The sequence below is a fragment of the Euprymna scolopes genome, chromosome 46, assembly GCF_053919585.1.
Source record: "Euprymna scolopes isolate OS-2025 chromosome 46, ASM5391958v1, whole genome shotgun sequence".
Classification (NCBI taxonomy): domain Eukaryota; kingdom Metazoa; phylum Mollusca; class Cephalopoda; order Sepiida; family Sepiolidae; genus Euprymna; species Euprymna scolopes.
This window is the reverse complement of record NC_136527.1, coordinates 69,666,201-69,723,317: the sequence shown is the minus strand read 5'-3', so window position 1 is coordinate 69,723,317 and position 57,117 is coordinate 69,666,201. Positions and strand designations below refer to the sequence as shown.

The 57,117-nt window shown below is 34.0% G+C and overlaps 1 long non-coding RNA gene across 1 annotated transcript; it reads right to left on the bottom strand.

Moving 5' to 3' along the window:
- Positions 1-36,803: 36,803 nt before the first annotated feature.
- On the bottom strand, positions 36,804-48,828 carry LOC145271109 (uncharacterized). The gene is made up of 2 exons (XR_013865695.1): positions 48,744-48,828; positions 36,804-37,003 (listed from the first exon to the last, which is right to left on the bottom strand). It is a non-coding gene; the product is annotated as an uncharacterized LOC145271109 (long non-coding RNA).
- Positions 48,829-57,117: the final 8,289 nt, after the last annotated feature.

The window sequence follows — 57,117 nt, the reverse complement described above, 5'->3', positions numbered from 1 at the left end:
TCTCATTTTTTTTCAAAGTTTTTCAGAATTGTTCTTACTGCTCCTATTATTATACGTATTATCTATAGAATTCGACTTCAATCGTCACCAACGCTCACAATAATAACACAATGACTTCGTGACTGTAAACAAAGCTGTTCCTTCCTCTCACTCAAGCTTGCTTTTTAAGCAGTTTTTCATCCTGTCTCATTTGCATGTGTGCCCTCAGTTTTCTCGTGATCTCACGAGACTATAGTTTATAAAACACCAGGCGCCATCTTTTTTTCTTTTCCCACCCAACACTTCTCTGCGGCAAGTCCACCTCTCCTCCATCATGCCACCGCTCACATGCACATGATCTACACAATGTACAAATACGTGGACGCTTGCTACTCTGGTGAGTATTACACTCCCCCCCCCCCCCCGGATCTGATGATCACACAGAGTGCACAGCAGGGTTGGCCTCCTTGTCCGCTAACTTCTGTGAAGGGGCACATTCATACGTTCTGGTTCAGATTCAGATTCAGGTTTAGGTTTAGGTTCAGGTTCTTATTCAGATTCAGATTTTGGTTCCGTTTCTGGTTCTGGTTTCGGGTCTGGTTCTGATTCTGTTTCCGCCGCGTCAGATGAACTATAATCATCACTCTCTGGTCTGTTGATTTCGTTCATAAGTAGCTCATCACTTGAGGATTCATTGTTCTCCTCTGCAGATGTATGCTGCAGTCTGCATCTCAGAAGCTGGGCGAAGATCGCACACATGGCATGGGGTTCCATCAACTAGGACCGACTGTTGGCTGATCACCCCAGAGATTCGTCCTCGCTTGAATTTGGTGGTGCACCGGTTTCCAGGTGGTCTCACCCAAACTGGATCCCCTATCTCATATTTGCATATCTTTTTTGGTTGACTGGCTGTGCAGCGTCAATTCCCTTCAGTCTAACACGATAGGTGTATATGGCATTGGCCGGCGCTGTTCTAGGTGATGTCCTATCTTTTGGTGTGACGTTATACCAATACGTGGCCTCCGTAATATACATTACTTTCTGGCAGCAATTCTCTTAATGCTATGGTGGCTCCTCTCAGCCATGCCATTCCCTGATGGCACATGAGCGCATCGCAGCCATAGTCGGACGCCCCATTTATCTAACAGCTGCCAAACTTGTTAGCTGTAAAAAACAGCATCGTTATCCGTCAAGATCTCTTCCGGTGCACCCCGCTCAAGAGAGATGGATGACAAGATGCGAATAAGACTTGCCGAGTCCTATCTTATCATTTGTCACCAAACCGCAAAACGCGTGGGTCCACCATCGATAAGAGTTAGAAAGGGTTTACCACTATAATGGGTAATGTCCATTGCCACCTGCTGCCACACCTTCTTGACGTCCAATCGTCCTTTTCGCCATTGCTCTGGTGCAGGAACAATACACTGACACGCCTCACAGTGCCTAACAATCTGCCTGACCTCTGCCTTTGTCACTGTTGGTTCCACACGCCTCACAAAATACACTATTTACTTGACACCTGGATGTCCGCTTTGTGCATGAATCTTTTGTATTTGACATAATCTAATCGCGACAATTGCAACTGCGCAAGATCGAGCAGTGTGTTCCACACCAATCTTCACGGCTCCATACCATCTGTGAGGTACACGGGTTAGTTGGTCGACACGATTACAATGTGATATTACCAGCGTTACCCCCACTGATAGTCCATACTCAGAGACCAGACTCTTCAGCATATCTAGCCTTCGTCAGATCAACATCTCGCTGGCTGTAATGCGGATTCTTGTCCGTCCTGAAAGCGTGTCAGACACCCAGTGGTAGATATAGAGAAAATCCGTGTACAGGTGTAGTTTCTTCGATTGCCATTGCAGTGCGAGATTTATTCCCTTTACAACAACGTCCAGCTCTGCTAAGTTGATGTGCTGAGCATCATTCACATCTCGTAGCCAACATCCGTCTTCAAACACATTCCCCCTTGCTCTAATGCGACTCCCAATGCCAATGAACTAGCGTCGACCCACACATTTACGTAGTCTGCATCAACACACTATTTTCCACGGGCAGTGTCCTCCTTTTTGACTCTCTCCAAGGTCTCAGCTACCATCAGAGTTAGAAGAGCATCGTCAGGCACATCGTCTCAACCTGTGGTTACCAAATTTTCTCTGCGTTTGATGACACCCACAGCTACACGGAGCCAGCCACAGATTGATAAGTGTCCAACATGTTTTCCACACCAGGAAAAAACGGTCCGCCTCGTAACAACGTCAGAAATACCTGGAATCCCATTGCCACGCCTCCATTGTAGGGTGCCGTCTTCCTCACAGAAGTCTAATCCCAATACATGTGCTCCATCCCTCAGACGTTTAGGATTCTTGCACTGTAGACAATACTGAGCCAATTTTTCCCTGACACGATGCAGATTTTATGTTCTCATTGATGTACACATCGTCAATGTAGGTTGATGTTGCGTCCTCAATGGTCTTTTCTTGAGACAACACCGCATTCACAATGGTCTTCATGATCTGCGGTGCCACATTCAGACCAAAGCCGAGTTGTGTTAGGCAGTACCTCTGCCCCTGAAACCACACTGTCTCGAACTGACACAGCGTCTCATCTACTCACACCTGCAAATATGACTTCTGCAGGTTTACTATTGACACATTGGAGCCCTTATGGCGCCATTTCCTCAGTTTGCTGGCGCACACGTCAGCATCGGCAGTGTAAGCCTCAATGTACTGGTTGAGCTCACAATAATCCAGCACTGGTCTTACTTTTGACTCGTTATGCTGGATAACCGCCATTAAGGATAAAAGCGGACCAAGCTTCTCAGGATAGGGGATCAGCCTTCCATCTCGGATCCACACCTCAAGCTCTTGCTCGTACTCATTATGAGCCTCGTCAGGTATAGGGTATTCTGCGGCGCGATTCTTTAATTCGGTTGGTGCCCTTTCCTTGGTCCACTTCCATGACGCAGTCCAGGCCTGCTGGCTATAGTTATAGCCCACCTTAAAGTCAGGGCGATCAATGTGGATTGCAGCACACACCGTTTTTTTTTAAAGCGCACGGTCCTGTCGCTTTCGATGATCACTCCCCCCCCCCAGTGCAAATTTCCTCGTGTCACCAACACATTCATTTCCGCGGCCACGCCGCCTACTGTGGTGACTTTAATGTTCCTTTTAGTCCAGGTCCGACCCAATCTGGCACTCATGATAGTATGTGAACAGCCAGAGTTGAGAAGAGTTGAGCAGTGCACTCGGTTCACATACAGTTATCGTAGGTTGTGCGTCACTTAGATCTTGTCTGGGGAGCAGGGCGGCGCTGACATCCTGCCCCCTGACGCATTTCCCGCACAGTTTTGGGCTAGGTGCCCTATGCCGCCACATTGGAAACAGAGCAGTCTCCCCTGCCCTTTGTCAGTGCAGCTTCTTGCAAAATGACCTCGCCGACTACAGTGGTAACATCTTCCATTAGTCGTGGGGCTCAGACTGGGAACCTCCCCGGCCTCGTTCTGGGCTGGCTTTGTCGCCATCACAACTGGTTCCCCCAGGTCCCCCTCATCTCTAATGATAGCACAGGCGCGTTCCATCAAGTGCTCCATAGGCGTTGCGGACACACTGGTAGAGGCTCTAAAAATTGCTTAACACTGGTGGGAAGGCTGGCCACAAATGCATATGCCAATGTGCTCTCCGACACTCAATTGCCAAACAGCACAGCAAGTTTCTTCAATTCCGCAACGAACACATCCAGGGGTTTTCCCGGTATGAGCTTCCTGGAGGCGAACCTTTCATAAGCCATGCAAGGATCCACTGCAAATGCCTTGTACAGCGCCCTTTTTATAGCGCTCACATCAGCCTTCTTGGTGGCACTAAGTTGCTGATACACACTTAGAGCGCCTCCAGCCAATCTAAGGGGAATCACAGTGGGCACTCTCTTTACCTCAGAGATTGCAGGTCAACTCGAGCCTCTCAACCCAGTCAACAACAGATGTGGACCCATCAAACTCTGGAATCAGTTTCAGATAAAACTTTGAGTCAGTCATTTTTCACAGCAATAGCCGGAAATAGCTTGTATAAAATTCAACTTCAATCGTCACCAATGCTCGCAATAGTAACACAATAACCTCGTGACTGTAAACAAAGCTGTTCCTTCCTCTCACTAAAGCTTGCTTTTTATTCAGTTTTTCATCCTGTCTCATTTGCATCTGCGGCAAGTCCATTCCTCCTCCACCACGCCACCGCTCGCACGCACATCTAAACGATACACAAATATGCGGATTCTTGCTACTCTGGTTTCTAGTTCTACTAATATTGTAGGTATTATCTTGATTTGCTTCATCATCCACATCTCTTTTAGCTTTCTGACTATCTCTGTGCATTTCTTCCGTTTCTTGGATATTCACCTTGTGATCAGCTGGTACATCAAGGTCTACGATTTGATAGCGCTTTTCTTTTTTGTTAATTAACATATAGTCTTCTTGCTTGGATGGGTTTATCCGTTTGTATGTCAATGTCCCATAGGATTGTGTGATTCTCGTTTTCAAGTACTGAATTTACCATTTTTCATTTTTCTTTTCTCGTTTTATCCTTTGTCTCTCTGTTCATTGCATTATGATAAATCGGTTTTCAAAGGTAGATTCCCCTATCTTTTTCCGACCATTTTTGCCCGTATCTACAGGAAGCAAATCTGACCCAACAACGATAATGAATCCCTTTATTTAATGATTTCCTTACCCGCGAGAATGTGAAACTTTCGGTGTAACATAATTTTTATATAATATGTAACAATAATTTAAAAGAAAATTAAAAACAAATACAAAGAAAAATAATTTAATTAAAAATTGAAAAATTTATACAAACGTTCAGAATAGGAATGTACGTATGCACGTATGGGGGAGGAGAAAACTATCACACCCCTTCCTCCCTTTTAATTACATGACATTATTTTAACTGAAATTTTGGGCCTTCGTATATTCCGTGTGTACAAAATTTTAGTTTGTTGCGTTTTGGGAACGGCATAATCACTCGGTTTTTCGGCTAATTAATGTATGTTTTGTACAAAAAAGGTGTTTTTTTCATTTAATTCAATATCTTAGGTCTTTACTTTACTAATTATCTTTGAAATAGACCCAGAAACACATATTTATCTTTTAAACGATTTTTACAATGAATTTATTTAACTCCAAAATTTAGCTGAATTGATTACCTCGCTGTGAAAACATTTTTCATACCTTTTTTTTATCATGTGTACACATATTTTTTTTTCATTCTGAGATTAAGTTTAGTCCTTAATCTTTCAAATGCATTCAAAAAGTAATCGGAAAACCTACAAAAAAATCGGTTTTCCAAACTAGGTCCCCCATCTTTGTTCCGCCCATTTTTCCTTGCACCTCCAGGAATCAAATCTGACCAAACATCATAACGAATCCCTGGTACTGTTGTTGAAAAGCAAATAAATTGATTTTTCTAAGTGTCCATTCTTAGAACATGGTTATTGCATTACCAATTATTAATAAAAGAAATTAAATGACGATTTCGAAGTATCTAACCGTTTCATAACATTATGACATTAAGAATGTTTAAAGTTGAAATCTCTTAAGTATTATGTAATAATTGAATCGATTAATAATATAACGATATTGTAAAAAAATAAATTCACTTTCAAACGGATAGCGTTGTTTAAAAAATTCATTTTAAGACTTGGACAACGCCGATATAGAAAAGGTGTTTTGAATGAAATTTATTTTAATCTGGAATTGTATGTTTTGTCATAAAATAAAATGAAATTAAATTCAAATTTACTTCATAAAGTCTTGAAAATGTGATTGGGATTTTAGTGTTTTAATTGCTGGTGACTATGTTGCGTAAAATATAGATTTCAATATAACTTTATTACTTTTTGTAAGTTAAGTGCTTGAGAACACGTTCTTGTTTTTAATTATTATATTGAAAAATATGTTGGGTGGTAAAGCCTTTATTTAAAACATGCAGGACCCGTAAACCGGCGTTGCTCGGTGGAAGCATGCCCCCATTCTCATAAAAAATTAAACTACGATTGTTGTTATTCGTGACGGTTTCGGAAGAAGCCCCATCTTATGAGGGGGGAGACTTTCCAAGTATTTGCTCCAAGTTTAATCTTGATATATGCTGTCAGCAAAGACTATTAAAAAAATTGAGTGGGAGTGATTGTGTTGTGCGCAGGTGGGTAGCAGTGTCGTGCAGAGAGAAGTACACTTTTTTATTGTACGTATGTAGAACAGTGAAATACAGTGCATAATGAATGTCATTATATTTCGAAAAGTACTTGTTTCCGTTAAAGTTACAAAAGATTGCCATATTCAGCATAGTTTAAAAACCTATAGAATTCGTCAGTTTAAACGAAATATTGTAGTTGATGGTAAGGTGAAAAACGTACCTAATGTAATAAAGGGGATATTTGTTCTTTAGCAACGTAAATTATTTGATAGACAAGGAACATAAAAATTGGTGTAAATGTTGTCGGATACAAACTGAATGAAAAGTAATGAAAATGATAATTTATTTGGAGTTAAATCAGGCAAATGTGTCTAATATAAAAATATATACTTTTTATGATTTGGAAAGTGAGATTATATCTATAATATAAAGCTGAATGTCTGTGTGTGTGTGTCTAGTCACAAATAGGCTCCTATATGGTTGACTATTTTAAAAAACGGATTACATATAATAATAGAAGATTTATCGAGACACAGGACTGGGTATGTTTGATCTGGCAGAACGGTGGTTAATTTAGATTGTGGGGTCTGCGTTCGCGCCTGGTCCACAGAGTATGGAAATAAAAAATAAAAAAAAACGTTTACAAGTGTTTTTGATATAGATGTACATTAGAATACTTTGATAAGTATGTTTAAACTTAAATAGGGATGGTATAATAAAATTGTGGGGTCTGCATTGGCGCCTGGCCTCCATAGAATGGAAATAGGCACAAACTTTAATAAAGACTTTTCATATGTGCGTAAGTATACTTTGATAATTATGTTTCAGTTTGAAGAAATATGGTATAATAAAATTATGGGGTGTTAGTTCGCACCTGACCTCCACAGAATGGAAATGTCACAAAGTTTAACAAGGTTTTTAATATAGATCCACAGAATATTGTGATTAGTGTTTCAGTGTTAACAGGTATGGTATAATAAATTATGGGGTTTATTTATTTTATTTTTACTTTCATCATATTTTGCTTTGGTTTTGATACCCCCAAATTACAACCCTTCCTTTTCATAACCTATCATACTTTCATATATCAGAGTCCATTTTCTGTAGGCTGTTTTTGAACCCAGTCAACGAAGGGTACTTTTGCTAGTATATATATATATAATATATATATAATATATATATATATAATATATAATATATATATATAATATATATATATAATATATATAATATATATATATAATATATATATATAATATATATATAATATATATATATTATATAATATATATATATAATATATATATAATATATATATATATATATATATAAAATATATATATAATATATATATATAATATATATATATATATAAAATATATATATAATATATATATATAATATATATATATATAAAATATATATATAATATATATATAATATATATATATATATAAAATATATATATAATATATATATAATATATATATATAATATATATATATATATAATATATATATAATATATATATAATATATATATATATATATATATATATATATATATATATATATATATTGCTTACTGACCCCAATCTATGTTTGGTGCCACGATGATATATGGGGCTACTACAACTTTCTTTTATTAAGAGATTCAATGGACGTTTATGAATCCCCCCTCGTAAATTCCAGTTTAATTTTTTTCTTTTATCCCGTCAATTTCATCGATCATAAACTTAACTTTAAGAAAGTGGAAAGTAAAATTGAAAAAAAGAAAAAGAAAGAAAGCAACCCCCTAAACTCAAATAGAATCTAGAACCGTGTCGAGCAAACAAAAAATGTAAACTTAAAAAATTCCCCAAAATAAAGTTACCGACATTTCTAAGACTCGAACACAGAACGGTAAGTGGTAAACGGGACGAATCAAAAATAAACAATCGTACTGAATGCGCCACAATAAATTATCGCTTTAATCGGTCTGGAAATAAAACTTATAATGCGTGAATGACCAAAGTAGCACTGTAAAATGGCTAATCTCCCCCCACTCTCTTTATCTCTAAATGCTCCTTCCTCACATTTTGTGGTATTAGAAGTAGTTTCACATAGTTGTTTATGCTTTTGGCTGTCCGTTTATGTTGAATAAATGTAAGAGAATCGTAAATGATTCGATTTAATATTGTATAGAAATGAACAGATATGCAGGAAAAATGGCGGCGTCTTTTTAATTGGTGACCTATTTGTTTAATAGTAGAATAGTGAATAACATTATTTGAGAATAGTCACCGACCAACCAATAAGCTGGGCCGGATTTAGATAAGGGAGAAAACAGACAGCGTAAGATATTTAGAGTGGGTGTCTTACAGTATTTTGTGTTTTTTAAAAATTATTTAAAGGCATTTTCAAAACTAAATATTTACATGTCAAATCATATAGGTAGTAGAGGAACTTTCTTGCCTTTGATAACATTTATTTGTTATATACTTGAATTTTTTACTATATTTTTCGAATCTCAGTTGATTGTAAAACAAACCCGTTATTCTTTCTATTTATTATTTTCATAAAATAAGAGTATTTTGTATATATTTTTTATTTTTAAGTTATTTTCAAACTTTAAATAATTAGATGCCAAATCGCGGCCATTTTTTTCTTATTCTCCCATAACTGAACCGAATGTTTTAGAATGATTAAACCACTAAAAGTTTCTAGATAATTAGAAGAGTAAATTATCTTGATTTGATAACATTTATTTGTTATATATTTGGATTTTCCACCACTTTTCCTGTGGATTGTAAAACCAACTCGTTATTTTTTTATATTGTATTTCTTTCATAAAATAAAATTCTAATTTACTATATGAAATTTGAAAATTTTATTGAAAACCAATGTTTCAATTGCTGGTAGCCATGTTGCCTGAAAAATAGGTTTAAATAAAACTTAATTACTTTTTGTAAGTCAAGTGTTCTAACAACACTCTTGTTTTATCTCTCTAATCATTATGTTAATAAAAATGTTGGAAAGTAGCATCTATTTAAAATTATATCTTCCCCAATAACGTTCATAAAAATCTATTTTCAATCGATAATTCTTGGAGTATTTTTTACAATAGAAACGAGAACGAAAAACTGGTAAATAAAACCGGAATATATAACTAATAAATCTGGCGGTAATATTTTTTGATGTTTCTAACAATATATTGTTCAATGTTCTATTTTTGAGCAATTATTGAGACTTCAAAGATATGATCGTTAAGCATTCACGATTTTAGCCTTACGTAACACTCGACATTACTTGTTTTCCGAAGTGAATAAACGCTTTGAAAGATGTTACAACACTTAAAATTCATCAACATATATTGCCTTTAGTAACAGATACGTGTTATATATTTGTTTCTTTTCAACTTTTTCGGTTTATTGTCTATAGTAATAAATACTCCGTCCTTGTACTATTCTATTAATGAAGAATAATTATTTATATATATTCTACCAACAAAAAATCCTTTTTTTCTGTGGCTGTTTTTCTGTGGAGTTTTCTTCTGGGCAGTACCTTTGTTTTACATAATTTAATTCTCTCTAACAGACACGTAGAAATATCTTTTTTTTTGCTTTTTTTATTTTTGGAGTGAGTGTTTTTTATCCGTAAATTAATCGTGAAACTTAAATTTAACTTGAGAAAACACTATTTACGAATAGCGTGGTATCAAAAATGCGTAAACACCAAATTTTATGATATTCTTCTCAGATGCATATGATGGCAGAGCACGAGACCATCTGCCATCGTATGCATCTGAGAATAAAATCTACTGAAAAAAACAAAATTTGGTGCATCGTTAAATATTTTTTTCAAGTTTCTTTTTTAAATTCAATTTTCACCACAAAACAAGGCACAGTGCCACTTTGAAGTAGGGGGCTACCATTAGGGACATAAGTTGTAGGGATATTATGAAGGGAGATGGGCAGCAAGATGTCTGTTCACATTACACTTGAAATTCTGCGTATCAGTACAGTTGGGAAAGTAGAATCTTGCCAGGGAGTTCCAAAGTCTAGCAGTTCTGTGGGGGAAAACTATTGGAGAAGAAGGCTTTCTTACACATAGGGATCTTTACTGTGTAGGTGTGGGATTTGGCTGCTTGACGGGTTTTTCAGGAGTATTTACCTCAAAGTGGTACAAGTGCTTGTAGTTCGTCAGAGCATTCACCATAAAATACTTGTAGAACAGGCAGACGGACATAACATCTCGTTGATGGAACAGCAGCTGAATATTTGATCCCTGTGAACGTTAGGCCGAGGAGTTTTAAATAAGTACTTTCAGGTAATGTGCTTTGGGCCATTACTCTTGATAAGAGAGGTTTTTTTGTAATTATTGAAGGAAACAAGTTTAATCTTGGCAGCATTGAATGTGACCATCAAAAGGGACAATATGTCTATTATTATTATTAAATTGTAAGGCTAGAGCACGGAATAGTTACAAAACACCCTCCCCATGTAAAGAATGGCTTTTAAAATAATTAAAGTTTAATATCCGATTTAATATCCGATTAAATAAAATCTAACTTTAGTGCTTATGAATTCTTGATACCGTACTATTTTTAAATAGGTTTGGAGGTTAAATTCAAGTTTTATGATATTTGTTTTATTAAATTGTAAGGTGGAAGCATAGAATCCTTACAAAACACCATCCTCTCCCCATGTTAAGAATGGCTTTCAGAATAATAACATTATTATTTCAACACGGTATCAAAAATACTAAAGTACCAAATCTTTTACTTTGTATTGTTCAATGTTTTTAATCATAAATTATGAAATAAAACATATTTAACCATTTTAAAACTTCATCTCGCATTATTTCTTATTTATTTGTAAAACAACGTTATTAATTTAAATTACATTTTAATCACACCCTCACATGTGAAATAATAGTGGGATTAAATTTCTAATTTTAACAAACTTCTGTTTACTTCGAAGATATTTGTACAACTAAACGGCAAATCTGCCTATATAATTGTATTTTAATTTCATTTGTTTTTGTGCTTGTTTCATAATGAATGTTTTGAAAATCATGTTTCATGCAAAAAGCAAGAACTCTAACAAATTCCATTTCCGATTACTTCAATACAAGATTATAATTTTAAATTATAAATTTCGAAATTGTTGTTGTTATTATTATTATTATTATTATTATTCTAATACGACGAATTATGTTATTTCATATAGATTAATAATGTAAAAAACGACATTCTAAAGTTTAAACAGAAATCAAATGTAACGTCTAATGCAATCATTTTTTTAGTTTTTACGATTGGAAGAAATTAATTTTAAAAAAGAAAATCTAATGTATATTTTTTTAAAGAATGTTTACATACGGTTTGAACGTAAAAGTCAGGAACAAACAATAGGAATGGAACGGATTAGCTCAGCACCACCCCCTCTAGAAGAGAGAGACTCCTCAGTTCCAAGGCAGGTTGATGAAACAATTCAGTTGCCCAGAGTTCGATGGAATATCTTTATGGTAGACATTCTGAAACTTCCCAGTTTTTTGTTAGGACAGTTCCAGTGAAAACAACACTACCTAAAAGTCCGGGATTCCCCAAGGAAAGACAAAGAACAAAAGACCCTCCTCACAATTTTAATGATTCCTTACAATCGCCTCAAAACTCCACTAAACTTTACATACAATAACACCAGCATAGTTTGCTACACACGATCTGTCAAGTGGTCTCCCACTGTCACTTTTATGCCAGCAAACGCCAACCAATTTGGTTACAGCCACGTTCACCTATCAACAATTCTCGCAACTAAGAGATCACGTTTCCCATAAGACTCACTAATCATATATTTTCTTGTGAAAGAGGCACATACTTCACAAGAATATAGTTTATCTCCAGTATAAGTTCGCATGTTGCAACATATTGTATCTCAAAAGCAAAGAAGAGCCAAATATTTCACAAGAATATGGCTTCTATCCAGTATGTCATCATGTCACAACATATTGTCTTCCCATGTAAAACAAGAGCCGCATACTTCACAAGAATATGGTTTCTCTACAGTATGTATTCTCATATGTTTACCCATGTCTGATTTATTTGCAAAAGAGCCAAATACTTGTCAGTTGGTTGATTGCCGTAACTTTATTCTTGTTAGTTATTTCAGTTTTACAAATTTTCCATATGCGACGTAAATATTCTTGGCTTAGCTTCTCTCTCATCTTAGCATGCTGTACTGACTCATATTCACCAATGCCGAGGTATTTGTCTGCTTCCTGTTCATCTTGTTGGGTTCGCATATGCTGCAACATGTGATTTTTGTGTAAAAAAAAGTCACATACTTTACACCAATATGGTTTCTCTCCAGGATGTGTATGCTTATCCAGTTCTGATTTATTCACAAAAAAGCCATATACTTCACAAGAATTCGGTTTCTCACAACTATGTGTTAGCATATATTGTAACATGTGCCTTCTGTGTAAAAGTGGCACACATTTACCAAGAAAATGGTGTCTCTCAAGTATGTGTTCGAATGTGTAACCATAATTGATTTATTTTCAAAAGATTAGCTAGATACTTCACAAAAATATGGCTTCTTCTAAGTATGTGTTCGCATATGTCGCAACATATGTGCTTTCCGTGTAAAAGAAGAGCCACATACTTCACAAGAATATGGTTTCTCTCCAGTATGTGCTCGCATATGTGTAATCATGTTTGATTTTCTTGCAAAAGAAGAGCCACATATTTCACATGAATATGGTTTCTCTCCAGTATGTCTTCGCATATGTTGCAACAGACTGTGTTTCACAGAAAAAGAAGAGCCACATACTTCACAAGAATATGGTTTCTCCCCAGTATGTGTTCTCATATGTGTAACCATGTTTGATTTATGTGCAAAAGAAGAGCCACATACTTCACAAGAATATGGTTTATCTGTAGTATGCGTTCGCATATGTCGCAACATATGTGCCTTCTGTGTAAAAGAAGAGCCGCATATTTCACAAGAATATGGTTTCTCTCCAGTATGTAGTTGCATATGTTTACCCATGTTTGATTTATTTGCAAAAGAAGAGCCACATACTTCACAAGAATATGGCTTCTCTCCAGTATGTGTTTGCATATGTTGCAACATATGTGTCTTTTGTGTAAAAGAAGAGCCACATACTTCACAAGAATATGGTTTCTCTCCAGTATGTGTTCGCATATGTTTATCCATGTCTGATTTTTTTGCAAAAGAATAGCCACATACTTCACAAGAATATGGCCTCTCTCCAGTATGTGTTAGCATATGTTGCAACATATGTGCCTTTTGTGTAAAACAAAAGCCACATACATAACAAGAATATGGTTTCTCCCCAGTATGTGTGTGCATATGTTTATCCATCTCTGATTTATTTTCAAAAGAGACACATTTTACATGAATATGGTATCTCTCCAGTATGTGTTTGAATGTGTCAACATATCTGATTTAGTTGCATACCTATAGCCACATACTTCACAATAATATGGTTTCTGTCTTGTGTGTGTTTGTACGTGTTACAAAATATGTTGCTTCTCTTTAAATGAAAAGCCACATACTTCATAAGTATATGGTTTTACTTCAATGTGTGTTTGTATATGCTAGAGCATATGTGATTTCCTTGTAAAAGAATAACCGGATATACTACAAGAGTATTTTTTCACTTCGCATTAGTATGAGAGTCATATTTTAGAGATGATTATACACTACTGTTTTTGTAACCCATAATAAAGCTAAAATTTTAAATTTTACAATAAATAGTATGTTTTTTTTTCAAATAAATTGAATGTTTCTTATTTTGTACACATGTCAAACTAATCATATTAACTTTTAATTATGCGCGTCATATGCACCCATAACTAAAATCATATGAAGTTAAAAAAGTATTCAATCTAAGTAGTGATTGAATAAGATTATTAATAGAAGAAATGTTTCTAGTAAACAGGAAATTGTTCTCTCAGCATAATCTCAGAAAATGTTATTTAGTGAAAGAAAACTGTACAATTCACATTTCTCTCATTTCCGGCTTTTAACTTTAATCAATTTTCATTTATTTTCTTGTGTTGATTACTTGATATTCTGCAAAATTAAAAATAATTAAAAGATAAATTTCATTTAAATATATAAATTTTATACTTGTTTTACAAACAGAATTCTTTTTATGACGTTAAGGTATAGACACAGTTAATTATAAAACATAAATTAGAAATCAGTTTCAGTATATTCTGCTAAAAGCAAACATTAGAAGTATCATATTTAATTTATTAGAAAGTCTGAATTCAATATCATTTAATTAAAAAACTGAATGGAGATATTTTTACGATACTTATCTATTAATAAAATAAATGAATTCATGTGCTACAGATAATCTATATAAAACTCAGATCAGGATGTTTGCTTGGGCGTTTAAACTGTCCATTTGCTTTCTGACTTCCGGGTTTCAAAAAACGCATCTGCTTACGCATTTCATTGCCACCCTGTCTTAAGTCTGATACCAAAACCACTGCTCTTATTCAAAACATACACAAGGTCAACAATATTTTTTTTTACTTATTTTAATGTATTTTCCTTAAAAATAAATGTAATTTAATCCTGTTGAGTTGAAAAACTGATTTAAATATAAATACGGTTATAGTTATAACTACATGTACAGCTTTTAATAGCACTCCTGTGGATTCTGACAATTTTTTCAGGCCTTACTTAAAATTACATATTTTCTCTTAAAGAAGGGGTAAAAAATTGGTTTTAGTAGGGTCTCCTTAATTTTAATTAGTGTTTGCAGTAGTGCTATTGAGGTTTACTGAGTTTTATTTTTCACTCATAACATAAAAAATGTTTCCTCAAGAAAATAAAAGAAAATAAATCTCCAAATCAGTTTTTATTTTGAACATTTTTCATCTTACCCTAAATAGACCAACAGGTAGACTAGTACTATTTAAAAAGTAACACCTGTCGTTAAATACAAAAACATCCTTTAAAAAGTCGTAAATAAAAAATCATGAAGTAGGGCAGACCAAACTTTTAGAAAAGTAGAAAGTCACAAAAAACGAAACAAAATTATAATAATGGTGGGGGAGGAGTGAAAGAGCCAACGTCAAATCGGACTGTAAATCGGTTCTAAAAATGTGGGATCGATTTACTTGAAAGTTGTATGTGAAACTAAACTGTCTTCCAAATATCTAAATATTAATTTTTTTATGTTTTTATAATTTGGTAGCATAGTATCCAATAATCTACAAAAAAGGAAAAAAAAATGAAAGGTGCTGCTAATTGTCCAGATTCACCTACATATTTTTTAAAAATGTTTCCTGTACCCAAGTTGTATGTGATTCAAACTAGAACTCCGTTTTTTTAAAGAGATACGTTTTTCACGTCCAAAATTATTTATTTACGATTATTTTATTTGTATTTTTCATTGCAAATTGGAATTGTCTTCAGCAAAAAAAGAAAATGATTTTCTAACGTACAATGTACATATTAAAAAAAATATTTGGACTTTTTACGACATACCTAGCGTAATTTCCCTGCTAAAAAGACATCAAAATTCTACCTTTTCTTGGCTAATATGCTTCAACAGCCTGTAAAGATAATATACAAGGAGAGATTTTTTTCAAATAATTAAATTTTAACATTTTAGCATGAGGGATTACTTTCCTATGTAAATTAAACTTGAGACCCCACTTCTAGGCAACATAGTGAGACATGTAATCATTAGCATTTTTTAAAGTTTGGGAGCGGAAGCAAGCATGTGGTGAGAGTGGGGTCCTAAGTTTCAAACATTTTAAAAATACATAGAACCACACGCTCCCCCTTTGCATTTTTTCATTCGTTTTGTTTTTGTTAATTTTTTATATAAAGGATTTTTGATTTAATCTAAAGGCAATGATGTTAACACCTTTGTTATCTAATATATTCTGTATGGTTTTCACTGGTCGCCATCTTTGTTTATGTGCACATTTAATTTTTGCGTGCACATGCAAAACTGTCTATTGTTTTCACTGGTCGGCATGTTTGTTCTTACATGCATGTGAATTGAGTTTTGCACGTTTACACAATGATTCTGTATACTCACTTGCACTTTTATTAGCATTAAAAGCCTATGCTGTATTTTCGTGGACATCGGCAATATTACATACCTAATGTGCTTCAACAAGTCATATCTTTATTTGTGGGTGAATTTTTAAAAGAATTACATTGCTAGAAAGAGAATAGAATGAGAATTCCAATGATGTTAATTTATTTTTCATTTATCCGTTCGATATTTTTATTAGAAATGAAATAACCGTAAAAAATGATGACAGCAAAAAGAGAAACTGTTTTTTTGATGTTTACATTTCATACGTTAAATTTGCATACATATGCACAGGGTCAAATTTGATTGAATATAGCTGAAATTTTACAGGTTATATTAGCGTAGAAGTACATCTCTACTGGACTTTGATTTGACCACAGGAAGCAAAGTTACGACCGAGCAAAGTTGATGAATAATATTTCAAAATTGATGAAATAAATCGGTATATATACTATCCATTTTCATATAAATAATAGTTTCAGAATTATTTTCATGTATAATATGTAAATATTTAAGAATTATTAATTGTGCGGAAATTTCTTTAAAATGTTATCTTTTATAGAAATTCAAATCCACTTCTGGAAAATTGTTTGCTATGCGCTCAGCTGACTAAAGAATAACAAAAATCTGTTTTTTTCTGCTTTCAAAACGAAAGCAGAAAATCAGTTTCATTTTTTTATTCTGAGTTTCTCAATTTATAAAAAATTATTTTCAATTTTTTAAATTTTGATTTTCAAACAATACTATTTTGTTGTTTTAACACTTTTAGTACAGTTTATGCGTTTCTGTTATCGTACTTATAACTTCTTACTTATACTTAAGGTAGAATTGTTTTAATTGTCACAAAGAAAACAAAACAAAAACAAATATATAACAAAAGGTACTTGTGCACTTATGCTACCATGCTGAAATAATAACATTATTATTAAGAAACCCATTCTAAACATGGGGAAGGGTGTTTTGTTAACTATTCTATAACAACAATTAACTAACAATTAAACAAAACATATTGTGAAACTTGAAATTGTCAAGACCATTATTCGAATCTGTAAGACAAACCTGTTTTTAACTAAGGATATCTAAATAATAATAATAATAATAATAATAATAATAATAATAATAATAATTAAGCGGTTCGATAAAGAATTTCATTGGGATGCATTTTGTAAATTTTTACCTTGTTTCCACCTTAACATTTTTCTTTAAAATGACTGCCTCTTCATGTATGCTGAAAATGAATATCGCATTTAAATTTTCCACAAATAAGTAGCTTTCTGGATATTAAGCAATGTTATTTCTTATGTTATTGCTGGTGGCCATCTTGCAACGTGGGTTTTGTGCATAGTTTCATGGGTTACGTTTGCGTGCACACATACCAAGATGGCCACCAGCAATAACATCAGAAATTACATTGCTTAATATCATAAACACTACTTAGTTGCAGAAAATTTAAATGCGATATTCGTTTTCAGCATACCCTAAAACCTAGAAAAATAATCCTTTTAAATGTTAAGCTGGAAACAAGGTTAAAAAATACCGTTTTATTTCTTTGTTTACATAATTGAATTTTCAGTAAAACAACAGAATAGAAATGACGAAAATTACCATTAACTGGTGAATATATAGTTGTTGCTTGTCAGGATTCCTGGTATCTTGGTACTCTGAAAGCTACATCAAGGATTCATGTAGAGTACGATATATGGTTGCATCTCAGAAAATAGCGGTATATTTTGGGCCAGATAGAGAGGATTTACAAAATTGAAAATTGGACTGGTTCCGAAATACATAAGTTCTGGTAGACTATGAGAATTTCCATTTTTTACAGAAATCCAAAATCTATATGAAAAATTTTCTTTGATTTATTTCTGAGATTAATTCATATCTAGCTATTTTTTTGTTTTTTGAGGGGAGTAGTAAATACCGGCCATGAATGCGCTTTAGGCTTTTAATGGCTACACACCAGACTAAGTTCTCCTTTGATGAGGAGGCAGGAAAATGCCTATTCTCAAGAAAGGTATATTTAAATACCACTATAATACTTAATTTTGTTCATGAGTATACACCCACTGTATGATACCATGCGTCATTTAAAAAAAAAAGAAATTTGTACATCTGAATTTATGATTCATGGCTTATGGTAAAGAAATACATGAGATTTGATTGCATAATCAGAAATAACACACAATTTTAAATAAGCATGCCAGGTTTCACGAGAATAGCTTGAAAAATATATAAATTGTGGCGAAATTACCGAACTTTTTGAAATGTTGAGGTCCATAATTTAGCCCACTTCATCCAAAGAAAAATGTCCACAGAAAAGCATTAATTCTGGCACTTAAAATTCTTATAACTTTTGAACTACTGATGGTATTTGCATAATTCAAACGGTTTTAAGTATTTTTTACATAGCTCTTTTCAGGCAAGATGATAAATTAACAATTATCTAAAAAAAAAACCAACTTGTAATGCTACTTTTATACAGTTATTTTATATACTCATTATTCCATAGCAATTTGTAAAATATACTGACCCAACAGGTCCCAGGCATTGAGCTAAATTTTCCCAAAACCGTCAAATAAATAAAAGTTTATATTAAAAATATAATTTATGTATTTTATTTAGCTCATAACCAAATAAATACTTTATAATATCTTAAAATCTCAAATACTTTACTGATGATGTTCAAAAAACTAATAAATAATCTCGTTACATTTGCAACACATTGACGAATCCTTTCCAATGCATTCAATAAATCTGGCAATTATTTACCATTGCTCTTAGTTCAACAAATAAATGTATATACAAACGTATAAATGTATATACAAACGTATAAATGTATATAAAAACGTATAAATGTTTATGTAAATAAATTCATTCATTCTTGTCACGTTATCAAATATTTTTTTAATTTACTTTATTTCATTGCATCAAATAAAGTTATATTTTTAATATAAATTTTATTTAAATCAAAATAGAATTAAAGTTTTTCTTAAATGATAAAAATATTCAAAATAAAGTTTGTGTAGCAGTAATATCCTTATTCACAAAACTACATTTACTGAAAGTTTAAAAATGTAAGTAAAATAAAATAAGGTCAGAAAAATGGCAATATCTAAAACTGAACAGAAATTTTTAAATATTTTATAAATGCATCGCCATTTTGTAAAAAAATTAATATTTTAGCACAATTGTTTTTTTATAAATTCTTACAAAAAAATGAGATTATATTTGAATTTAATAATTCAAATTTTCTTATTAAAATGAGTTTCCATGAGAACAAATATTCAGTAATAAAATTAGACTCATTATTTAATTTCGAATAATAAAAAATAACTAATTATATTTCATGTGTTGAGAGTTCTTCCCAGTATGGCTGACTCAGATGTTTGACAGACATACAAAGTCTCGACTACAGCTAATTGTAATAGTCAGAGTCTACTTCACCACTGCAGTAACAGACATAGGATCAACTGTACCCTACATACCATTTATGCCAACTGAATTAAAAACAAGCCGTTAATTACAGTAAATTCAAAATAATTATAATTGAATGAAGATTTGAAAACAATTACGGTTGCATGAAGATGTAAAGCAAAAAAACTTTAAAAAGTAGATTCGTAATGCAAACTCCAGTCATTCTCTTCTTGTTTGAGATAGATGAGCTCATGTGTTAGTCATACTTGATGAAATAAGTCGAGTGTATTATCCTCATATGTTTATGGTTTTCAAGCAGTGTAGTGAGAAAAATTGAGGTTTTGCCTCCTTTCTTTTATCTTTTTACGCTTAACAAAACGTGAAATGAAATCCTACTCATTAGGACCATGTATACAGGAGATGATGCAGTGAATTGAGCAACAAGGTGTATGTCTGTGTTACATTTCAACTTCTGCATTCGAGTACAGTCATAGACGCTGGAACCTTTGAGGGAATTACAAAGTCTAGCAGTACGAGGAAAAAAGAACTATTAGAGTAGAAAGCTTTTTTACCTTTTAACATTCAACAACATTGCTTGTCGGGTTATTCAGGAGTAAATATGCTAAATGATCACAAGTGCTATGAGTTCATCAGAGCACATTAATTTAACATACTTATAAAATAGGCTCAAAGATGAAACATTACAACGATGGGACAGAGGTTGGAGCTTGGTCGAGTGCAAACCGTGCTTTTACACCTTGTTAAAGAGGGTAAGATTAGTAGTAGATACACCAACACAGACGTCATGGCAAACTTTAGTGCATGTGGAAATGTATTAGGCTTTGATTAGGTTGAGCCGTTTGAATGCATACCATCGGCATGTATGACCTTCCAAATAATTCCACAGTCAATAGAGTCAAATGCAGCAATGAAAATGTCTCTTTCTATTGCGTGCTGTAAACCAACATTAGTATTTTGGGGCCACGTTAGTGTAAAAATGAACACATTCATTTATTTTTACCTTAAAAAAACAGTCTGCCGATTTTTTTTATTCTCTTAATGAAATACATGAGTTTTGATTAATATATGTTATTCCTTCTTTATCAAGTGATTTTTTTTTAAATATCTAAAAAAAGAAAACATTGAATGAAATAGAAAAAATTGTCGCCAGCATTCGATATTTACTTGACAGTCTAAGCATAACATGAGCTTTCACTTAAAAAAATCCACGTGGTTTAAAAAAAATTTACACTTTTAACTTTACAGACAATTTTCCAAAAAAAAACACTTCTTTTTTGTTTTAAATTAGAATATTTTATTCATTGATCTTTTATCTTCAATTTGTGATATATAAAAATTTGGTGAGTAAATTAATTATAAAAATTGTAATAGACATTTCAAGATTGGTGGGGGTGAATAAAAAAACGTTTGTCTAAAATATTATATTCGGTTTATTAGAAAGAGCATAAAATTTCACATTGACCCTGAAAATATCGTAAAAATTGAACCAATAGAAAAAGTTTGATAGATTTTTTAAGTTTAAAAATCTAAAAAAAATTAACACGTAAAATTCACTTGATTTCATTACGTAAAAAAAATGGTTGCATGAACGCCCGTCGGCACCTTGTAAACACTGTGTGATTTTAAATAAAAAATAATATTTCTATTATTTTTTTAACAACTTTAATAGTTTATTTTGGAAGTATATTCCTTAAAGAAAATAAACAACCCACTTTGAAACAAGAAATTACGATTTTTTATAAATATTTTATTCGCAGTTTTGTGTTAGGGGTGTCAAAAATTCCCCCAAAATTCTGATACACCTAGGGCAGCGTGGGGTGGTCAGCTAGTTTGTAGTTAATAGTGTTTTTACAACTAGAAATAAAATAGATTTAAAATTTGCTTAACCTTACTCGTTTGCCTATTTTCGTTGTTGTGCCGAAATAGCTTGCAGTTAAATACGTTGGTATTATTAGAAAGTAAAGTTCAAAGAAAGAATTCATAACCATTACATACTCCCCCTCACAATGAGAAACTCCAGCGCACACATGTAAGAACTTACTTTTGTCAAAGAGACACCTCACCCTCTCTCTCTCTCTCTCTCTCTCTCTCTCTCTCTCTCTCTCTCTCTCTCTCTAACACACAGGCTTTAAATTTGCAAAACCGGTTGTATCTCATTTGCATATTTTCTCCAAATCTCATTACATCGTTTTGACCACCAATTCATAAATAGTAGGAGCGGTCATTTTTTTTTTCCTTAATCCCTTTTCTGAAAGAGAGGCACGTTGTACAAGATCAGGTTTGTACTATTTTAAATCACACAGTGTATTTTAATAAAAACATTATCGTCTCCAAATCGTTTGCTTTTCTTACTTTCTTTATGTATTCATGGGCCGTTAAAGTTAGGTTAGCGTACATTAATAATAAAACAACGAATTTGCAACGTTTTCAATATCTGTGAAGAAAAGAGGGGAGATTCCTTTTTTCTCTCTTTCTTTCACCACAAGTTGATTCGGTTGCCGGCGATTGAACGTAAATCTTTTTCACTTTCGTTTGGTGAAGATATTACAAGACGGTTTCGTCGCAGAAGGGGCAATTCTTTTGCAACCTAAGGTAAGTGCATCATTGCTCCCTTCTCGATCTGAGCGGTCACTGATTCTTTTCTGGAGAATTATTTTTTCTGATAGCAAAATAAAAACAAAATTTAAAACAACAGCTAATAATAGCAAAAGAACGAATTTGCAACGGTTTCAATATCAAAAACATTTCCTGAGATAAAAATGAAAACAAACTTTAAAAACAACAGCAACAAAAATTATTCGGTCGGAAAGAAATCTATAAAATTATATCATTCTTCGTTTATATGCGAACATGGATTGTTGACTTATTTATATCTCAAAAGCAAATCGAAACATAATGGGTTGGGAGCAACCACGTAGTAAAAAAAAAAGCAATTAAATTCAAGTTATACTTACCTTTTGTTTGGCAATCTTTGACAAAGAAACGATTATAAAATCTATTAATCAAAACGAGGTGCGTTTGACGCGTGGAAGTCGACATTCAAGATGGCGACCGGAAAAACTAGTTCGCAGAAAATAGAAATAATATTTTTGTAAATTTATTGTAATGTAAAGGTGTGTTTTTATTTTTTATTACGTATTGTGTTAAATTAAAAATTATTTTATTGGAAAATATTAATGAATAATATTTTCACAATAAAAAGAAAACATTTTTAATGTAAAAAAAAAATAACGTGAGTGGTGGCGATAAAAACGATTAATCTCAAAGTCAAATTCAACAAAAATCAAATAAAAAAAATAAAACATGAAAGTAAATATTGTATCACTTAATGTTAAATATTGTTTTTAATGTAAGAACAAAAAATCAATGAATTATTGTTGGATTAAAATTACGTTATGTTTGAAAGGCCAATTAGATAATATCAGAATAGTAGGTACGGGCAAACTGAATGCCGATGCTCAAAATCTCTAAATATTTTGACATCTCCCTTTTCTTAAAAAAAATCACCAAAACTCAGGAAATTAACCAATTTTAATGAAATTTTCAGTATTTATCAAATATTGAACGCGGAATATAATGAACGAATTATTTTTATTTAAATCTTAGAGTAAATGTATTTTTTTGTTTAAACAAAAAATACTTTACTAAAGTTATAATTTTCAGTAGTAAATAAAAAACGCAACCATTTATTTTTGCGTTTTTCATGCTTATTTAATATTTTCATACCCCCAAAAAATTATAATTGCAAAAAATATTTCTACTTTTTTTTTAATTACGGGTGTCGCATAATTTTTATAAGCAAGATTTTAATAATTTCCTTGCTCGCAAGAATGTAAAACTGAACAGATGATGCGCGACTGAAAAAAAAAAAAAAAAAAAGAAAAAAATTCTCCCTTTTAATTACATACGTTAAAAAACGACCCTGGTGTCTAACTCTGTCCCGTGGGGAGGCATAGTAAATAGGTACATGACGTAATTTTCACAGTCTTTCGACTGCCTAAAATTTAGGGCCTTCGTAATTTTCGTGTTTACAAAATTTTAGTTTGTTGCGTTTTGCGAACATCAGAATCACTCAGTTTTGGGGCTAATTAATTTATTTTTTGAACAAACAAGGTGTTTTTTTTTTTTTTTAAAAATTTAATTCAATATCTTAGGACTTTACTAATTATCTTTGAAATAGACCCAGAAAACTAATATTTATATTTTAAAGGATTTTTACAATGAAATTATTTAACTTCAAAATTTAACTGAATAGGGTAGCTCACCGTGAAAACATTTTCATAACTTTTTTTTTCACGTTTACAAACATTTTTGTCCACCTATTTTTACCCGTACCTACAGAAGAGGAAGTAAATGACCCCCATATGTTTTAGGGTGCCTGAAGATTTGTACACGGAAAATTCGTCCATTTTATGAGGTAGGGAAATGGGTTCATTATTGAATAAATATCGATTGAAAACACCTTTTATACCCGTTATAGTATGGTTTTAAAAATAGACTACACACACCTCTATAATATGTTTTTCTTTTTTTTTTTTTTTTTTTTTTTTAAATATATTTACTTTTTTTTATTGCGGTTTAAAAACAGATGAAATAAATTTTTGTAAGTCATTATTTTGTACCTAGCTGGATAAGTTTTAAGTCTTTAAAGTAAAATTAAGCCGTTTATTCAGTTAAAAAAAACAAGTAGTGTCGAGTGTTATATGAGAACCAAAAAACAAAAGTCCGACATGAGAGGATCACATTTTAGAAGTCTCCATAAATATGTTTAGTTTCTATATGGGAAATTGTGGAAAACAAGAAAATGGCTTACGATTAAAGTATCCAGGCATGTGTGTATCATATGGAATCAAGCTGTCAGGGGGCAGGGAGGTGTGGACCAGGCCGCCAGGAGGGAGAGGAGTAAAAAGAATTAAGATGGCAGTAAAAAAAGAATTAAGTAAAAAAGAATTAAGAGGAGTAAAAAGAATTAAGATTAGCAGTCTCATAAAGTGTGCGACGTCTTACTGCTTGTGTACAAAATCTCACTGCTCGTGGGCAAAATCTCGCTGCCTGTGTGCAAAATCTTACTGCTCATATGCAAAATCGTGTGCAAAATCTTGTTGCTTGTGTGCAAAATCTCACTGGTTGTGTAGTCTTGTCTGTATTTATACTGCTGCTTATATACGAAATATCACTGCTCGTATGGAAAATCTCAATTGTCTGTATTTTTAAGGTGCTGTGTAGTACATTATAGATATTGTGGTTGGGGTTCCATTGGATTCTGTTTATTATTCTTTCATATATTCTATGTAAAAGATCTTTCTACTCCAGTAGTTTCTTCCCCAGAACTGCTAGACTTTGGAATTCCATTCCATGTCACTGCTTCCCCAACTGTACTGACTTGCATAAGTTCAAGTGCAACGTGAACCAACATCTCGCTGCCCAAATCCCTACATAGTACCCCAGTAGATATTTCCCCTGATAGTAGCCCCCTACACCAAAGTGGCAATGTGCCTTGTTTGGGGTGAAAATGTAATAATAAAAAAAAGGTATCCTGTTTTTGTTTGGATATATTCCATAGCCTATAACAGTGTAAACTTCTCATTTCTTTTCCCACCTTGACTCCATATAGTTTCCCATCCATGGTAATAATTTTCTGCATTTTTTGAATTTTCTTAGTTTTCTTTAGTATACGACTGCGCGGAAAAAATCGATAAGTTGCAAGTCTTAGTATGCTGATCTGACGATTGGCTTCAAAATGCCCTTCCGCCAAGAAACGCAATTCAGACTGTGGTTTCTTTTAGGTTTACTTTGCCCTTAGCCTTCGATAAGTAACTTAACTTGACATGCTAAGCTCAGTGATTAGGACTGCTTTGTCATGCAGCGGGAAGTGTTCACACACCAGTGAGCCATGCCTCCCGTTGTTTTTGGAGTGCAAAATCTCCAAGCATTTTTCAGGTATTTCACGCTTAGCCAACTTACTCGAGTGTTAGAACCCAGGTTGCCGGGTAGGAAGACATGTTAACACGCAAATGGCTCATCCATACCATTGCTATTGTGTTGCACTAATTCCAAAATTTTGTTTCAGATATCTTACTTTTAGCTTTTAGGTCTTAGTGAACCAGCTTATAAAGGCGCTGGTAACTCGCTCTTTGTCATCTGTAAAAACAGATGACACCATATGAAAAGAGTCGGCAAATTGAAGAGAGGCTCTGTATTCTTCAGAATTTCTTATGTGCACTTCAAATGTGTGCTTACTCGCTCGGGCATTTCTACGCTAATTGTAGACACTTTAGTGAGGAAAAAAAGTTGAAAATCAGGAAAATTCATAAACTGCAACATGCGAATTACATTTCAAATAAGCTACATCACATTTTATTCATCAATCCACAAATAAATCTTCCCTACAATGCTTTCCTATTTTAGTAGAATTCCAGAGAAATTTATTTTTCCATAAAATGATTTTAGTTTCCTAGAAATAACTCCCCATATGATAATTATCAAGTTGATTTTTAAACGATTAACTTGCTTATATCGCAAATGTAATGTTCGTTGCCATGTATATAAGACAAAAAACTTTCCTGGTTTTTATAATTTTTGTTTTTTGCCTTTTAAAAGCAAATCTTTATTCTATATTTTACAATACTGATCTTATAAAAAAGAAAGTGAACTACAAATGCTGTGCTTGTTACATATAGCAGTTTTTCATTCATATGATATACGTTAAAACTGAAAAGAATTCATATTTCATAAACCAATTAACAGAATAAGATGTTGATTCAGTAATGCTCTAAGAGGAACAGATTTAACACTCGTTTTGGCCGTTATTTTCCGCTTTCCGTTAAGAATATATTTAAAAAGACAATCAGATTATTAGTTCCATAAGAGTTACATGGAAAGTAATAAAAATACTCACTGTCTATGTAATATCATATTGGTTTTTCTTATCGGCGTTTGTCCTGATTCTATATTAAAATTGTTTATCATGGTATCCTTTCAAATCGATTCATTCTGAATAACATTTTTCTATCATTATATAAAAGTCATTTTGGTGTGTATGAGTTCCTTATAGGTTTCGACACGGCTGAACCTATTTTTTGCAAATTTCATGCAATTGTAACTTATATCCTTGGCAGTATTCTTAGAAGGTTTTGTACAGAAATTCCTCAGTTAGATACCGAAAAAAATCTGATCGTTAAAATAGTCTTTCTTTTTACAGAAACAACTTGCACCGGCAATATATAGTTGAGAAAATCTCCACAAATAACTTATTCTTAGCAAAAAAGACTTGTTAAAATCTTGAACTATTGCTCAGTGGTAGAGCATTTGACTATACAGATCAAATGATCTTGTGTTCAAGCTCAAGTGTGCCTCACCATTTTATATTACTTCATTCTTATTAATGAATTCAACTAACGATAAACAAAAGGCGCCATTTAAAATCGTTGCACATCATTTGTTTTGCATATTTTCAAACTAATCATTAATCAGAACTGTGTTTCCAGGGCATTCATCATCTAGCCCAAATATCAGCTGACATGATATTTTAAACAAACACGGACGGAATTTAATGAACCACATTATCATTATTATTTATTTTATTTTTTTTTGAAAATTTAATGAACCACATTATCATTATTAATCTCATTTTTTTTTAAATTTAATGAACCACATTATCATTATTATTTATTTTATTTTTTTTTGAAAATTTAATGAACCACATTATCATTATTATTTATTTCATTTTTTTTAAAATTTAATGAACCACATTATCATTATTATTATTTTTTTTTTTGAAAATTTAATGAACCACATTATGATTATTATTTATTTTATTTTTTTTGGAAAATTTAATGAACCACATTATCATTAATTTTATTTTTTTTTTTGAAAATTTAATGAACCACATTATCATTATTATTTTATTTTTTGAAAATTAGTCTACGAGGCAAATTATTCCTCATCATTAGGAGTGTACGAAAACGCCATTAAAAATTCGTGATAAAATTGATTAATTTGACCTCCTATATTTTGAAGCTTATAACTACTTGAAAAATTCAAACCCTATTTTAAAAATTAAAGTAGAAACGGCCAAATTAAAAAGAATAACAGGTTTAATAGCAAATTATGCAATATTTTTTTAATCGGATTCCTTTAAAAAGGATTATAAGAAAATCAACGAATTTGAACTTACTTCGATAAAATATATGTATATATAAATTCTAAAAAATCACTTACCTATAAAAATACTAATCAATGGGTACTTCCATTCTTCAATGTTAAGAATTTATTTATATTTTATATTCATTGTCCTTTTTAAATAAAATACTTTTCAAATATAATTTCCAAAAAAACGCGACATCAGATTTTTTTCAGTTAAAATAAAGGGGAGACAAATGCTCGCTTTTCTTCCAGTTGAATTCTACGGTGGCTATAAGCGTCAAAATTAATGTCTCTTTCTATTGGGTTCTGCAAACAAATTAAGTAAACATGGGCCACCATAGGTAAAAACTAATTCCATTTCACTTATGAGTTTTTGCCGATAAAAATAAAACAGTCGACCGATTTTTTAATTTTTAAAAAATTTTCTTAAAGAAATACATGAGTTTTGATTTAATATATCTTATTTCTTCTTTATGGAGTGAATTTTTTTGAATATGTAAAATAAATGAATAAGAAAAAATTGTAATTCTACGGAATTTTCTGAACAATATAAAATGATTATATGGTTTCACTTAAAACAAAACCAAAACATCAATGTGTTTTTTTATAAAAAGGTTTTAAACTTTTGACTTTACATGTAAATTCGCTAATAACTGTTCTTTTTGTTTTAAATTACATTATTTTATTTATTGATCTTTTATCTTAAATTTGTGATATATAAATTTGAGGTGAGAAAATTAATTATTTTCATTTTAATAGACACTTCAAAATAAGGTTGATTAAAAAAACGCTTGTCTAGAATATTATATTCAGTTTATTGGAAAGAGCTTAAAATTTCACATTAAACCTGAAAATATGGTAAAAATTGAACCATTAGAAAATTTTTTATAGATTTTTAAATTTTAAAAATTGAAAAATATTTAACTCGTAAAATTCCATTGATTTCATTACGTAAATTATGGCTGTATGAACGCTCGCAGGCTCTTTGTAAACACTGATTTTTACAAAATAAAAATGTTTCTATTATTTTTAAACAACTTTAATATTTTATTTTGGAAGTATATTCCATAAAGAAAATAAACAACCCACTTTAAAAAGAGGAATTACAAGTTCTTTTTATATTTTATTCGCAGTTTCGTGTTACTGGTGTCAAAAATTCTGATACACTTACCTTGTAAGATATAATGTGCAAAAGAGGATTGATTCTATAATAATTCATACACTATTTGCATTAATTAAAATGTCATGTTTATGCATATTGTGCGACCGGGCAACGCCGGCCATCCAGCCAGTCATCCAATAAAGACAAAAGAAATAATAAAAATATTTGTTTCATCAATACAAATTATGTACACAGTTGTTTACAAATAATGATTGAATTTCTGAGTACAAAAATTAAATTTTACTAAAAAAAGGCGTGTTACATTTTAGTAACAAGACAAATATATAAAAAAAATTAATTTACAGTTACAGAAAATAAAACTGCTATTTTGCTATGGTATTAGGTGTGATTATTTTATTTTGTTGTAGATATGATTTCAGGAAATTTCATTTATTCTTAATATATAAATATTGATCTGTTGATATATTTAAAATGTTGTTGAAGGATATATTTATTTCCTGCTAAAAATAAAATGATTTTCTTCCCAATTTTTATTTCATTTTTAAGTTATAACACTTTTATTGATTAAATATTATCCATCTTCAACAAATCTTGTAAGTTAGCACATTTTTATATCTTACATTTTTATTAACATATGTATCAGCACGTTTATATGAGTTGTTTCCGACTGTTCTTTTATGTATATGTTACCAAGACTTGCTGTTGCATTTGATATTCAACTTCTTACAGATCGTCAGTGGAGATATTTACACACTTTAATGTGTCGACTTGCATAGTAGCCCTCCCCTAGCAGAACCTTAAAGCTGGACGTCAGGTGACCCACACTCTCTACTTCTGTGTTGAAGAACATTTGTTGTCATTGCTGATAACCATGTCTTACTTTGGGAACCTGTGTTAATTAAGTGCTTAAAATAAGCTGGTCGCACGTAACGACTCCAAGCAAGTGGTAAGACTTGGCTTAATTAATAAACAGGCGTTGGAAAAAATACGCAAATTATAAGAGGATCAGTAAACCGATGATAGGTAGTCCCGAGACAATCACATATAGCTTAATGAGGTGAGAGACAGGCAAAATATACCGTAGATTACGTAAGAAAGATATAACCTTGGATTTCTTTTTTTAGAGAGGCATGAATTTGGGATATATCTGCTGGATCTTCGAAGCTCTGGTGAAAGAAAAGAAAAATCACAAAAAATCGGGCTATTAGATAGAATTTAGTTCGCAATTAAGCTGTTATGGCGCAAAAGATGTTAGTTAGTTAGGGGTGATATTTCTAAATCCTTGTCGAAGTTTCAAGAATCCACGCAAGGAAATCCGAGTGAATCCGTAGGAGAGAAAAAAGGTATATATTGATAGTTAAAGCCAACCAAACCAACTATCATATCACGTTGTGCAGTAGCCATCCCCCCAAAAACCTTTTAACGTGATACTAGATGACTCACATTTTTCAGTTCTGGCAGAATCTACATTTATTGTCATTAGTGAGACCTGCCATCTTCTTGAATGCATTGGTCATCAACCCCTGGTCTTGAGCACCCTTTCCTGATCATGATGGAGGGATCCCCTTTTGAGCTAGTCCAAGTAACGTTCTTTGTGTATTCCTGGGAGAATTCTCACAGAAAATACTTTGCACGCTGATGTTGGTCCTACTCTTAAATATTCCTCTTTTGGAAGGTCTACGTATATTTCTGCCGACTCTTTTTTGCTATTTATGTGGCAGGCTTGTTTAGTATTTCAGCCTTATCTGAGCTGAGGATTGGCCAGCTGGGTGACTTATGTTGTTTGGCTGACTCTTGTCTCTTGATATCCTTATACCATTGAGAGGGTATGGTTCTGGGAGCTTCTCAGATACTGGACTTTGCTCACTATTGTTGCATTATGTTGGTGGTTGATCTCTGAGAGCCCTAGGCCTCCTTCTTCCCTGGGCAAATACAATATTGGCAGACACTGATTTCTCTTCAGGTAGGTTAGTATCTTTTATTTTCTCGGTAAGAATGTCAGTGGATGTTTTGCTCCACTTTTCGAACTTTGAGTAGTGGTAGCAAAACAGTAGCACCTTCTTTTCTGCAACAGACCACGGCTGATCTTTTAAGTCTCTTGTATTTTTCTTTCTTCTTGTTGCTGAATTTGATGTTTGGGGGCCAGGACCTCTGTTATCAAGGCCTGATGGCTAACCCTGGTTATCTTCTGTCATGGTTGGAGAGCCACTTCCAGAGTTCGGAAGGTTTACACCATTGTTTGCATCTTCCCGCCTGGCGTATGAACGGGTTGAAGGGACCTTTTTATCCTGGGTGCCGACCTGCCAGTATGTGTTTTTATTTTCTTTCATATATTGTCTTGATTTCCCCATTGTCCACGGTTTTCTATTTCTTATTCAAAGCTGCCCTTTATTGCTAAAAGGGGTGCCCCCGTCTGGAAACTGGGGGACGTGCTGGATGGCTTGAGGAGATAGCACACCATTTCTTTTAATATTTAGTCAGGGTTTACTTCCAATGAAGTGTCCTCATATCAGAATTTCTGACAAACCCCTGTACAGAGAGACCTTAGGCACTCGAGGATAGTGTCTAGTAGGCATTCAGTTTCTCTCTTTTTTCATTTTTCTTATCATTTTGTTTAAGCCAGGGATGGGGCATCCTACCAGATGCCAAACATACACCTGCTATTTTAGACACTCCAACCGAGAGATCTTTTTAAGATTCTAACCGTCCCTTTAAGTGCAATTGTTTGAATCTCCTTGGCACTTGGTTTACCTGGTATATTTGTAAGATAGTTTGTAAAATTCTTTTTCATAAGTCCGGTTGCTCCTATAATTACTGGAATGATAGAGATCTTCTTAAGGTTCCAGTTTCTTTTCATGTCATACATAAGACCCTGGTATTTGGTAATCTTTTCCCTCTCAGCTCTGTTTAACCCAGCATCATTTGGGACACTAACTTCCACCAAGGTTGCTTCCTTCTCCTTCTTGTCCCATATTACAATGTCGGGTTTTATAGCTCCGTTTTCTAGGTATGTGGCTGTAGGGATTGCATAGTCATAGTGGATGGTATATGACTTGTTTCCGACTGTTCTTTCGGGTATATGTTCCCATGACTTCTTACTGCATTCGATATTTAACTTATTGCAGATCGTCCAGTGGAGATATTTGCATACTTCATTGTGTCGCATTGTATAGTAGCCGTCCCCTAGCAGAACCTTACAGCTAGAAATCAGGTGGCTCACACTCTCTACTTCTGTGTGGCAGAACCTGCATTTGTTTTCTTTGCTGAGACCACTCATTTTTTTAAACGCATTGGTCATCAAGCCTTGATCTTGGGCAGCTATTATAAACTTCTCCTGGTCATAGTGGAGCGATCCATCCTTTAGCCAGCTTATAGACCCTTCCTTATCAATATAGTCTTGGTTATATTCGTCCAGAAAATACTTGGCCCGTTGTTGGTTGGCCCATTCTTCAACTTTCTTGTCATGGAAAGCTTTAGTGTATTTCTGGCGACTTCTTCTGGCTATTTCAGTCGCAGGTATCTTTTCTGTTTCTGTCTCACTTGTAAGACAGTCTTCCCCAAAATGTTTGGCCAGTTTTGTAATGGATGTTGTTCTACTGGCTCTTGATTCCTGATGTTGGTGTACCATCTTGGGAGTTGGGTTTTTAGAGCTCATCAGATATTGTCCGGTGCTCACAATACTTGCACGATGTTGATGGTCAATCTCCGAGAGCCCCATACCTCCTTTCCATCTGGGCAGATACATTCTAGACAGACACTGGTTTCTGTATATTACTTTATACATTGTCAGCATTTTACGTGTCTTAGTGTCTAGTCTATTTATGTCTTTTTGTGGCCAGTCGACAATACCAAAACTGTATGTTATCACTGGCATGGCTAGTTGGTTAATGGCAGTTATTTTGTTTCTGGCTGTGAGTTCTGTTTTGCATATCTTCTTGACTCGGCGTATGTACTCACTTCCAATTTTGTTTCTCATCTTGGTATGCTGGATGGTATCATTCTCTTCTATGCTAAGGTATTTGTATCCTTCCTGCCCTTCTAGGTCCTTGATGGTGGTACATTCATCAAGCTGTATATTTTCAGTTTCGATCTTCTTCCCAGATTTGATGGAGCACTTGGCACATTTGTCCAGTCCAAATTTCATGCCAATATGTCTGGAGAAGTTATGTACGACTTGCAAGAGTTCATTTAAGTCGGCATCAGAACTGGCATACAGCTTGAGATCATCCATGAAGAGCAGGTGGTTAATTCGTTTGTTTGGGTCTTGTCGGCGGTCCTGGCTTAGATTGTAAGCACATTTGTTTTTGTTTAAAAGTTTGCTTAACGGATCTATTGCCAAGCAGAAGAGTAAAGGGGATAAACTATCTCCTTGGAAGATTCCTCGCCTGATGTTTACGTCCGTGACCCTTATATTTCCTTTTGTGTGGCTTAATGTCATGTTTGTTTGCCACATTTTCATTTGTGTAGCTATGGCCTGTTTGATTATCGGGTGTATCTTATATAGCTCTAGACAGTGTAGAAGCCACGTGTGTGGTACACTGTCATAAGGCATATGGCTTCTATTATGTATTCTCATATGTTCCATCATATGTTGTTTCTGTGTAAAAGAGGAGTGGCATACTTCACAAGAATATGGCTTCTCTCTTTTATTTTATTTCAGTCGAAGTTCTCAGAAGTCAAGGGGCCCACAACCTTGGGCTAACACTTGAACTCTATATGACATTCATAGATATTCGAATGTTCCATTTAAGTTCTTTATCTCTCAAACACTGAGTTAGTAAAGACATTGAGAATATAATTTTCCTCTCCTCAACCATTTTCATACGTTGTAGTATACATATATATATATATATATATATATATATATATATATATATATATATATATATATATATATTGGTCTCTTGGTCTTACTGGATTCCAGGACAAGAATTTATCTTGTCTGGTGATCCTCTTCAGTATGTGTTCGCATATGCACTCTTATATATTTCTTGGTTGCAAATAAAGTACCCCATACTTTACAAGAATATGGTTTTTCTACAGTATGCCTTCGCATATGTCGCAATACATGCTGTTTCCTTAAAAATAAAGTACCACATACTTCAAAAGAATATGGCTTCTCTCCATTATGTGTTCGCATATGTTCCATCATATGGTGTTTCTGTGTAAAAGAAGAGTTACATACTTCACAGTACTATGGCTTGTCTTAGAGTGATGCCCTTCTGTTCGACTTTGTGCTGTAAGGGTTATCTGCTGAGTAGCTACCGAAAACTGTTGCATTGATCTAAGGTGGTGGTGGTGTTGCGGGCTCACATTTGTGGTCTCATCAAATTCGGTGGGATACAGAATAGGTTTCTCTAGTGGGCTAGTCTGTGTGTTTATTAGGGCTGTTATTTCATCTCTCCTGTATTTTAGTTCTTCCTCATTAAACACTCGTTCTTTTAAAATATATTTTTGAGAGGTTAAATTACTCCCTGGGATATTCTTCTCCCATGGACAGAAATGGAAGATTTCCCTCCAGGATTCTGTCCTTTGCTTTTGTTTTACATACTTGCTCTTAGCGTATTCAATGGCTCAAATTCAAGTCCACTTTGCATGCTTACTCCATCTGGACTTTAGTCTTTTTTTTAGTCTCCTCTTCCTGAATAGGTAGGTAATCATGCTCAGCATCTTTTAGGGCTTTATGCTTTATATTATTTTCGTCTTTATTTGTTATTTATCTCTTGATTTGTAATACCAGGGATCGCAGTTTTGTAACTGTTGTCTGCTTTTTTTGTTCAGGGAGGTCAGAATACTTGATTTTCTCTTGTAGGATCTCATTCGAAGTTCTGCTCCATTTTCAAACTTTGAATAATGGTAGCAATATAATGATACCTTCTTTTGTGCAACTGTCCAGGGTTGGGTTTTTAGGCCTCTTCTGTCTCCTTTTCTTGTAGTTGCACATGATGGTTTGGGGCCAGGATCTACTTCACGATCTGTTGGCTGATCCAAGTGGACCTCTGTCATGGTAGTGCCATTATCTGAGGTAAGAGGGTTCACACCTTCAAATACCTTTTTTCGTCTGGTGTGTGAACGAGTTAAGGGACCCTTTTTATCCTGGGCGACGGCCAGCCAGTATGCATTATTTTTGGTATTCATTTTCATTTTATTTCCTAAGCACTGAGGTTGAGAGTGTGGGCCACCTGATCTCTGGTTGTAAAGTCCTACTTGGAGATGGTTATTATACAGATCGCCATATTTCCTCATTGTCAGCAGCTTTTGATTTAATATTCAAAGCTGCCCTCTATAATAGAGAGGTTTCCCCAATCCGCAACCTGGGGACGCTCTGTATGGCTTGAGGACACAGCACAACAGTATGTGTTCGCATATGTGCTCTCATATTGTGCTTGGTTGCAAGAATAAGGGTTTTCTCCAGTATGTATTCGCATATGATTCTTCATAGATTTTCTTAATGTAAAAGAAGAGCCACATACATCACATGAATATGGTCTTTCTCCAGTATGAGTTCGCATATGTTGCAACATACTATGTTTCCTTGTAAAAGAAGAGCCACATACTTCACAAGAATATGGTTTATCATCAATATGTGTTAGCATATGTTGCAACAAATATCGCTTCTCTTTAAAAGAAGAGCTACATACTTCACAAGAATATGGTTTCTCTCCAGTATGCGTTAGAGTATGTACTGACAAATGTTGTTTTCGTGTAAAAGAAGATCCACATATTTCACAAGAATATGGTTTTTCACCAGTATGTGTTCGCATATGTTGCACCATACTTCCTTTCTGTGCAAAAGAAAAGCCACATACTTCACAAGAGTATGGTTTCTCTCCTGTATGTGTTCGCATATGTTGAACCATATTTCCTTTCTGTGCAACGGAAAAGCCACATACTTCACAGGAGTATGGTTTCTCTCCGGTATGTGTTCGCATATGTAGAATCATGTTTCCTTTTGCTGTAAAAGTTGAGCCACATACTTCACAAGAGTATGGTTTCTCTCCAGTATGTGTTCGCATATGTAGAATCATGTGTGCTTTTGTTGTAAAAGTTGTGCCACATACTCCACAAGAGTATGGTTTCTCTCCAGTATGTGTTCGCATATGTATTAACATGCTTCTTTTTGTAGTAAAAGTAGAACCACATACTTCACAAGAATGTGGTTTCCTTTTTGAATGTTTTCCCATGTTTTCTGACATGTGATTTCCTAGTAAAAAATATATACTTTACACAGATTTTTGTTTCTCTTCGATATCAGATTCCTAGTTCATCTTTTATAGTCGAAATATTTTACAATTATATTTCTTTGAATTGTTTTTGTGCTTTTGTACATTAAACGAAGTGAAAGAATAAACATTTTTTACGTTGAATGAGATTTTTTTTACATATTTGAAATCAGAAATATAGTTTATGGTAAGTCATGAGATATATCTTTCTCATATTTAGTGATACATTACTTCTTTTAACTGTAATGTATAAAAATATATAAATATAACTTGTTTGTATCTCTGTATATGAGATAACGTATATATCTTGATGTAAAATGTAGTAGGGTTGATTTTCTATCTATGCAGGACATAAGCGATTTACTCACCCAATTTTCATACATATTTCATAGATGATATAGAGAACACTTCATAAATAAAGATGTATAGTTTCTCAAAATTCAATGAGTTTTTGCATATTTAAAAGGATGATTCAACAAAACTCTTTTTGCAATCCATAATGAAACTATGATATCAGTTTTAACAGTATTGTTTCTGTCTAGTTACTTAGTTGCTTGAAATTATGCATTTAAGGTTCAGAAGTGTATTTATAATATGCACCTATAAGTACATTAGTAATATACAGTCGCAAAAAGTATTCCAGCTTGGTGTCTATTTAATAAAACTAACAACAGAAGAAATATATTCAAAGTTTGCTGAAAAATATTTGTTGATTATATTATCATAAAATGTCTTTGGATGAATGAAAACAAATAAAAAGTTCAAAAGTTTCTCTCGTTTCCAACTTTTAGCTTTATTCAATGAACATTTGTATTCTTGCAATGATTTCTGGATATTCTGCAAAATTAAAACGAAAGATGTAAACTTTATACATGTTCTTTACAAACAAAATTATTTTTACAACATTAATATGTCAACATTATTTTAGTAATAAGATTCGGCATTGTATGCTAAAGTCAAACTTGTAGTAATAATGTGCAATTTTAATTCGTCAAAAATTTATGGATTTTATAAAATATATGATAAGAGCGTGTTACAATATTTATGCTTTAATAAAAGCAATTCTATTTATAGATAATGTTGAATTTATTTTTCATAGAAACTTCAATAATGAGAAAGAACTGAAGTAAATAAAATGAAATGTTTTTAACACAACACATTTTATACATGTCAGAAAAAAATTAAATTCTTAAAAGATATTTGATAAATACAAATACTTTGTTGAGCATAAATACGAGGGGGTTGCAATAAGTAATGCCCCTGACCCACTTCCAGTTGTCTGATCTAGCTGAAAGTTTACATGTGCAATGATTTAAATCTATTTGGGTTATGTGGCAAATTGCAGCTCTGAACTAATTGTGGTTTCTGTTTTACAGGTGTTTGAACTGAGTCAGGTGTGAAATGGAGCCTGTTGAATGTCGAGCAGTGATCCGGTTTGTGTATTTGAAAGGACGCACACCACCGGAGACTTCTGATGAAGTGAAAGAAACTTATGGTGATAATGCCCCATCATATGACCTTGTAAGACGCTGGCATCGTGAATGCTAACATGCCTGGAAGTCTGTGGAAACAGCTCTCAAACCTCCCCCTTCTGCCATTGATGAGGAATCTGTCCGTCAAGTTGAGGCTGCCATTTTAGAAGATTGGCACATTACTATTCGCCAAATAGCCCAAGATGTCAAGATTAGTACAGGGTCTGTGGAAACTATCATTCATGACCATTTGCATATGCATAAGGTGTCTGCCAGATAAATCCCCAGGTGGTCACACCATTCCAGAAGCGAGAACATGTCGAGTGCTCGAGGATGAATTTGAGATGTGCCAAGAAGATGAGATAAGTTTTTTAAAAGACTGATTACACAGGATGAAACCTGGGCCCATCACTATGATCCAGAGACCAAAGCCCAGTCAATACAGTGGAAGCACTTGGACTCACCACCTCTAAAGAAAGCAAGGGTGTAGCCCTCCACTGGCAAGGTCATGCTCACAGTCTTCTGGGACCAGGATGGAGTAGTGATGACAGATTTCCTGGCAAAGGGTACCACAATTACAGGAGCCTATTATGCTTCACTTTTGAGGAAATTAAGGGAAGTTATCAAAATCAAGAGGCGGGGCAAGATCAGCAAAGATACCCTCCTCCTGCAGGACAATGCTCCGGTCTACAACTCGCATGTCGCCAGATCAGAAGCATGGGCGTGTGGTTATGAAATCTGTATTCTTTATGATAAATACATATATTTTATACACTTTACACTACTTGTGGTGTCTTTCATTTGTGAACCCTAGCACGGGTCTACAACAACTGGCTTACAAAGATGATTCAAGAACTTCCCGGATCAATCTACAATAATTGCTAACAACAACCAAATGATGAATATTCGACAATAAATTCACTCTAAAAAAAACAGCCATTTGAAAACATTTTACGATCAAAAGGATTCAAGAAAAAAGAAAACACGTGAATATTCCAATTAATTTTTTCCTACACTCGGTGGAAATTTGAAAATTCAAAAGAATTTATTTTTCAAAAGTTTGGTGAAGAACGGAAAAAACTATTTCTCAACGTTGGGGGAAAAACAACATTCGAGCATAAAATAACACAAACATGGCATAAAGAACACTTCAAAAAAAGAATTTAACAAAGAAATCGTTAAAAAGCCTTATCTTGCTGTTAAAAAAGCTACTAAAACGTAAATTACGAGCTGAAACAGGACTCATAAGATGAATTGCGTGGAGAAGTATTACAACTGAATTAACGAGACCAAGTTTTCAGTAAGTACAAAAAACTTTTTCGTTCTAAAAAGCATGTCTTGTTAATACGTTCCATGGTTAAAAGTTATTTGCGTTGAAAAAAAACTCCTGCAAAGCTAAACCCTATATTTAATTTATTGGCTAACGCAAGTATTCACACAAATTAAAATAGACGTTGGATTTTAATCCGATTAAAATAAACTTTTAACTGGTCGATGGGACTGCCCGTTGAAGAAGAAAAAAAAAACGATTTTGCTAAGCACGACAAGATAAGTAACTTTTTCTTTTTAAAGAAAAAACGAAAATAAAAATTTGTAGGATTAACAAGGAATTGAACTCAGTACCTACATTACGAAAATTGAATAATGACAAACGAAATCTACTGCTTTCTGTATAAATGGAAATGCTGACAAATTTTCTCAGACAAATTGACACTAGAGAAAAAATATATGAAGAAGTATTCGTTAAATAATCAGGTACGAATTTTGTAATGTTTTTTTCTATACATTTTGCACTATAGGAAAAATAAATGAACGAATTGGGTTGTTTCTGAAAACAACTCATTTTGTCATAAAGTAATTCCACGCCGCTTCCCACAAAAAAAAAAATGGACGATTTGGCAAAAGAAATTTTGGAAATAGTGAAATATTTCGAGGAAAAACAAGGAAGCAAAAAGAAAAAAATTAACAAAATTAAATAGCATATTTCGAGGAAAAACAAGGAAGAGAAAAGTAAAAAAATGAATGAACAAATATTGGAAAAGCAGTTAGATTTAATGAAATTCTTCAAGGAAAACTTGAAAGAAAAAGGAAAGAAATGAATGAACAAATATTGGAATTGAAAAATTACATTGAGATCAACAAAACTAGTTAGATAAAAAATTGATTTGATAATGCAAGTTTTAGTGAATAAGGACAGCAGAGAAGAAACCAGCCCGTTTCTTTCCCCAACATGCGATCTGGTTAGCTATTGATACATTTCACTTTGCTCCTGAGGAAGCCCTAACGTTTGAGGCATATTTCAGAAGATTTGAAGACCTTTATAAAATTTATTCCAGTGCATGGACGGATCAAAAGAATGTTCGTTTATTATTACAAAAGTTAGGTACATTCAAACATAACAAATTTGTGGACTATATTTTACCAAGAAAAACCAACGAATTATCGCTTGACGCGGCAGTCAAACTATTAATGGGATCATACTCTCCAAAAAGAAGCCCTTTTCATAAAAGATGAAAATGCAAAAATCCTACATGTAACGAAAGTGAATACTATAGATTTTGTGTCTATAGTTAATAAGCACTGTGAGGATTTCAAATTGTCTTCATTAACGGTGGACAATTTCAAATGCTTAATGTGGTTAGAAGCAAGAAAGAGAAGTCTTACCGTGGGTGCTCAGCGAGTGAGTACAGGCGAAGAAAAGGAAGAACAAACATGGCGGCCAGCATTTTTATTTCGTCCGTTCTCGCATAATCTCGTGTGTGCGTGAAGATGGAACCTGTAAAACGATGTTCATTTCTGGGTGCTGGGAGATGATTCCGGGCCAGCCAAGAGAGAAGAGACAGAGCACTGTAGCTATAATCTTTTTTGAACATTCCGTTTGTGTATTTGAGGTGAACCCCCCCCCCCATTTTACGTCAAGCTATTTCGGCGATGGCCAACGCAGGTTTAAGCAATATGATTAAGCCTTTTAATGGCGACGGTGATGTGGTGGCGTGGCTTAAAAAAGTGGACCTTGTAGCAAGGATTCAGAAGCTGGATGATGTGGCCGCAGTAATACCACTGTTTCTGGAAGGGGACGCACTGGCCCTCTATTTGGAGCTCAGCGAGCAGGAACAAGGTGATGCAGACGCCATCAAAGGTCGACTGATCGAAGCTTTCGCAGAGGGGCCTTTTGAGGCCTTTAATAAGTTGAAAGAGAAGAGGTGGACTGATGAATCTGTGGATGTCTATGCGAATGAGATAAGGAGATTGGTTGAGTTGTCGGGCATCAGAGGACATGCCACGAGTCACGTAGTCAAGATGACTTTTGTTACCGGGTTCCCGGAAGAAATATCGAAAAGGTTGCAGCAGGTACCAGGGGTGGAGATGCTGGATGTGAGTGAGCTGCTTAGAACTGCGAAAATTTTAGTGAGTACCCAGCCCACGGAGCCTGGAGGAACGACAGCAACGGTACAGCAGGATGTGGGCAGGAATCTGCCAAACCCGGGGATCGCATGTTTCGAATGCGGGGGACCACACATGAGAAGTAGAGGCCACAGGGACAATTAAACTCGGGGACGAGGTATGGGTGAAGCCACCGGGGGCGCGCTGCACCACACAATGGAGTAGGGGTCGCGTAACTGGGAGGAACACTAGTAACAACATTGTGGTGGGAGGAGTCCCGAGGCACATTCTTGACGTCAGACCAGTTGAGGGCGAAGCAGTGGAGGGGAGTGTGCAGCCACAGGAGGAGGACGAGACACCTCAGAGGCCAAGTAGAGAGAGGCGACCGCCACAGTGGATGAGAGACTATGAAATGTGATCTTGAGATCAGGGAGGCATGTGGTTAGAAGCAAGAAAGAAAAGTCTTACCGTGGGTGCTCAGCGAGTGAGTACAGGCGAAGAAAAGGAAGAACAAACATGGCGGCCAGCATTTTTATTTCGTCCGTTCTTGCATAATCTCGTGTGTGCGTGAAGATGGAACCTATAAAACGATGTTCATTTCTGGGTGCTGAGAGATGATTCCCGGCCAGCCAAGAGAGAAGAGACAGAGGACTGTAGCGATAATCTTTTTTGAACATTCCGTTTGTGTATTTGAGGTGAACCCCCCCCATTTTACGTCACTTAATATTCACATAAGGTTTGATAGACACAAAAGACACCAATATAAGACGTCGTGCTCTAAATAAATTGTAATTAGAACTTATTTGACACTTCAGAAACTGGTTGAATATTGTCAGCAGTTTGAGGCAATGAAGCAAGATTCAGGAAACATAGATAAAGCAGGTATTGTGCACATTAAAAAATATGCTTAAAAAATAAACGACACTTGCCCACCAGCAATTACCAACCATGGCTGACTAGGACAGCTTCCATACATTCATATCTGATCTACCAGTACGTTCCATGTTTAAAAAGGATGTGTCCTCTATAGTATTAGACCTGACCGAATGGTTAATTGTAGGCATAGACCGATTAATACCATCCAAATAATTCCAACAAAAACCTTACAGCCAGCCATGGTTCTCCCCTGAATGTGCTGCTGCCATCGCGCACAGAAATCACTTTTTCTATAGCTACCAACGTAATAGATGTACTGAGACTAAAGCTGCTTTCAGAACTGTCAGCAACCACTGTAAAAGAGTAATAAAAATGCAAGAGAACTATATGCTCAGTCTGTTAAATCCAAAGTAGCTGAGCAGTGGCTTGGTTCCCACCAGTTCTGGCAAATAGCAAACGGGATCTTGAACAGAAGTGTGCGTTCTATCCCAACCATTGTCTATGGACCTGAGGTCATCTCGTCAGTATCAGACAAGGCCAAACTATTTGCAAAGAACTTTGCAGCTAATTCTACCCTATGCAACAATAGCCATCAACTCCCCATATTTCCTCCTATAACAGACAACACGCTATGCAACATACAAATATCTGTGTGTGAGGTCGCCAATCTAATCAAGAACCTAGATTCCAGTAAAGCAACTGGCCCTGATGGCATTCCAGTTATAGTGCTGAAAAAGCTCCAACCAGAACTTGCCCCCATACTTACAAAACTGTTTAAGCGTTGCCTTAAGAAGTGCTTTCCAACACCCTATAAAACCTCATCAGTATGCCCTGTACTTAAGAATTCAGGTGAAAAGTCATCTCCCTCTCAGTACAGACCAATAAGTCTCCTGTGTGTCATGAGTAAGTTGTTGGAATCCATATTAAATAAAGTAGTCAACTACCTCAACAGAAACAACCTTCTTAGTGACATGCAATATGGTTTCCGCTCTGCAAGATCTACAGCAAATGTTCTAATGGTTATATTTCATAGGATTAGTGAATCTTGTGACAAAGGTTTGCTTTTCAGGGCAATTGCTCTTGACATATCAGAGGCCTTCGATAAGGTATGGCATAAGGGCCTACTTCACAAGATTTCCAGCTACAGTATCACTGGAAATGTTTTCTCAATCCTTAAATCATTTCTCTCCGATAGGTTCATAAGAGTAGTGATTGATGGGCAGAAATCAGAAGCCCACAGTATTAATGCTGGAGTTCCTCAGGGGTCCATCCTGGGGCCAACTCTCTTCCTGATCTACATCAATGATCTCCCAAAGCATATACTTAAATCATTTGTTGACATCTATGCTGATGACATGACCATCTATGGCCCTACACCAAAGGCTGTAAATGGCAAAGTTCTCTCTAATTCTCTCTCCTCTGATCTTGAGTGCATGGTTCAGTGGGGGAAAACGTGGCTGGTCACTTTTAATGCATCTAAAACCAAGCTTCTATCTTTACATCATCAACGCTCTGATCCCCATCTGGCATCAATTGAAATGGATGGCTCCCGTCTTGCGGAGGCTCCATATTTTGACAAGCTTCTGGGTTTGACCTTTACTCCTGATCTAAAATGGAACATGTACATCAGGTCTGTTGCCAAGGACGCTGGGAAAATGGTGGGATCCTTCTACCGCTCCAGAAGACATCTCACTACTGATGCAATTCTCTATCTGTATGAAAGCCAAGTACGTCCACACCTGGGGAGTAGCTGCTAAAAACAGCCTATCCTGCCATGACAGAGTACAAACTAGACTTCGTGGTTTAGTGGGGGGTGCCCTTTTCTCTTCTCTGCAACCTCTCTCCCACAAAAGAGACGTTGCGAGCCTGTCTTTGTTTTATCGTTATTTCCATGGCAAGTGCTCGTTTGAGCTCCGATCTCTCATCCACCCTCGCCAATCTTTCACGAGAAACACCCGTCTGGCTGAAACTACTGTCAATAATTTTCCCCACTCTTTATTTGTGCCTTAATCCAAACGTAGATTCCTTGAGCAAAGCTTCTTTCTTAGAACTGCACACCTGTGGAACAACTTGGATGTCTTCAAATCCAACATAAACAAACTCCTGACAAACTGCCCCCTTAAGTAAGACATTATATCAAATCTCCAATACTAATGATTACTGTACACGCAATAGCCCTTACCTCTGAGTGGCCTTCGGGCCTTGATAAGTGGTGACCCCCATGTAAAAAAGGAGGCAAAAAGCACCCTTCACAAAATTATCAGGATAGACAAAATCCTAGCACCCCTTGTAGCAAATGTGGAGGACCTCGTGGGTACAACGCATGTCAGTACCAAAGGAAAATAACATGTGACCTATGCAAGCGAGCAGGGCACAAGGCCTCATATTGCAGAGCAAAAGAAGCAAAAAAGAGCTATGTAAAAACTGCAAAAATGGATCCTTCACCAACAGAGAACATAAGAAACCATGTTAAATAAAGAAGTAAAACTGCATCTCGATTCAAGGTCAGATTTATCAATTATAAATTTTCACACATGGATTAATTTATTTTTATTTCGGACTAATATTCTCATCTTTATTAGTTGTTATTTTTGATCTTTTATTGGTTTTGTTTATTCACAACGTTTCGGCCAACTATTCCTCTGGCCTTTGTCAGGTGGTTACCGTGACGGATAGGAACTTCGAATCTCCTAACTGCATTCTCAGCCATCACTGCCATCCGTAGTTGTTGTCGTCTCACCACATTTTGGCCAATTAACCTCTGGCACGCTATGGGTGGGATTGAAACTGCTATCTTCAGACAATGTTTCTGGAACTGTAAAGATTCAACATTTCTATCAACTGTGCCACGGGCCCCGAAGGGCGATCAAGGCCAGAGGAAATGTGGTCAAAATGTGGTGAGACGACAACAACTACGGATGGCAGTGATGGCTGAGAATGCAGTTAGGAGATTCAAAGTTCCTATCCGTCGCGGTTACCACCTGATGAAGGCCAGAGGAATAGTTGGCCGAAACGTTGTGAATAAACAAAACCAATAAAAGATCAAAAACAACAACTAATAAAGATGAGAATAATAGTCCGAAATAAAATAAATTAATGTATAATGCTCATATCAAAAATGAATTCCAATTAAGGAATAATATATATATATATATATATATATATATATATATATATATATATATATATATATATATATATATATATCACACATGGAAGCGAATAGGAAAGCCCACGATGACAAAAATGAATAAAGTTGCGAGATCGGTAACCAGTGAAAAAATAAATTATAATAATAATGTGCAATTTCAATTCGTCCTAAATATAAAATATATGATAAGAGTATGTGACAAAACAATTCTATTTATAAATAATATTGAATTTATTTTTCATAGAACCTTCAATAATGACATCTGAAGTAAATAAAATGAAATGGTTTTAACACAACACATTTTATACAGGTAAGCAAAATTAAATTAAAAGATATTTGAGAAACACAAATACTTTGTTGAGTACAAATTCGAGGGGCGTGCAATAAGTAATGCTCCTGATCTACTTCCAGTTTACTGATCTAGCTAAAATTTTGCATGTGCAATGATTTACATCTCTACGGGTTATGTGGCAAATTACAGCTCTGAACTAATTGTGGTTTCTGTTTTACAGGTGTTTGAACTGAGTCAGGTGTGAAATGGAGCCTGTTGAATGTCGAGCAGTGATCCGGTTTTTGTATTTGAAAGGACGCACACCACAGGAGACTTCTGATGAATTGAAAGAAACTTATGGTGATAATGCACCATCATATGACCTTGTAAAACGCTGGCATCGTGAATTCAAACATGACTGGAAATCTGTGGAAACAGCTCCCAGACCTGGTCACCTCCCTTCTGCCATTCATGAGGCGTCTGTCCGTCAAGTTGAGGCTGTCATTTTGGAAGATCGGCGCATTACTATTCGTCAAATAGCCCAAGATATCAAGATTAGTACAGGGTCTGTGAAAACTATCATTCATGACCAAGTTTTCAGTAAGTACAAATACCTTTGTCGTTCTAAAAAGCATGTCTCCTTAATACGTCCTATGGTTAAAAGGCATTTGCGTTGAAAAAATAAACTCTTGCAAAGGCAAATAATATATTTTATTTTATTGGGTGAAGCAAGTATTCGCACAAATTAAAATAGATGTTTGATTTTAATCCGATTAAAATAAACTTTTCACTGGTCGACAGGACCTCCGTCGAAGAAGAAAAAAAAAAAAAACGATTTTGCTAAGCACAACACGATAAGTAACTTTTTCTTTTTAAAGAAAAAAGCGAAAATAAAAATTTGTAGGATTAACAAGGAATTGGACTCAGTACCTACACGTTACGAAAATTGAATAATGACAAACGAAATCTACTTTCTGTATAAATGCAAACGCTGACAAATTTTCTCAGACAAACTGCCACTAGAAGAAGTATTCGTTAAATAACTAGGTACGAATTTTGTAATGTTTTTTTTCTATAGATTTGTCACTATAGGAAAAATAAATGAACGAATTGAGTTGTTTCTGAAAAAACTCATTTTGTCATTAAGTAATTCCACGCCGCCTCCCACAAAAAATGGACGATTTGGCAAAAGAAATTTTGGAATTAGTGAAATTCCAACAAAGTCAACAATTAGAACTTGAAAAAAGGTTCCGATAAGAGCATTTTGCAATGCAGAAACGAAACAAAGAGAAACAGTAAAATTTAATAACATATTTCGAGGAAAAACAAGGAAGAGAAAAGTAAAAAATGAATGAACAAATATCGGAAAAGCTGTTAGATTTAATGAAATTCTTCGAGGTAAAACCGGAAAGAGAAATGAAAGAAATGAATGAACTAATATTGGAATTGAAAAATGACATTGAGAGCAACAAAACCAGTCAGATAAAATAAAATAGATTTGATAACGCAAGTTTTAGTGAATAAGGACAGCGGAGAAGAAACCCGCACGTTTTTTCCCCCAAAAATGTGATCTGGTTAGCTATTGATACATTTCACTATGCTCCTGAGGAAGAAAAAAAAAATCTGATAATATCGCGTTAGAAGGAGGAGCAAAATATGAGATTTTCTTTTTTTTTCTTTTTGCATATAATTTTCTTTCATTAAATCTGTAAAATAAATTAACGAAATTTATTAATTATTTCATTCGTTTGAGAGAATTTTAAAAATCGCGTTTTTTTTCATTGTTTACGTCCACATATGCAGAAATAACATGCAATTCCAATTTTCACGTTTTCCTCTTTCGGGGATTTTTCTTTTTTTAATTCACTAAAGAAATTACAATGAACCAATTTTATTTTACAAGTTTTTACTGTTATTATTCATCGGGATCGAAAATTCCGCATTTATTATGGTCATACCTACATTAATAACTAAACAACGAATTTACGACGTTTTCAATATAAAAAAAAAAGTTTTAAAATTACCAAAAATATTACACGATTGGAAAGAATTCTATAATCTTACTATTCTCCGTTTACATGCAAATATTGAATGTTGACTTATTTTTACGAAGTGACTATTCGCAGCCGGCTGCGGCTATTCTAAAATGCTATTCGCAGCCGGCCGGCGGCGAAACCGGAAGTTGTCGAGTCGACGGTATTGATCTCAAAATTATAAAAAAAACCTTACCAGAAATTTATATTCACTTTATTGAAAAGAGCATAAAATTTCACATTGAACCTGAAAATTACGTAAAAATTGAACTAATAGAAAAATTTAGATCGATTTTTAAAGTTAAAAAAGTTTTAAAAAAGTGAACTCGTAAAAATCAATGTATTTGTATACGTAAAAAAATGGCTGCTTGTAACATCGGAGAAACACGCTTAGACATTTTGTAAACATTGTTTTTAAAAAATAAAAAATAATACTTCTATTATGTTTTAAACGACTGTAATAGTTTATTTTGGAAGTATATTTCATAAGGAAAATAAACAACCCACTTTAAAAACAGAAATTACGAGTTTTATATATTTTATTCGCAGTTTTTTGTTGGGGGTGTCAAAAATTCCGCCTAAAATTCTGATACACCGAGCGGGCGGGCAACGAAGCCTGTAAAATGGCGACAGGTAGAGCCAGTCTCCAGGGGTTAATACCATCTAAACGGTAAATTTGCTGTGGGGTTGATTATCAGATTCGTTGTCAGCGACCCGAAAACCTGTGTAAGAAGTCAGGACTATAGTGATCGGTGTTATGAAAGAATGGTAATATCGCGGTTCAAAAATATCAGTAAATACGCTAATTTTATTAAAAATAAACTTTGCCAAAAAACACAAATTATTTACTAAAAACAAAAATATTTCGCAACTGAGCAAGTGATAAGCCATGCCCATGCCGTTCTCTGCATGAGTACCCCAAATTCTCCGCTGTGTTAGTAATGAAAAACTAAAACAAATAATTAAAATGAAAAGACATGTTAAATTCTCCGCTCAAAATAAAAAATGGGAGAGAGAAAAATTAAATTCGCCACTGTGTTGGTAATTAAAAATTAAAACAACTTATTTTTTACTTGTAAACTGGTTTATTAATTGTAGAAAACAAAAATAAACGGGAGAAAAAAGCAGCTCAAAATGAAAGAAATTGTTAAATTCTATTACAAAAGAAAACAAATTATTTTTACAATTCTAGCCAAGAATTTACTTAAGATTTGTCTGACGTCACTTCCGGTCAGCTGATGCGACCGGCTGCGAATAGCATTTTAGAATAGCCGCAGCCGGCTGCGAATATCAACGGCCTATTTTTATATTAAAACAAAAGGGAAACATAGTGGTTTGGACGCGCCCCAGTAATAAAAAAGAACTATAAAAAGCAAATAAATTTACTTACTTTTTTGTATTGCAATCTGCTTTCGACAATGAAACGGTTATAAGAAAAACGAGATGAATTTGATGCGTGGAAGTCGCCTTTTAAGATGGTGACCGGAAAAGCAAGTTCGCAGAAAATAGACAAAAATTATTTTAATTTATTGTAATTTAAAGTTTCGCTTATTTTTTGTTATAATGTATTGTGTTGAATTAAAAAATGTAATTTTTTTTTTTCAAAATGTATTAATTATTGTTTAATGAAAAAAATAATCCAAGCATTTTTAATATGGGTAGGGATAAACAAAAAAATGACCTTAGTTAATATATCAATCACAGAGAAATGACGTCACACCTGAGGTCTGTTTAACTGCAAGACTGTCGATAATGAATGAGAGTTTTTACAAAAATATTAAAAACTTGCATTGAAAAAGAAAAACACAAACGAATTTATTCAGTATTAATTGAAACCATAAAAATGAAAACAAATTAAAAAATAAAAAAAAAAGTTGTAAAAAAACATTTTATTGATTCATGGATTAAAAAAATAAATTTCGTTTATAATTTACTTAAAAGATTGCGCTTAAAAAAGAAAATAAAGTAACACAATTCAAGTTATAATGAAACTGAATTCATTTAATATAAATTTAATAAAAATTTAAACAAAAATTATGCATGTAAAATTACGAACGTTTGACGCAGTGGACAATCAAATACTGCAAATAATAATAATAATAATAATAATAATAATAATAATAATAATAATAATAATAATAATAATAATAATAATAATAAAAGAAAGAAAAAATCATGACTCCCGTCAATTAAAATAATTATTAAATAAACAAAATAAAATCGAATGATAAAGAATTTAATAAACGAAAGCGACAATAACAATTTTTTCATGAAAACGATTTCAATTAAAATAAATAATTTTATTACAAAGTTACTAATACAGAAATATATCTGTTTAAAGAAAAAATATAGAAAATCAGTTGATAATTGAAAACTCCTAAGTCCTCTTCAGCCTCACTTTCTTTCACACTTTGAGCCGGAACTTTCTCCAGGGAGGGACTTTCCTCTCCTCTCACCGTTTTCTCTTCTTGAGCAAAAGCATTGTCGCCTATCCATCTGAGTTCGGTGTTTTATTCCTTTCAAATATTGGGTTAGTCTTGCCCTCTTTCCCATAAAACCAACCACATCTACCTCTTCTTCATCTCCCAGCCCATGTGTATTGACAACAAACAGAACAGACTTGGAGGTGAGTGCATTAGAAGAATTACTACTATAATAATTTAGTTTAAAAGGGTTTCTAAAACTAGATTTTTTTATTTTCTTTCAAATTACATTTTCATCCTTTGCGGTATTCTTTATTTAGTCACAGTCTCATGTTCTTAATAAATCATTTGTTTAATAATGTTAACCAACCAAACATTAGAATCTATAAAAAAAAATAAAGGCAGCGGAATCTATATATATATATATATATATATATATATATATATATATATATATATATATATATATATATATATATATATATATATATGTGTGTGTGTGTGTATGTGTATGTGTGCGCGTGTGTGTAGGGAGCTACTATTAGGGACATTAGCTACTGGAGCATTATATACTGAGTTGGCGACTCTCCTTTGGACCTTGTCCAGGAGCAAAAGACTAGTAGCAGATGCACCAGCCCAAATATGACAACTATACTCTATACATGGGCTAATGGATGGTGGCCTTCTCTAGGTGTAGGATACTTTCGGGCATCATAACTTTCTAGCACGGTAGAGAGAGCCTACCTTCTTTGCAACGGTCCTGGCAATGCTCTCAATGTAATTGTTCCAACTCATGTTTCCCGTGAACGGTAGGCCGAGGAGTTTAAAAGATACACTTTCAGATAATGAATTTTCGGCCATTGCTGTTGGTGGTAGAGAAGGTTTTTTTTGTAATTATTGAAGGAAACAAGTTTAGTCGGCACCATTGAATGGAACCATCTATTTTTGTCCCATTCCACTGCAGATTTGTGGTCAGATATGAGTAAAAACATTCGAAAAAAAATTTACCACTATGCTTTTTAAAAGAGGCTTATCATAATTTTTTACTAAACGTCGAAATTTTATTGTTGAATGATAATAAAAGAAACCTAATTTCTAAAAGGAAAAAAAGTTTATTTACGCGTGAAAAACAAAGTACAGTATTAAATGTTGAAAAAAACCCCGCTTTGTCCATTGAATGGTATATACATTCAGAGATTACAGTTAGGATGTCTGCTGTGGAACGGGCTTGTCTAAATCCATATTGTTTGCCAGGCAGAAGTTTAGCATCTGTAAGGTGATGGACTAGAGCATGGTTAATTATGGTCTCAAATATTTTGGCAAAAAGTGGGAGGTGACTAATGGGGCGATAATTTAATGGGTCAGTTCTTTCGCCAGAATTCTTGAATACTGGTACCACAGAAGCAGTTTTCCAACAGCCCAGAAAGCAAGATTCATTAAGGAATTTGTTGTAGAGTTTGGTGAGAACTGGAGCTACTTCGGCTGAGCACTTTTTTAATAGCACAGCTGGGATGAGATCGGGTTTTGAAGTGTCAAGGTTTTTTATGATAGCATGCACCTGAGCAGGGGTGATTTTCAGATCGTCTAGCGTGGCGTCTGTCCGCATAGGAAATTCAGGTAGGGGGTGGTTGGAAGGGTCGTGCTGAGTTTGAGGTAAACCGACTGGCAAGCATGTTAGCCTTTTCGGTTGCTGAGCTAATAACCTTGTGATTGTTGGTTAGAGGGGGAATTGTTGATTGCCCATTATTTACTACACTTTTGTAGATTTTCCAGAAGTCACGAGTTCCTAGTTTTTGTGCTTCGATGCGTTTTTTAGTGGTTTCCATAAATTCTCTCTTAGCTGTCGCTATTTCTTTCTTAGCATTACTTCTAGCTTCTATGTACTTCTGTCTGCTTGAACTGGACTTATATCGGTTAAATCTGCGGTATGCATGCTGCCTTTGAGCAATGGCAGTTGCGCAAGTCGAAGTAAACCATTGGGAAGAGTGGGGCTTGCTATAAAATTTCCGCATGGGAACATGCGCTTCGATTGCAGTTTTGAACCAGTCAGTGGTTTCGTTTGCGCACTGTTTAGTAGGAAGAGAAAAATATTTCCCCATGGGGCTTCTCTTATAAGATCTCTGATGGCTTCCCAGTCAGCCTTTTTATAATATCTCGTTATTTTGAGCACTGGCTCTTCAATTTTGCTTCTAGAGTTCAGGGCGATTTCAACCATTATCACTGCATGATCAGCGTTCCCAAGTGGACTGTCGGCATTCGTTATACAATCATCAGGAACTGTGGTCAAAAATAGATCTAAAAGTGATGCGTGTTGTTCTTCCCGGTCAGGGAAACGGGTTCGAAAAGTAACAATTTGTGATAGGGAGTGAGATATAGAGAAGCTATGAGTTGTGCTGCCCGCTGCATCTGTGTAAGTAGAGAATCCAAGCCAGTTTTTGTGATGGACATTAAAGTCACCAAATACATGTACTTGTGCGCTAGTGTCGAGGGAGAGTGCTGTGTTTATGCTGTCAGAGACTTTGTTTATTATGGCGCAGTCTTGGGTCGAGGGAGAGAGGTAGAGAAAGTAAAAGTAGCTAATGTTGTGTTGCATGATTAGTCTAAAGCACATAAAGGCTTGATCATCCGATTCTAGGTTTGTTTCTCTAGTCAAGGGACGGGTATTACGAATGTAAACTCCAAATCCGTGCATGTGTCTGTCAGAGTCCTTACGGCAGAGTGGGAGATATCCAGGCATGTTAAAGTAGTTAGAGGGGATGGAGGAGTGTAGGTTAGTCTCACAGTGCTAAGATATCCGGGGTATTTGTTAGGAGAAATGCTTCAACATCAGCTAAATTAGTTCTAAGCCCACAGATATTTGTGAATGCAAGCGTCAAGGGAGGAGGCAAGTCGGATTTGTTTGATCCTAAGCCTGGTTTAAGCTTATTTTTAGATTGTACTGTCATCATATTTTCTTTAAGAGTTTCAGTTAGGTAAGGGGGGCTGAACAGGAGGTTATGCAGAGTATCACATATGTATCACAAGTAGACCATCAGCTGACCATTCTTCAACTAGGACTGTGGCCTCAGAAAGCCCACCTGGGATGATTGCAATATTCCTTTCCATGCGCGACATGGCACTACAAACATTCCGATATTATACAACTGTTGATGGAGCAGCCGCTCTAAGCGTTACCAAAGGGTTAGGGGACCCTGTACTACCAGTCGGAACCAGCAGCCAGTAACTGTCAATCCGGTACCCTCAACCCATCAGAGTTCTGGGGAAGACACTACTGGAGTAGAAAGCTCTCTTACATCTAGGGATCTCTAGTGTGTACGGGTAGAATTTAGCTGCTTGTCGGGTTTGTCAAAGGTATTTATGTCGTTGGAGCACCAGTGGTTGCAGTTCGTCAGAGCATTCACCATGAAAATTCTTGTAGAACAGGCAGAGGGATGCAACATTTCATCGGTGGAACAGAGGATGAAGCTTAGATGACAGTTCAGGATCTATCAGATTGGCGATTTCCTTTAAGACCTTGTCCAGGGGCGAGAGACTAATAGCAGATGCACCAGCCCAAATATGACAAAAGTACTCCATACATGGGCGAATGGCTGCCTTATAGAGATACAGGATACTTTCGGGCATTTGTAGCTTTCTAGCACAGTAGAGAGAGCCTACCTTCTTCATAGTGGTCCTGGCAATGCTCGCAATGTAATTGTTTCAACTCATGTTTCCCATGAACGTTAGGCCAAGGAGTTTAAAAGAAGTACTTTCGAATCTTTGGCCATTACTGTTGGTGGTAGAGAAGGGTTTTTTTTTGTAATTATTGAAGGAAAGAAGTTTAGTCTTGGCAGTATTGAATGTGACCATCCGTTTTTGTCCCCATTCCACTACAGATTTGAGATCAGATATTGGTAAGAATAGTCGAAAAAAATTACCACTATGCTTTTTAAAAGAGGATTACCATAATTTTTTACTGAACGTCTAAATTTTATTGTGTTGAATGATAATAAAAGAAACGTAATCTCTAAAAGGAAAAAAAAACTTTATTTACGTGTTAAAAACAAAGTACAGTATTAAATGTCACCCCCCCCAAAAAAAAATTGTTTAAATTTCAAGTCTGAATAAATCAGTTTTAAAAATCTGTGGTAAAATAATTATCAATTTTCTAAAACTATTTCAACGATAATTATTAAATTAAGGTCCTAAGCGTTAATGTAAACAGATGGGGTCACAGATCTAGCCTCGTCCTGAGTTCAGGTAAAAGGTAGGTTATATCGTACTATGTGACCGGGAGGTTGGGCTGTTTATAGTACGCTGGCTCCTCTCTTAATAAATACAAAGAAAAAAATCAAAACGAGGCTTGATTTATAAAGAAGATGCCGCTAGTTTATTTTTTCAAATCCGCTCGGAAAAACTGAACTTTTTAGATTAAATAAAGAGCAATAAAAACTACTTGAAAACAAAAAACAAATGATTCAGGTCCTTGTAAAATTTACTTTTATTGCCTACAGTAACATTTAATTCGTGTGTGTATTTATATATATATATATATATAAATATATATATATATATATATATATATATATATATATATATATATACTTCAGAATAAAATTATCTAACAATCAACTGGTATGGAAACCCATGATTATAGGTCTTAGAAAATATTATTGGCAGTAATATTCTAAGGACTATCACATCAAAATCAAGATTGCTCGATATACAATATGTATAATTTATTTACCGGACTCATTATATAAACAAAGAAAATTTCCAGGAAAACGCCAACTTCGGACTATTACCTTGTGATGTGCATTACTCAAAATACAGATTAGATCACATTACTTAACTGCTATCAAAGAAATTCTCTTCGGATTTTACCATCCAATTTGGATGAGAATTTCTATATCTTTTTCATTAACTTCCCTTACTCTATGATATTTAAATATTAAAAAAAAAAAAAAACTTTTAATTGTGATTTTTCCATGTCTCACTGACTTTAGCAAATAAGATATAAACTATCATAATTATTTGCTAATATTTTGTCCTAGGAAGGGATGATAGACATATTTTTTAGCCGTTTTTTCCGCCCATGCTTTTTCAAATTCAGGGTCAGTTGAAAAAATACATTTTTGATTATCATTATCTTGTTTTTTAATTAGTTAAACCAAGATCTCAATCTTTTTTTTTAGTATATATTTTTTTTATTTTTCCAGATTATGAAAAAAATCTCACACTAATGGTTACATGTTTATCCGTTCAAGAGATATATATTACATTGAACTTTTTTTCTGCAAACTGTTATCATAGAAATCAATGGACATTAAAAAAAAATTTTTTGCAATTATTTTTGATTTAAATAAAAAAAAAATGCTTCATTCAATGATAATATCGTTAGTTCAAGAAATTATTTTTTTCTGTTTATATTTTTTTTATATTAGATTAGTAGTGGATTGATATGATGAACAATGGACACGTGTGAACATTACGAAATATTTATTGAACTGAAATATAGTAGTCAACCAACGTCTATTGTCTCTTACGTGGTGGGAGGTTGCGATACGAGGAACAGTATGAGTAAAAACTCATGTATATCCAACATATCTGGTTTAAAAAAAAAAAAAAACTTTTTTTTTCATTTATTAAATGCATTTGCTCGTTTCCTATATCTGGCTGGAAGTCTGATTGTTCTTCCTCCCTTTGTTGTTTTGTGTGTTTCTGATGCATTTTATCTTTGACTAGTTCCTTTATTAATTATATTTTCATAGTCATCTTGTGTAGTTGTGACGACGCGTGAAAGATTTTCTTTTGTTTTTAGAAGATACCGTCTAAATATCTTCCTTGTTCATTTCTTATTAAATATGAACGAGGTTTTTCCAATTTTTTTACTGTCTTTCCTTTCTGGTTCCATCTTACGTGGAAACGTATACGAACATTGTCGTTTTTGTTTAGACTTGATAATTCGTTAACGTTTTTTGTCTATTTCATGCCTTTTCATTTATTAGTTATGCAAAATATTAGAAAGATTTGTCCTAAAAGTTATTTTCATTAACTGTGGAGCTGGTGACTGCGATTAATTTTTTAATGGAATGGATCTTAATGCTAACATTGCTAAAAATTGATTGGGATTGCTTTCGAAAGACTTTTTTTATGTTAAACAATGTTTTAATAAAAATAATTTATTTAGAAAAACATTTTAATTTTTAATATTATTTAAAAGAATATATGTCTCTATAAAACAAATAAATAATAATAATAAAATAATTTATTCAGAAAACATTTTAATTTTTAATATTATTTAAAAGAATATATGTCTCTATAAAACAAATAAATAATAATAATAAAATAATTTATTTAGAAAACATTTTAATTTTTAATATTATTTAAAAGAATATATGTCTCTATAAAACAAATAAATAATAATAAAAATAATTTATTTAAAAACATTTTAATTTTTAATATTATTTAAAAGAATATATGTCTCTATAAAACAAATAAATAATAATAATAAAAATAATTTATTTAGAAAACATTTTAATTTTTAATATTATTTAAAAGAATATATGTCTCTATAAAACAAATAAATAATAATAAAAATAATTTATTTAGAAAAACATCTGTCATTTTAATTTCTAATATTTTTTAAAAGAATAAGTCTTGATGAAATAAATAAATAAATAACATTAAAAATTAGAAAAAAAATTATACGCGCCATTGATTTCGATTCTGTGAAATACTATTCTCTGGAATCTTCCTGGAATAAATGTCTTGTTTCGTTCCACTAATAACGCTTCGATTTTTTGGTTAGCAAGGTCAGGGTTTTTCATAAAGTTCGAAGTTTCATAACAGACAACAATCTTGACTTTGGACACATTTAAAAGCAAGAGACCTGAGCTGTTTCCTCCTTTTCGATTCGGCTCCCAACCTAAGTGGTCGACGGACCAACCACTCTCTTTCGGAGCGTGTGCCCGTGCACTTCAAATCCCCTGCTACTATGTGTGGGGCAAGAGCCAACAGACAGTACGTACACCTTACACACTTCTCTCTCCATGGCCTGGATTGACTTTCTCACTCTCTTTCTACAACAATAGCCTTTACCTCTCACCAGCTAACAGAGAGAGATGCACGCCAAACTAAACACGTACTGTATCCTTTCTTTCATTTGTTTCTTCATAAAATAAATTCTAATTTGTTTATTTCAATAAACGCGTTGTTCGTTCCTTTCTCAATTCAATTCATTTTTCTATTTTGTACGACTGGGGGATATATATAATATATCCACCAGTCCGCTAAAGTTCAACTCCGCAAATTTCTTTAAAATGACTTTTTGGATTTTCAACTATGCTGAATAAGAAAATC